The sequence below is a fragment of the Phaseolus vulgaris genome, chromosome 7, assembly GCF_000499845.2.
Source record: "Phaseolus vulgaris cultivar G19833 chromosome 7, P. vulgaris v2.0, whole genome shotgun sequence".
Taxonomy (NCBI): Eukaryota; Viridiplantae; Streptophyta; class Magnoliopsida; order Fabales; family Fabaceae; genus Phaseolus; species Phaseolus vulgaris.
The window spans coordinates 33,559,275-33,631,363 of NC_023753.2; the positions used below are offsets into that span (position 1 = coordinate 33,559,275).

At 31.9% G+C, this 72,089-nt stretch overlaps 6 protein-coding genes across 7 annotated transcripts; 5 read left to right on the forward strand and 1 right to left on the reverse strand.

Annotated features, from left to right (window-relative positions):
• Positions 1-469: 469 nt before the first annotated feature.
• LOC137830199 (uncharacterized) lies at positions 470-14,744 on the forward strand. Its single transcript, XM_068637381.1, has 8 exons — positions 470-1,237; positions 1,319-1,386; positions 1,778-1,844; positions 1,986-2,140; positions 2,255-2,331; positions 11,917-11,985; positions 13,476-13,576; positions 14,261-14,744. Exons 1-8 carry the CDS (start codon positions 986-988, stop codon positions 14,564-14,566), a joined length of 1,095 nt encoding a protein of 364 aa, XP_068493482.1. The 5' UTR covers positions 470-985; the 3' UTR covers positions 14,567-14,744.
• A 1,071-nt stretch (positions 14,745-15,815) lies between these two features.
• On the reverse strand, positions 15,816-17,550 carry LOC137830195 (pentatricopeptide repeat-containing protein At1g02370, mitochondrial-like). 2 transcript variants are annotated; one of them, XM_068637377.1, is made up of 2 exons: positions 17,215-17,550; positions 15,816-17,085 (listed from the first exon to the last, which is right to left on the reverse strand). In XM_068637377.1, exons 1-2 carry the CDS (start codon positions 17,261-17,263, stop codon positions 15,953-15,955), a joined length of 1,182 nt encoding a protein of 393 aa, XP_068493478.1. In that variant the 5' UTR covers positions 17,264-17,550; the 3' UTR covers positions 15,816-15,952. The 2 variants fall into 2 exon arrangements, with proteins under 2 accessions (XP_068493478.1, XP_068493477.1); XM_068637376.1 differs by having other exon boundaries at positions 15,816-17,140; positions 17,215-17,545.
• Positions 17,551-20,695: 3,145 nt separating this feature from the next.
• Positions 20,696-23,212, forward strand: LOC137830196 (beta-carotene isomerase D27, chloroplastic). The gene is made up of 8 exons (XM_068637379.1): positions 20,696-20,920; positions 21,010-21,105; positions 21,167-21,271; positions 21,938-22,037; positions 22,172-22,263; positions 22,504-22,584; positions 22,708-22,776; positions 22,846-23,212. Exons 1-8 carry the CDS (start codon positions 20,807-20,809, stop codon positions 22,975-22,977), a joined length of 789 nt encoding a protein of 262 aa, XP_068493480.1. The 5' UTR covers positions 20,696-20,806; the 3' UTR covers positions 22,978-23,212.
• Positions 23,213-34,936: 11,724 nt separating this feature from the next.
• On the forward strand, positions 34,937-40,491 carry LOC137830197 (receptor-like cytoplasmic kinase 176). The gene is made up of 8 exons (XM_068637380.1): positions 34,937-35,318; positions 35,413-35,739; positions 36,078-36,452; positions 37,780-37,989; positions 38,700-39,071; positions 39,195-39,438; positions 39,523-39,670; positions 39,764-40,491. Exons 1-8 carry the CDS (start codon positions 35,285-35,287, stop codon positions 40,139-40,141), a joined length of 2,088 nt encoding a protein of 695 aa, XP_068493481.1. The 5' UTR covers positions 34,937-35,284; the 3' UTR covers positions 40,142-40,491.
• A 15,101-nt stretch (positions 40,492-55,592) lies between these two features.
• On the forward strand, positions 55,593-59,385 carry LOC137830200 (ATP-dependent Clp protease proteolytic subunit 5, chloroplastic). Its single transcript, XM_068637382.1, has 9 exons — positions 55,593-55,889; positions 56,415-56,534; positions 56,609-56,723; positions 56,811-56,903; positions 57,127-57,172; positions 57,294-57,366; positions 58,190-58,224; positions 58,351-58,439; positions 58,944-59,385. The coding sequence occupies exons 1-9, from the start codon at positions 55,771-55,773 to the stop codon at positions 59,163-59,165; spliced, it is 912 nt and encodes a 303-aa protein (XP_068493483.1). The 5' UTR covers positions 55,593-55,770; the 3' UTR covers positions 59,166-59,385.
• A 5,520-nt stretch (positions 59,386-64,905) lies between these two features.
• LOC137830201 (uncharacterized) lies at positions 64,906-66,193 on the forward strand. Its single transcript, XM_068637383.1, has one exon. The coding sequence runs from the start codon at positions 65,124-65,126 to the stop codon at positions 65,994-65,996; it is 873 nt and encodes a 290-aa protein (XP_068493484.1). The 5' UTR covers positions 64,906-65,123; the 3' UTR covers positions 65,997-66,193.
• Positions 66,194-72,089: the final 5,896 nt, after the last annotated feature.

The following is a 72,089-nucleotide window of genomic DNA, read 5'->3' on the forward strand; positions in this document are numbered from 1 at the left end:
CATAAGCAAATTCACATTTTTTTGGTAATAAATATTTTTAAATAAATAATAATCCAATAATTATATTTAGAAAAACTAAAACTGAAAACTAATATTCAGTTTTCGTTAAAAAAATTGCAAAAACCATTCTCAAAATTTACAAAACTAAAATTAAAGAAAAATTCAAACACACAAACAGTACTTCAGTGTACGTTTTTTCTTAAAAGAAATTCAAAAAATATAAAAATCATATTGGGGTGTACGATTATACAAATTTAGAAAGGTTGACTGAAAAAAAAATCGTGTTTTGAAGATCCGATCTCTTATTTTCAAAGCAAAATTTACCTAATGTAGTAAATCTTTTCAAATGTACCACTTAATATTAAAAAATTACCCACTTTCTAAAAAAAAACAAATCTAATTTTGTGTGGTTTATTAAAAGTATGCAAAAATAACTTTACACACAAGTCATATTGAACCTGGAGCCTCTGACCCTCCTCTGTGCAAAAGAAAATAAAAAAACTGAGCATAGTTATATGAGTAATTGAAGAAGTAATCTATGGTTTTCTACTACAAATATATTAACTATTTTATTTATTCTCTTAAAGTAAGAGAAAAAGAGGGAAATGTTTTGAGGAGATGCTCCTGAAAGATGCCAAAGGAAGGTGAATGTGGTGGTGAAAAGGGGAAAAACCATGCATCACATGTAATGAAATCAAATGAGTTGTGCTATGGTATGGTATGGTGTGTGATCTAATCTAAATTTTGAATCAAGCTTATTCTTATTCGTCCACAACAAAAGTCAAGCGCCGCGCCAATCGCCACCTTTCCTCCCGTCATAATCCCACCGGCCGCCACACCACACCATTCAGTCAACCTTATACAATCACACGCAACCCATTTCTGTTACCACAATAACTATAAAATCTTTCACAACAAACACGTGTCTTCATTCTTCAATCATCATTTCTAACTGCTCACACCAACGCCACCACTCCATTCCCCAATGCTTCGTTTTCTTTTGCTGCTGTTCTTACTGGGCCTGGGAGCCCGGGTGGAGTCACACGAAGAATCCGGCCCCTGGAGCTGCGACTCCGACTCCGAGATCCGAGCCGAGGCCAATTTCAAACCCGGCGTTATTACACTGGATGGCCGCGCCGACGATTGGAAGGACATTGATGGGTCCTACTTCCCCCTCCTCCCCGCCCTCGACCCTGACGCTGAGAATGAATTCAAAGGGGGAAAGATGAGCGTTAAGGTATCACACTCCATTCTCTTCATTTACCTCTCGTCAATTTTATTTCTTTATTATTTTTCTCACTTTTTTTGGTTGTTGCAGAGTGTGCATGATGGCCGCGATATCTTCTTTCTGTTGCAAGTCGACGGTGATTATGCGTACTCCAAAGGGTAATATGCCGGCACACGCAAACAAACTTCATCTATTGCGGATTTAGCTTGTTTGTTTTGAATACCAAACCGAACTTATTTCTGTTGATTATGTTTTGAATTATATGTTAGGGTCTGATATGTTTGTAAAGAAGAGAAGATGGATTATAATTTTGAATTTTATTTGAACTCTATATACATCTAATACGGTTTTATTATTTTATCATTTTATCAAATTATCCTATTTATTAACATGATGTGTCACTTTGGTGAGTTCCTGTATAGTGTCTGCATAACAAAGTTTTACACCAATATTACTTATAGATTAAGTTTTTTATAAGTATTATCATCTTTTTTTGTGGTAATTTATGACGAGATTTGGTTTGGTTGGTGCATTTGTTTTGCAACGCAGTGAAAGCAACAAATGTCCATCTGTTGCTCTCATGTTTCAGATTGGAGATGGTGCCTCTTATCATAATGTAAGCTGATGCACTGAACAATAGTTTGTTCAGATTTTTTTCTAAGTTTTGCAGTCTTTGTTGCTTTCAATTATATCCCCTGACCCTTTATTAGAATATTTTTATGAAACATTATTTGATGATTGTGTCTATTGTTATAAGATGGGTGGCTGTGAGGAACATTCAACCTCATGCACTAACAAGACCTGCAAAGGTCATGAAGTGGACATTATGCACTTTTCCATAGGAAGTGCTATTCCGGGACGGCTTTATGGTGGCAATCCCCTGGACAATAGGGATGGAAATGGTGGCGACAGGTGATGCGCTGAAAAGTTTCTTGACTTGTACTATATTGGTTGACAATTCATGATAGATAGGCTATTTTTTTAGCTGGACGTGTTCATTCAGTTTCCTATATTTTGTTGGTACAGGTTTGGTCACTTGGTTGATCTGTATTCCTGGAATCCACATTGTAGATACTTGGATGGAACTGGTCCTCCAGGTTCTGGTATGTACAAGTGCAACACCATTAATAAGAATTATATGTTGCATGACTGAAAAAACAACAGAATGAATGGATTAAAACACCCAGTGAAAGTATCACCAGAGGCTTCCTCCTAGAAATTTGAAACTACTGGTCTTGTAGTTGCTTTGCATGAGTTCACTCTTGTCCACTAACCACATCTTGCTTCATACTTATGCCCTTTATTATGGTGTTCATGCAATTCTTTAAGTGGAACATGCTTTATTCTTCTATATGCATTTTCTACTATCATATTGCTTGTCTTTTTCCCCTTCCAGTGTTGTCTGTATTTTCTATTGTACGTTATTTAGTTTGCTTACTTATAAATATCCTTCACAGTTTACTCACTTTGGCCATATAAAAAAATAACGATATCTTGTTTCGAATAATGCACGAGGTGGTCCATTATTTTATTGTTCACGTTGATATTAATCTCTTCTAAATTTTCTCCTTAATTTTTTTTTTCTCAGCAGTTTTTGTAAAATAATTTATCTTTGCCCTACAAATCCCAATTTAAAACTGATGTAACTTTACATATGGAAATGATTAAGCAGTGATTGAATTTTGGCATATGTATGATGCGTCTTAAATTACTTTAAGATGGCTTCATTCATATTGGAAGAAAGGGATGTGCCAAAATTAATTAAGGCATCTCTTATCCGTATATTAGAGGTCGAGAAGATGGAGATATAAGTGTTTTTTATGCTATAAGATTTCATAAGACAACTTTTAAGTTCCCAAATCAGGAAAAGGTGATAATTAAGTTTTAAAATGGCATGACACAAGATTGGCTAGTGCTGTTGTTGGGCCCACAGTTCATAACACTCAACACAATAGCACCAAGCAGTCTTTCATTGTAACCACAATCGCTGTCTTACATCAGTTACTTTATACTCAGTGGTATTTTCATAATCTTAAACATATAATATTTTCTCTTAGTATCCAAAATGGTGTGTGCAGAATAACATATGTAGTCTCATAATGACAAACCAGTTTACATTATTTTCTTCTTCGGTAGAAAAAAGCACCATTTCTGCTAGGATAGCAAACAAAGATTCATTTTACCAGGTGAATTAGTCACATTAAAAAATGAAAGGCTTTTAATTTGGTTAAAAGCAAAAACTTCCAAAATATTATTGTTTCCATAGACCTTTTGATGGAGTTTTCATTGACTCCTTGATAAATTCTTCGGTTGAAATTGATTTATGAATGAAGTTATGGAAGGCAGGGGAAGAATTGGATCATATGCATGGTGAATTCCGTGAGCAATGGTAGGAGAATGGTGCTAGGAAGGAGGTTAGACCAACCTTTTAGCTATTTCTCTAGGCTTCTCAACTAAGAGAGTGAGAGCAAGAGATAAGAGAGACTAAGAGAGGAATGTAAACACCAATTTGGCAGCAATTCAATTCCCATTCATAGTCTAAATATTACAAAGTAAGCACACGTATTTATAGGGCTTAAGTCTCATAAAATTGACTCTTAAGTTCCTAAATCCTCTCCACTCATAGAATGACATGTGACGCTTATCTTTTAGGCTTCTTAAAATCCTCTCCATTTGCATGATGACATGTGGCAATCCTTGCTTCAAGAAACTCTCCAATGAGGAAAGGACACATGGCACCAATGACGTGAAGAGTCAAGGAAGGAGGGGTCTATGAGAAAATGACAAGTGCCAATGGAACTTGGAGAGTCAAGGGTGGAAGAGGTGCCATGTGGAGTCTTGTATGGGAGACATGTGGACATCCAACTTGGCGGCCTCAAATGCAAGCAAGGTTATCAGACTCAAGAGTCTACTCAGACTCGTGGGAGGTCTGTAAACCCGACTCGTAGACTCGTAAGAGTCTACTTCATACAAAAAATTTAATAAAAAAGAATTCATGATACCAATTTCATAATACTGAAATAAACATGTTCATACTTCAAAATATTATTTGTCAAACTGATAAGATAATTAAATAATTAAAACAACACAAACGTTATCAAGTTTAAAAGTCTCATTCATCTAATCCTCTAAGGAAATCATCTCCAACATCTTCATTATCATCTCCATCATCATCTTCATCACCATCTTCATCTTCATCATCATCTTCATCACCATGAACTTTATCATCAAAAACTATATTATCAAAATCAACTGCATCTAGAATTGAATCATTTAAACTTGTTCCTCCAACTACGTCAACATTTACACCATCATCTTCAACTTGAGTTTGCTCAACCTCAACAACATTATCTCCTTCTTCAGTTATCCATTCATTATTAGACTCGATGTCATTAAATGGGAGAGCAACATCTTTTCTAATTTGTTTGTTTCTCAACTTCGAGTTATACATTACACACACCAAGCCATTAATTTTTTTTCCTAGTGCAAACAATTTCTTCTTTTAGTATGAACCTATAATTAAATATGAAATTTTAGTCAATATATAAAACAAATCAAGAAAAACCTTAAATAACTTCATGAACTTGAATTATTATTTCAAATGAGCTCCAATTACACTCACACCCTGAAGAACTACAAGTTAAACTCAAAACATGAACAACTAACCTCTTTAGTTCTGAAGTTCCATCCCCAAACATCTCCCACCATTCTCCAGGGAACATAACTTTCCTACACTCCTTTGCATTTTCCATAGAAAATAGTCCTCTAGCATAGTGAAAATCAGTAAGTTGCAAATTGTTTTTTGTCCTTTCTATAACGTCATTAACCAATTTTCTCGTGCACATGTACAAACCTTCCTTCACCTCAACATCATCATTTCTAAAAGTTGGTTCATAGTGAAGTTGGGGGTTTAGGTAATAGGCAACTGCATGCAAAGGTCTATGAAGCTGATTATCCCACCTTTGATCAATGATTTTCCAAATAGGTTCATAACTACGTACCAATTATGTTATATTAGAAATAATTCACAAATAAATAAGTATTTAAATTTAAAATAGAAGAAAGTTAGAAATGTTACCTTTCTTGATATTATTAAAGTTGCTTTTAATCTTCTCTTTGGCGCAATCCATCTCCTCATATATAAATCTCATTGCGGGTTTTGCATCCGAATCTACCAATCGAAGGACCACCATAAGAGGGGCAACAACTTTTAAGCATATAGTTACATTCTTCCAAAATTGACTATCTAATACCACATTTTGATTTTTCTCCCTTCTTGTGAAGTTCCAAACTTGCTTGTTTTCCATTATTCAGAGTTAAACATGGTCATTGATGATGTTTTCATTTCATACAAACAAGCTAGAGTCAAGTAAGTTGTGGCAAATCTAGTCATTCCAAGCCTTATCAAGTCCCATCCCTTCGTAAACCTTTTCAAAATGCAAATTAGCATGGTTCTACCGTAAATGTAGGAAGTGATCCTTCCCTTCTTGATAGTAGTTTCATGGACCTTTAATTGCTTTTCAAAATATTCAAAGATTAAATCAATACAATGGGCAGCACATGGAGTCCAATATAAATGCTCCCTTTGTTGCATCAACAGTTCTCCAGCTGCCTTGAAATTTGCAGCATTATCAATAACTACCTGCAGTACGTTTTCCTCACCAACAAATTCTACCGTATCATTCAACATTTTAAATACTTTCATGCAGTTTGAGATGTCAGAGGTATCTAATAAATAAAGAAACACATATCCTTTAGGACTGTTCACAAAAAAGTTACAAATTGAACGTCTTTTCTTGATCCTTATACTCTTGAAGTTGTATATCAGTTTTGTCCACTGCTTGTTTCAAAAGCTTCTCTCTGATATCATGATATGATGGAGGTTTATAGCCAACGCCTTATCTATCAATCATGTCACACATTTTTGCAAAAGTTGGATTTCTAATAATATTGAACAGGATGACACTTGTGTAGAAAAATTCAGCAATTTGAGCATCAACTTTTTCTTCATCACCTCTCTTGTATATTTGATTTGATTTAGAGTAGCTTGAACACCATCAGTAGATTTACTTTTAAATATCTTGCTAGTGCTACTAGCACTTTCACTCTCTTCCTCACCATCAATTTGTCCAAGGCTATTGAACTTTCTTTTCTTCCGTGAGGCATCTTTAGCTTGCTTCTGATACAACTTTCAACATTAAAACTTTGATTTCTTTTGATACTGATACACAAGGTCTAGAGTCATATCTAGTTCCGGCAAGATGATGTTTCCATTAAATGTCTTTGAGCAGTAATTACATTTCACTTTTTTACCGTTCCCTGAAACATCAACTCCATGCTTCCATCCAATATTTTTTCTATTTCCCACAAAATTTTTACTTCTAGGTGGTAGTGGAAATGCTGAATTTGAAGCACTTCTAGACATCTTATAATATGCCAACATTCTAAAAAAACACAATCAATCTGCCAAAAATCTAAAAAAAAAAAAACAATCTGCCCAAAAATTCTCAAACCCAACCTAAAAATAACCCTAAACCCAATAAGCTAAAAAGCTCAAACCCAATTTAAAAACCCCTAACCCTAAACCCAATATTTCCTAATTTTCCAACCCTCATAAAAGAGCCCCATGAAACCCATAGCATCATCAACATACTTGTGAGGCGTGCGGCACTGCGAGGTGAGGCGGAGCAACGATGGCGATTCACGATGATGAAGATGAAGATGAGAACGTGAACATGAGCTGTGTGAACTAGGTAAAGAAATCATAAATTCTAACATAGCATTAATGAAACGCACCTCTCTGAACTGTTTTGGGCTTTTTTTTCGAACTCGGTGACTCGGCCTCGAACTCACGAGTTTGCACCGAGTTCACCGAGTTTGACCGAGTATGTTGCGCGTTTACTCAAAAGTGAGTTTACTCACGAGTTAACTCGTGACCCTTTAGTTGGACTCTTAAACTCGTAAGGGTTTGATAACCTTGGGTGCAAGGCTTAAGACCCAACACCCTATTCTACTTGGTCCAAAATACAAGGCCTAAAATAAATCTAAACTACTCTATACTATTTTACAGATAGAGGTCTTGTATTCTTAATGCTTCATGTTGGAGATCCCACATCGACTAAAGATAAAGACATTTCATAGTATATAAATGGGTGCAAACCTCACTTTAGAAGTAGGTTTTATAAAGTTGAGTTAAGTTTAAAGTCCATTTCTTAATATGGTATCAAAGCCATTTAGAGCCTATTCTAACGAGAGTGTGGTGGGCCTATCGTGCCACCCACTATTGGACCGCTATCGGATCATCCATAAATATATAATTACACACACAAGTTGAGAGTCTCGGCGTGAGGGGAGTGTGTTGGAGATCTCACACCGACTAGAAATTAGGACATTTCATAGTATATAAGTAGGTGCAAACCTCACTTTATAAGTCGATTTTATAAGGTTGAGTTAGGCTTAAAGTCCACTTCTTAATATAGTATCAGAGTCATTTTGAGTTTATCCTAGCAAGAGTTTGTTGGGCTTATCAGGCCACCCGCTATCGGATCACCCATAAATATATAGTCACAAGTACGAATTGGTAGTCTCGGCGTGAGGGGATGTGTTGGAGATCTCATATCGACTAGAGATAAGAACATTTCATAGTATATAAGTGGGTGCAAACCTCACCTTAGAAACCGATTTTATATGATTGAGTTAGGCTTAAAGTCCATTTTTTAATACTTCCAAAATCTTTTAGAGTGATCTTCTACTAAGTTGAACTTGGCTCAAATGCCTTATTGGAGGCCTAAACAAGCCCAATTAGGCCCAAACTCCTAGTAAACTCTTTATTCTTGACTACAGTCTCTCATATGGGCTTGCATTGAACCCTCCCTCTTGAAAAGAAGATTTGTCCTCAGATTTTGCATGAAGCTCATTGACTGCAACCTTTATTTGCTCTTTTCTTGTTTACTTTCCTCCAGGATAAAAAAAAAAATCAATCTACAAGAAACATCAAATAAAAGTGGGATAAGTCTCTTCATTAAAAGGAAACTAAGAAATTGTTTTTAAAATAAGATGTATCAAAACAACGCCCTTTATTTTTAAAAGGGATCATTGGTTTTAGAAACATCTTTTTCTTCACTTTGTTTTTGTTGTTGCTTTGTGCCATGTAACAACAAGACAAATTGATGTTTTTGAATCTTTTTGGAAGAAGAGTTAGCATCATGATTTAATTGAAAGGAAAAGTTCAAAGTATTGCAATCCCCTTTTAAGGTTTATGTCTCAACTATGCTTGTAAGGGGTGTTGTAAGAGACTTTTCTTCCTTTTCTTTTCTCTCTTTTTTTTCTCCTCTTTTCTATCTTTTCTTTCTCTTCTTTATTCTCAATAAAAGTTTGTACTTTTTTCTCTTGTTATAAATTCTTTTTCTCTTGCTATAATTTTTCTTCCTATTATTACAAACTTTGTTATTTTTTCTCTAATCTTTTTTATTTTTCTCATATGAAAGCGAAACAAATTTTCTTCTTAAACATGCCTTCAACTCACGCCAATTCATTATTTTTAATTTTCTCCCAATTGAAACATCATATTGCCTTTGTTTCCACCAAGACATGACATTCTTGAAAACTTAAAGTAGCCATGGATACTTTTCTATTTTCATATACTTGGTGGTATTTAAGAAGTTTCTCAACCTTCATCTCCCATTCTAAATATTCCTCAATAATTTTATTTCTATAGAAAGAAGGGAGGTCTATTTTAGGCTTTGTAGAATGAGGATGATTAAGTAAACTCCTAGTAAACTCTTGATTAATTATCTAGCTATGTGACCTCTTTATTTTTTCCTACAGTCTCGTAGATGGGTTTGCATCACCTTTCTTAATTGTGGTTGACTCATACAAATATAAAGAAATTAGTGGTGGATCTATGGATTTGTATCAAAAATCTTTCTTGCGGTATAAATGAAGGTCAAATGGTGTGTCCTATTGATGTGAGGAAATAATGGTACAAATGTCTAAAGTGTATTGACAATAATGACTGGCCAAATGAATATGCAAGTATTGTAGCATATTGGCAATAATGGCTAAGTTTTAAGGAACAATTGAATAGTCATGGATAGAAAATGTTTATGCTTAAGGGAGAACGTACCATGTGAAAGAAATCCACACTTGAAGAAATTTTTGGAGCACAAGTGTGAATATAATGTTCTCACATTGGATAAGAATGGACAATTAGTTGAACTACATATCAGTGAAGTGAACCTACAAACCTAATGCCTTAATGTGGTGTCAAATTTAGTTGTGTAGTTTGTCCTTGATCATTTGATAGAGATATTCCTAGTGTTTTATCCCATTAGATTCCCAACAATTTCCAAGTCATATTCCTCTTGTCTTTCATTCAAGTTACAACGTATATACTATGTCCTACTCATACTTAAGTGAAAAAGCTTTAGTCTTCAAAGTTTATTTTCAAAGCTAAGTTTAAAGTTAACAACTTCCCTTGATTAAAAATAATATGTAATTTGTAAAAAGAAATGCAATCAGTAATAATCCTTTGTATGTCTCTAGTAATCACATTCAAGATTAAGTAAAACAAATAAGGACTTAAGTTTGAGCCTTGTTGTTGTCCTATCCCCATCCAAAAGTTCTTAATGCTTCATGCAGTTTTCACACTAGTGGTTATCATATCATACATTTCTTTTGTATGTTTGATTTAAGTCACAAAACATCTTTCTTTTCCAAAGTCATTCACTGCACTTCTCTTGATACTTGATTATAAGTTTTTTCGAAGTCAATAAAACTTATATGCAAATCTCTTTATTTCAGTATCTTTTCATCTACCTCGTTAAATATAAATGACTTCTGTTATAAACCTTCCAAGTACTTCTCTTGACACCTGATCGTAAGTTGTTTTGAAGTCAATATTACTTATATATAAGTCTCTTTACTTCAGTATCTTTTCATCTACCTCCTAAAATGTAAATGACTTCCTTAATAAACCTCCCTAATATAAAACAACTTAAATCTATGTTTTACCACATTTTCCATAATTTCTCAGTGTGACTCACAAGTTTTAATCCTTTGTTGTTAACGTATTCCTGCATATTTCCCTTGTTCTTGAATATACGAACTAAAGCTCTTCCCCCCCCCCCCCCCCCCCCCGACTTAATTGACATCTTAGATCTAAAAATCTCATTGTGGGGTGATAAGCACCCGAACACTTGAGAAACCTACCTTAAAAAGCTAACAATTAAAGGGGGAGAACCAAACACTCAAATACTTTACCAAGTATCTCATCCTAAGAGTTCACAATTCAGCATCAACCAGCTTTGATACAAATTGATAGCATCCAAACAGTTGGGGAACCCTCCTCAAAAGCTAGTTATTAAGGGGTAGAACCAAACATTTAAATACTCTTTCTCCCGCACTACTTGATGAGGGACTTAGACACCCCACAATATTAAAGTCTATAATGGGCCAAATGATACATTGTGCTCATATGCACTTTTGAACTAAAATAAGAATACCGTCCAGACCAACAACTTAACTACTATCCATCCTTTTCAGGGTCTCTTTTTTTCACAACTTACTACCAAAACAAAATCAATTTGTGAACTTAAACTTCCCCTCCTATAAATGATTTGACGTTCCTCCTTCTTGAAACAAGTGTTCATAATTCTAAAATCATAAGTTATAAAGAAATCAAGAATAAACTGTCATTCCTCTAGTTTTCTAAAACTAGAACCACATGGACTCCTATAAATTTCCTTGCCTCACTGCTGTCCATTTAGATGCCTTCCTAAGAAAATCTTCTTGTGTAATGCCTCAAACCAATCCCACCAAATCCTTCCAAAACTTTTCTTTTTAACAAGTGCTTCAGATCCTACTGGAAGTACCAATAATATTGATGGTCTCGAATGCAACCAATAGTTTTAAGGTTCAAATTTGGCTTCAATTTTTTTTACTTCAACCGGCCTCTCTTTCCAATCCTTGTCCACAACAATACCCACACTATTATTCTCTCTAATTTTCCCTGTATGCCAAAGTTTAAATCCTGATGTACCTAACTCCTTAACTTTTTCTCTAACCCATTTGGACTCTCGTTGGTACATAATGTTAATCCTCTTTTGAATCATGTACCTATCACCTTTATAAGCTTACCTGTCAAAGAACCAATATTCCAAGTAGCAAAAACCTCTGAACTAGCTTCTCTGTCCACATCTGTATACTGTATATGTTAAGAAAATACGAGCATTCTCACTTATTTAAACACTATATATGGACATTGATGCTGCGACTAGATCATTTGGCTCTGTACTCAAGTCATATAGCTCGTTACTTCACCAAGTAACATCTGAATTAATCTCTACGAGAATGATGAATTAAATTTATGTCGGTAGATTTTGTGCAGAGAATTGACATTTTGTTGGCCTATTAATGTTTATGGTTCAAGAGTTACAATAAAATGTCTACTACTTCATAGGAATTGAATACAATGATAACGCAACTATTTTCAATGAGTTAAAATTCTGAAAGGAAAGACACTTCCCTCCAGGCAATTAATTTTTCTTTAATTTATGTATTATGACTTGGAATGTTGTGGTTTATTAATATAATATAATTTTGTTTTCAACTTGTCAGTTGTTGATACTTGTTAATCTTATAACTTTTATCATTGAAGGTATATAGACTAACCCTTTTTCTGTTGTTAGCTAATGATTCTAGTGCGCAGAATGACTGGAAGGGTGCCTGGTGGCATAGTAGTTTCACGGTTCACTCAGGTGACTGATTCATTCATAGATAAAAAAAAATAGTATGTCCTATACATTAATGGTACTTGGAAGCTGAATTCAGACTGAATTGTTGGTTGATAGTGAAGGAATCCCAAAACAGTGTTTTCTGAGCAGTTGTTAAAATACGTTTCCTTATCTATCTATATACTACTTAAGAAGTAAAGGGTTCGTATATATGACATAAAACATGCCTTGTACTATGCTTCATTTATGATTTCTGTTTTATGGTATGTCAACAGCACTTTAAAATTTTTCATACATGTTAGTGGCAGTTGCTTTCAGTTGGTGCCATCTATGTGGCTTAATCTCCCACTAAGTGCCAAGAGTTTAGTGATCCATTAAAGAAGAAAACCCGCTTTGTTTCTTATGTCTTCTTGCATACAAAATATCCTCTTTTGCGAATAAACCCATATTTTCGTTCTCCATGGTTTCAAACATCGTCACATTAGTCTCTATTATTCAAGTTATCATCAAATCAGCCCTTCTTCAATGACATTTTACTTGAGATCAAGAGACTAAATTGATTTGCATTGTTTAGGTGTTATGTTGATGTTAAAATATACGGACTATTAAAGTGATGATTTTTTGCATTATTGAGTGGATTACTTTGATGATAAATATTGAGGACCAAAAATACGACACCTATTTTCTCATAGGACAAAAGTAGGGATTTATTCTATCTTTTGTTAAAGCATATTTTGTATTCTATATTTCTAATGTATCAAACTCAGTCATGGACTCAATTAGGTGCAGGGTCAGCGGTTAAAATAGTAATTGGTTAACTGGTTGAACCATATGTGTGTACCAGAAATGCTTCCTCTATTTCAAAACAACAGTGTTTTTAACTTTTGAAGTTATTTTTTCCAGTAATACCAACTCATATCAGTAAAAAATAATATATTATTATTTATATTGAAAAGAGAGACAAAAGTCTAAGAATTAAAGATATTTGTTACTAAATTTGTATTATTTCCCCTTCTCATGTAATTAAAGTTTTTTTACGCAGATTAAGAACAGCAATAGATATACTGCTTTTTCAAATGATTTTATTAGAAATTAGTTGTTTTAGTCAGGGTACCTTAAAAGACTATTATTTTAAAACTGCGGTAGTATAACAACAGGAACATTATAACTAACATAGAGTTTTGGTGTAATGCTTGTTAATATTGTGTCATAGGATCAAATTATTAGCTCACAGATTCGCACGTTAGTTCTTTAACCAGGGATAACACTAAATAGTTTACAAAACCAGTAAAATTTATTAACCTCGGTTATTTTTCTCGCTGGTTCAGACTAGTTCTATCAGAGCCTCTGATTTGTTGGGTCGAGCTGTTTTTATTTTATTTTATCAGAGCACCTTAACTACAGTACCTTAAATCTGATCTCTCTGCTTTGTTTTACCCTATCTTTTAGTTACTTAGCATCTTTTTTCCCTTCTTTTTTCTTTGTATTGGTACTCACATGCTTGTCTGTAACAGGTTTCGTAGAGGATCAGAGTCCATATGCAGATAATGGAAAAAAGGGCACATACTTTTTTGAATTTTCCAGGCCTTTGAGGACTATGGATCATCTTCAACAGGTTAGAACCTTGAAACTAATATGACATTAACAAGTTTTATTTGCTAAAAGCTTGCAATGATTTGTTGATATTTTTCACATCAGCTCAATTCTTTGTTCCGAAGTTCTCTTTCAATTAATCTTTGGAGTCTTTTGTAAATCTAATGGGTTGGGGATGAAAACATAATAACTTATTATTTATCAATTTTGATCAATGCTGGCACAGTGTATCCCAGGTCATGCGATACACAATATTTTTTCAATCAATCTCTATGCTGTTTTGTTGTTGAAAAAGCTTTGTCTTTGGATATGATTGCTTATACTGTACTGTTTGTTTTACCTTCTTCACAATGCAAAGTTGCCTTCCGAATAAATGTTTATTGCCTATGGCCAAAAACTAAAACAAATCAGATTTAGATCACTGCCTCTCTTTTTCTTTGTTTTGTTTGGGATGGGAGCAAAGATGAAAAAGATCTTTTCAAATATATGTGCTTGAAGGAATTTTTCTGAATCATGTTTTGACATATTGCGTTTTTTTCTTTTAGTTTCTTACTAGCTAAGAACCCATTTTTAGCCTAAATAGAGAGAACTGGAAACCAAATTTATATTTTTGTTTTAATAGTTCTGTACGGAGTAATATCTGTATTCCATAACTTCATTTATAAAATAAGTAGCAAGTAAAATGATGGAAAATAATACCTTGCAGGACGTGCAATTTAACATCGGTGGATCCAGTAAGATGTCTGTTGCATTCTGGTATCCACTAGATGGTCAGCCATGGCATGGTTCGGGACACTACTCTGTTAACTGTGATTGGGTTCCCATTGACATATCTATTGGCGGTTCTTTGACGGGCAACTCAGTAGATGCAGCATCAAGTAGTTCGTGGAATGTGGCTAGTGCCTTTTCCGTTATACTATCAGTAGCAGCACTTTGTGTATCTGTGTTTGTGAGCTACCGTGTGTTCAATCCCAAGAGTGTTTCCTTTACACCGTTAGAGAACAACCTTTAAATATTGAACCAACAGCTTGAGTTTGGGATTGTACTATTCATTACGCTTGTACTAGATAGGTTTGTACTGTGTAGTGCTTTCTCTTTGCTCTATTTTTTTAGTTGTAACTGAAGCATTACTTTAGTTATTTTAAGCAGTGTCAAAAAAGTATTAATTGATTATCTGCATTATGGAGTTACATCCTCTTCGGCTTAGTTGTTGCAATTGCAGTACCATTTGCTTTTCAGTAGTTTTCAGCATCATTTAGTACGAAATCGAACTTGAATTGGAATTCGGCCAAAGGAAGAGAAAGATTTTGGGTATAAATAAAAACAAATTGAGAAAAAAAATGAAACCATGGGTTCTTCCTTTTTGGTACTTGGTTGCATAACTGTGAGACTGACTCTTGTTGGAAAGTGATGGTTAGGTAAAATTCTTCTTTAGGTAACAACTTCACAATTTGAATTTCTAAACATTTCAGACAAAGTTTACCAGGAGTTGTAATCTATTTTCACTTCAAGTAATCGCAATTAAGTTGTCAATACAAAATGCATAGCTAACTTGATATGAAAATATTGATGAGGCATAGGTGATATAATTGAATTTAACAACCCTCTGCTTATTACTGTATTAAGGTTCCAATTGCATAAAGGAAATTTGAAAAGGTTTATTTATCAAAAGAAACTACCAGACTTAATGCCATGAATTTCTCCCTCCTTATCAGGTTAACCAAGCTCTAGCTGTAAAATAAATGCTTAGTATAAGGACTTAGCAGAAACTGTGACACTGGAGAATGTAGGCTTTGAATGTCAGTTGCAAAACAGGACAGTGCATATGAATCGATTTTCTGAAAAAATGAGTCATCTAACAACTAATCCCACTTACGTTCATTTTCATAAATTAAAATCATTACAAGAAACGAAAAATACTTAAAATATCACCAAACAGGCATATCAACTACAGACTTCAGGGATCTCAAATTTAAGTCCCTCGTTATGGTGTTGCGTTTATTTTTTTCAAGAGCTTTGCTAAAAGTACTGTTAGTTCAGAATAGAGCTGATAAACACGAAGACATAGTTCAGCATAGATTAATTAGATATCAGTAAGGCATCCAAATGTTAGTGGTCCTAGATAACAACTAAAAAAGAAAATTAGAGTGAAATTGTTTTATTGGTGGCAAGTGTGCAATAAAAAAATTATTTTCTATTTTAATTCTTTTATTTTGAAATAGAAAATATGGGAACGATAAAAATAAAATAAGAACTAAAAATATTTCGAAATGAATTAAATTCTAAACGATTATGGAGAAAGCGTTCCTAATCTTAGGAAAACTAAGATAACTGTCAAATCACTCTCTTCACAAACTACACCTACATCATGCTGAACACAATCGTTTTTTCATGATGTCTAGTTCTCCTGCGCAAGGTAGTTTTGAAGATCATCTTCCTTCAATCTTGGATCAGTTTCAAGAGACGATTTGGAAGCATTAATGCAAGTTTTAATCCAGGAATCATCAATATTGTTAGCCTTGAGAATCTTAGACAACTCATCAACACCATCCACATCCGTCTCTTCTTCATAGTACTTCAGGAAAGCCCCAACCACTTTTGGTGAAGGATGCCATTCATCATCACCCTTGACTTCTGAAAACGCCGCCTGCAAGTGCCTCACAGCAGCCTCCAACTGACGTTTCTCCAAGAAATACAACATGAACATTTCTTCAATCCTAAACAAAGGCCTTTTGCTCCTCCTGCTAGCCCCCTCAAACACCAATGCAGCTTCTTCCACCATGTTCTGACCCAAGTAAGCACTAACACAGACACCGACTAGCCTCGCATCATAGGTAACACAACTAGCTTCCCACTCCTTAAAGCATTTTGTTAAGCCCTCTATATCCTTAAGCCTTCGGAGGGTACTAAGCATGATAAGATAGCTAAAATTGGTCACAGGGGAGACAGACTTGAGGGAATTCCACACTCTATGTACCTCTCCAAGATTACCAGTCCCAGCATAGAGGCCAAGCAAGCAATGGTAAGCATCACGCTGCCGTGGCTTCACTTGTTTCTCCAGCATCTTAAGCATCTTTTCAGCCTTCTCAAAATCCTTAACCTTTACATAAATAGCAGCAAGGTTGCTGTAAGTCTGCCAACTAATTAGTTCTTCAGTTCTCATCTCCTCATAGACTCTCTCCACCCCATCAAGATCTCCGGAAGAGGCGCAGCTGTTCATCCAGATATGATACGTGAATGAAGACAAGGGAAGGCTTCTCCTCTTCATTACCCCCACCAGTTCAGGCACTTTCTGAGGTTCACCATTTCTCATAAACAGACTCATCAAATTGTTGTAAGACAGAGAAGTGACATAACCCAATTCATCCATTTTGTGAAAATGACTCAATGCCTTGTCTTTCATTAGTTCCTTGCAGTAACAGTTCAAGAGAGCACCATACGTATACTTGTTCTTGGCTGGATCAGGAAGACCACTGAAAAAATTCTCAGCCTCAACCACCCCTTTGGTCTTGGACACAAGATCTAATTGCACTGCATAATTATTCCAGGAAAAGTTAATTTTCCTCATTTCCATCCATTCTATTATCTGCAATCATCATAAATTACAAACTTCAACATACATTAAAATTACAAAAAGAATCATAAAATGATATTTGATACCTCGAGTGCATGCTGAAATTTGCGATATCTTCGGAGCTGCTCCACACATCTTTCGAGTTCTGTTTTTTTTACGGCTTTCCCTTGCATTATATAGCTGTTCAAAGTTTCCGACACGCTTCCTCCAGTCATGTCCAACGCCGATAATATTCGATAGAGGTTTGGATTTTTCGCTGGACTCTCAGCCGCCGTGCAAAGTCGCCGGAGTAGCCATCCTCCACCAGAAATCAGACGGGCGCTATTCATCTCCGTTGATCTGGGATCGTGCCACAGCCGACGCGGGTGATCTTTGTCTCTTGCTGATTGATTCCGTAAAAAGGTTTTGTTAGGGTTTATCACAACGCACTTGACGGCGTCGTTTTATTTTTCACTTGAAAAACAGGTAACCGGTAATATTTTTTGTGTATTTTTTACTGAACAGTAGTGAGTAGCTACTTGACTTGAAAGGTTTTGGGTGCCTTTGTTTTGTTTATACTATTGAGAATAATAGAAATAATCTTAATCCAAATGTGTTTTTCTTGGATTTAAATTAAGAACCAAGGGTTATGTTGTTGACATTAACACCAAAGATATTTTCATTTCACATAATGTTATTTTTCATGAACATATATTCATTAAAACCACTATATCTATAAAAACAAAATAATGTTAGATGTTGAAGTAAAGACTTTAATTTTTTTTTTTATGTGAACCGATGCATAATTCATGTTTTGAAATTATTCTCATGCTGAAAATAATTAAAGAGTAGAAACTGAAAATTTGAAAAGATATATAAGATCTCGAAAGAGTTCATCCTTCTTAGATGATTATCATCATCAACTTGCCTCTTGAACACAAAAGATTGAAATTCATAAGGTAAAAAAGTATGTTATTATATCAATTATGTATTATCTTATAAAAAAAATTTGTTAGACACTTGCAATATAATTTTTCTATATCATGTCACACTAAACTTCACCTTCATATGAGGAGGCAATTATTTCACCTAAATAGATCAAGGTCATGAAAATCAAAATTAAAGCTCTTAAAAGAAACAACACATGGTATGTTACTGAATTACCACTAGGAAAACTCTCATTAGTTGTAAATGAGTATACAAAATAAAGTATGAGGCAAGTGCAGAAATAGAACACTACAAAACACGCCTCATTGCTAAGGGTTATAGCCAGATTGAAGGAATAGACTACCTTGGCACATATTCACAATTGCGACACTCACCATAGTCGGTCTTTTTCCAACTCTTGCAGCAACCAAGAAATGACACCTTGAACAGTTGGATATCGACAACACCTTCTTACATGGAGATTTAACTAAAGAAGTATACATGGTCTTATCACAAGGAATTAATCCCACATAGTCTAATCAAGTATGTCGATTAATGAAGTTTCTATATCACTTGAAGCAAGCCAATAGACAATGGTTAGCTAAGCTTATTCGATTTCTAAAGATTATTGGTTCTGTTCAATCTAAATATGATAGTACTTTGTTTATCAAGAAAATGTGTTCTTCTTTTACTACATTACTTGTCTATATGGATGATACAATATTAGTCGGGGGACAACATATCAGATATCAACATTGTTAAGGCTTCATTAAATCATGCTTTCAAAATTAATGACCTTAGACAGCTGAAGTACTTTTTAGGTCTTGAAATATCATGATCACACAAAGGTATTCATATTTGTTAGAGAAATTATTGTCTTGATATCGTCACAGATATAGGGATGTTTGGCGCAAAGCGATACAAAAAATTTGTTTGAAAAAAATAACACTGCTCATGATATACAAGGACATCGAAGGATCATTGGACGCCTTCTTTACTTAACCAACACCAAACCCAATATATGTTTTGTCAACCAATTTCTCATCCAGTTTTTGTAGTCTCCATCCAAACTTCATCACCAAATTGTTCATTGTGTTTTACGCTACATTAAAGCTTCTTCATCTCAAGGTATTTTCTTCCCCTATGATATTGATATTCAACTTAAGTATTTCATCAATTCTGATTGGACTTTATGTCTTGATAATCGTTGATCCACCACCAAATTTCTGATCTTCCTCGAAGCTTCTCTTACATCATGAAAGACTAGGAAATAGAGCATTGTTTCACGCTTATCTTCAAAGGTCAAATACATGGCTCTTACTTCCACCATAGGTGAGATTCAGTGATTGAGTTATTTACTACAAGATCTGTATATCACTAATAAATCTCCTGTCAACCTTTACTATAATAATCAAGTCGCAAGACATATTGTAACAAATGCAATCTTACATGAACATACCAACACTTTGACATTGATGTCATGTGGGTCGTGAAAAATTACTGAGTGATTGGTTTCATCTTCTTCCTATACAATTCATTCATCAACATATTGATGTCTTTACTAAGTCTCTTGATCACAATACTTTCAACACATATGTTTTCAAACTAGAAATTTTAAATGCACCTTCTAACTTGAGGAGGGTGTTAAGTTGTATTTCTGTTATTTTTGGACTTTTGGTTGTTTAAATTTTTTCTTCTTCTACATGTTATATATATATATACACACACGTGACTTTGCAATGACACTTGAGTACAAACAATATTGAGTCTTCTTTTTAGTCTTGTGTTTTCATCTCTACATAAAGTTTTGTTATCTCTTCTTTCCTCCATCTCTTTTTCTACATGAAGATTTGTTGCTTTTAATTTATCTCTCAGCTGCCGAGCACATTTGTCATAGTAGTCATCCTCCATTAAAATTTAAACAGGTGTAATCCAACCTTGTCAATTAAATTGTACTAAAGTTGAAGCGTGTTTTGTATCTTTTCGATTGATTCATTTTCCTCTCTTTAAATTGACTAATTCACTATTTAGGCATAAACAAAAATAAACACAGAAAAAATAATATATTATATAAATAAATAAAATTTACAATAAAATGAAATGAAATCATTTATAAATAAAAAAATATGCATAATGTGATTATGATTTGGAACATGTTTGAAATCATAATCAATTATATTTGTTATTTACCTATATATTATTTTTTTATGTTATATATATATATATATATTATTCTTTTATTATATTTTTTTATTATAATAAAATAAAATATTTAATATTTTATTAATTCAAATTTTTTACATTATTAAAATAATAAATAAAATAGAAAACATTAAAATAATAAACAATTAAAATAAAATATTAAAATGAAGAATAAAATAAATTAATCTATACTTATATTTTCTAAAGTTTATTTTAATATATTTATATTTTAAAATATAATTTTATTTATTTATTAAGATTCGGTAATAACTTTTTATTTTAACGTAAAATTTGCATTAATTTTAATTTATAAAAAAAATTATATCAATTATTTTTTAAACATATAAACAATTTATTCTATTTTATTAATTGCATCTGTTAAAAAAATTTCACAACTTCATTGTCTCCTCTGTTTATGTTTTTTTTTTTAATTTCTTTTCACTGTCGCTCTATTCTACACAATTAGTCGTTTTGATTTTCACTTCAAATAACAGGAAACCGTAGCCATTTTTTTGTGTGTTTTTTTTTTACTTAAGAGTGAGTATCTGGTTTGGTGACGGTTAGAGAGAAATGAAGGCGTTAGGCATTGTCGTTGGTGCTGCCCCATTGCCCCTGGTGTGTTCGAGTGGTCGGAACCATCGTTTTCGCGTTTCCTTTTCTTCTTCTTCGCCGGGTTCCAAAACTGTGTGTATCTTCTACATTTGGTTTTCATATTCGTGCTATGAAATTTGGTTCGGGCTATGCACGATTCCCATATTCCTAAATTGAATCAGGTGGAACAAGTGGGAATTGCAGCTGCTAAACCTGAATACAAGCCTGGGGTGTTTGATGACATGTTTCTCAATTTGTTCCGCAACAAATTGGTACAGGTAAAGAAAACCTTGTAGAGTCCTCTTCTCATGTGATGCTTAATTTACTGTAGTATAACAGGAGGTCGGGTGGGACTCAAAGGAACCTGGATATGATGGACTAATTGAAGTTGCGCATCGTCTAATGATGAAGGGCACTTCCAATTCTACTACCGTGGAAGCAGCGGTATTTCAATTTCTCTCAGTTTCCGCTTTTCAGAAATGTTCTTATATGCTATATCATTTTTCCTAAACTGTTTGGCCCCTTAGAACTAGAATTGTATTAGTATTTGGCTCCTTTAAGATGAGAAAGTGTGTAACAATAGATTGCCAATTAATTTGATTAAGCATCTCGAATAGGAGAGTTGTTTATGGAGGTCTTACCAAGTTTTTGTGCAGTTTTACAATTCAAGCAACTGACAATTGACGTGACCATGCTTATATAAGAAATTAAGAATTGTTGTTTATAAGCAATATTCTTATCAGAGTTCTCAATACTTTTGAGATAATTGCAGGACGTGTATAAGAATTTTACTTAAATTTCACGTGGCATTGTAGGACTCACCGAAAAGTGAGTTAAGTTATTCCATTGTGGTGGCACTGTTGGAGATGTTATACCAGATATTGACTGATAAAATCGTTTCTAGTGAAGTACAAAAACAGTTAAACTTTTCGGCTCAAATGAAACCTAAAAAGCTTGTTAGGTAAAATTGAAAATTTGTTTTGCATGTGATTTTGTTTGAGCTAATTTTGTATTAAAAGTTTATTAGAAATTGAGGTCATGTTGTCTATATGGTTTGTTATAAATTTATTGTCCGAAAGTAAGTTCGGTACCTGTGGTGACTTGTGTCAGGTACGAGTATTGAGGTCTCTGTTCCCTCCATATCTTTTGGAGCTCTATAAAATGCTCATAGCTCCCATAGGAGGAGGCAGAATTGCCGCTATGATGGTTGGTGAGTCTGATAAGATATATTTCATTTTTCAATTCTTCTAGATGAATCCCGAATCTTTGTTCCTTCCTGATGTTTCCCTGAACGTTGCAGGCTAAGAAATTGATTAGATATCCTAAAACGTTTCTGTTTTGAAGCAAGGGTTACTGTACTGACTTGCCAATGGCTCATGGGCCCTTCCAAAGTGAATTCTGTAGATCTACCAGATGGAACATCATGCAGTAGTGGGGTGAGCACTTGTACTTTTCAATGTGTTTGATTCGTTTTTGAGTGTTGGTGAAATAATACCAAAAAATGCTGTAATATTCAAAGCAGTGTATATGTTACTTTGATGACGGCAAATTAAGATGCAGTAGTTTACAATTGTGATTACATTTTAAAATTGGTTCATTTCAATAAAAAAAAATGTTTCTCTTTGTAGTTATAATGCATTGTCAATATATCATCATCACTCATGTAAATCTTGTAGGTGTATGTGGAAAGATGCAGGTATCTGGAGGAAAGCAAGTGTGTTGGTATTTGTACTAACACCTGTAAGTTTCCGACACAGGTTAGTGATTCTTCAACACGCATGCTTGTTTTTTATTTTATTTTATAAAGAGGTGTAAGCGTGTTATGCATGCTTGGAAGTTTTGCTTTCTCTTGATGAATGTATTGACTCTTTTCTATCTAGACCTTCTTCAAGGATCATATGGGGGTTCCATTACTTATGGAGCCTAACTTTCGCGATTACAGCTGTCAGGTAATATAAGTAATCTTTATTGAAGACCAACTTTGTACTTGTCATTACTCTCTTCTTTTAAAATTGCAGTTCAAATTCGGAGTTCTTCCCCCACAAGATGATGCCATCCTGAAGGAGCCATGCTTGGAAGCATGTCCAAACGCTTCCCGACGACGAATGGTGGCAAAAAATGTAGATGTAACTACGTGCCCAAAGACATGAATACATTTTTCTTAGGCTTGGGGTTTTCACATTTATGTTCACTGTCCAAGGCCTCTTGTAGATTCTTGCTCCTACATTTAATTGAAGAAGGAAATACATAGTGAGAACTCTCATCTTACAACTCATCCTTTTCCAATTGAGTGCTAATATTTTGTACTTGAATACATTGATATTTAATCTCCTTGGTTTATACATTTTAAGATAATGATATAATACGAAAACGTATTTTTCTTGATGGTTTAGGCCAAAATTTAAGTTAATTGTAGGGAAATCTAAGATGAGAAAATAATAGAGATCTTCATTAATGGGCCACAAGCCAACACCAGAGAGGCAAATTCTTCCTACACTTTACCAATTATGACCTGCACATTATCCACTTTCAAAACTTTCAAAATTACCCTTCATTTTGGATTTGAAATCCAAAAAATATCTTATGGAAAAACAAATCTGGAATAGATTATTGTGTTAGAATTTGAAAATCAAAATTTCGAGAAAATCCGAAATACAAAAAATATGTTCTGGAAAAAGAAAAAAAATATGAAAAAAAAATCTGGAAATGCATTCTACAAAATAATTTCTGGAATTCAGAAAATTGTTTTGGAAATTGAAATATGTTCTAAAAAAAGGTTCCGAAAATATTTTTTATCTGCACCCCTCTTTTATTTAAAAACATTTTTTTTTTCATTTCGCACTCCTCTTTTATTTAAAGGCATTTTTTTCATTTCACATATAAATCGGATATAGATTTAAATTTGATAAGGTGGAAGGACTAATTGCCCACTAAAAACTTGATAACATCTACAATCTAAAACTTGTATTATATTTATGAATCTTTAATACTTGTGTATTGTTCAAATTGACCATTTTTTTTTTACAATACAAAACATCAACCTATATTTAAACTCCAATTATCTCTGGTTCAAGTTTACACATTATAAGCTTCTTTGAGCGAAAATTCTTGTTTGTCAATAAGTACTCAATAATAAATTTTACATATACTATTCTTCATCCCAACCTAAATCCCTAGTAACCTAAATCCCTGTTAAGAAGATTTTGTATACAAGAGTGACCTATTCTCAACTCCATTGTTTTTGTCTCAGCTGATCATTAGGTCTATCACTGACTTTGGTACCATTTTGTTAGAAAATTATGTTGGAGTTTTAAGTGAGTTATTTTCATATTGTCTATATGTATAAACTAACCAAGATATAAATGACAAAGATTTACAAACCTTTTATGTTCAAGATTTGGGTTAATAGTCGTGTTATATTCTCTTATGCGATTAGTTGATGATCCATCGGTAATGATCTTACTCATTAGATTTTTAAACATTAATTAGAACTTTTTATAAAATAAAAGAGTAACAACCTATGCATTAAGAATTTTTTCACATTAATCATCATCTTTTGTATTCTTTATTTCAAAAGGATTAAAAAGGATATTTTAGAAAAGATATTTTTATACTTGTGTAAGTCAACTGTTGTTGTGGCAAATATTTGTTTGTAATAACTTGATTATAGTACAACTTTTCAAAGAGTTGACTGAAAGAAATTTAACATAGTTAAACTACAGTGAACCAATGTAAACCAAGCATTTATATTTCTTGTTCTATTACATGTGTAAATTATGTTTACCGCTAATCTCTTGTACACAAGTTTTCATTGAACCACTAGATGATAGTTGGTTAGATAGTTTACTAGTTTTTAATTCCCAATCAAGCTTTACAAAATGTTAAGCTTTTTTTTTAAGTTAAATATTTTTTGAAGTGAAATTAGAAAAATGAAAAAGATATTAAAAACAATTATAAATGGATTGTATACACATAAATGTTGTTGAATCATATTCTCCCTCTACCTCAATATCTTCCTCTTACACCTACATATTAATTATGAAAAGTTAGTTTTAATCTTTTTAAAAAAAATAAATAACCTTAAATAAAACATAACCTCATATTTTTAGATAATCTCAGTTTCACTCCCGTACCTCCATACTTCCCTTCTAGGTGTAACACTTTCATTATTCTTCAACTACAACATTTCAGATAATAGTTTCATCATTTGACATGTTTTAATGTACTACATCAAAAAAATCCTATCAAGAAAATAACTATTGTTGCACTTGCAATAGTTTCATGAAGTGGATTATGAATCATCGAAAGCAAAAGTTTCTTCTATAATGCGAAGATATATTTTTTTTTTTAGTTTTGTACTTCATTTTTCCACCTTGGTGAGTTATTTTTTTCTGTGTTTCTGCCTTCCAGATTGTACAATAAGTGAACAAAAACACAGTCACTACTAATAAAAACACTACAAAAACTACCTCAACCACAAACGTTCACCATCAACCATCACCACTTGAAAATGAAGAAGAAGACACAACACTCTTCACCATACTTAGAAGAGTACTTTTGAAATTTAAAAAAAAAAGTATGGAGGTACAAAGAGAAAGTATAGAGATGCAAGAAGAATTTGTCAATGTTGAAAAGTAAATGATAGAAAATTATAAAATAACTTAAAAATAAAATAAAAAATAGAGAAAAGGGGACTTAAATTCAAATAAAATAGATAAAAACTAATCAAATGTAATGTAAATTAGAAATGTATAAAAAATAAAACAAATATAAAAAAAAGTTAGAGATGATCAAAATAAGTAAAGAAATGTATGAAAGATAATTAAAGATATTGGAATTTATACTATTTAGAAATTTATATAAAGTTCTTGTTTGATACTCTATAAACGTGTGATATCGTGTGTGTGAATTTCTATTATTTAATACAATAGTGTGTTTTTTTTTCTACATTGTTTTAGTAAGATTCTACATTATCTTAAAGAATATTGACTACTTAAAAAATATGTAAATAATAACATTTTTTATTGTATATAATATTATTTATAATCCTTATTTTGTACACACGTCGATATTTTCAATACTATTATAGATTGTGTGTCTACAAAGGATAAAGTGGTGTCTAATTGGAATCATGGTAGCATCTAAATAGAAAGACATTTTAAACTTATAAATAACATGATTTTAAATTAAGGTAATAGTGAAAAATAATACAATATCTTTAACTGTCATAATTATAAATTTTAATATTTTATATTCATTAACCAATTAACATTTATAATCTCGTCAATTAAAAAAAAGTGTAGTTTACAAATTTAAAAGAAATTATAAAATATAATATAAAATTATAAATGATGAAAATTTATCACTAAAGATAATTAATAGTATTAATTAATTATTTAGTTTAAGTACAAGATGTATCTTAAAGTACTTTTTTCAAAATATCTACATATAAAATAACAACAATATTTCAAAAGTGATAATATAATTACAGAAAACAACATTTTCTAAAAAAAAAGTGTAGTTTACAAATTTAAAAGACATTATAAAATATAATATAAAATTATAAATGATGAAAATTTATTACTAAGGATAATTAACAGTATTAATTAATTATTTGGTTTAAGTACAAAATGTATCTTAAAGTACTTTTGTCAAAATATCTACATATAAAATAACAACAATATTTCGAAAGTGATAATATAATTACAGAAAACAACATGTTAATATATTTAATTTTCTATTTTAAATTATTGGACTTTGTTTGTTTGACCCAACTTTCCTTTTTCTGTTTCCACTAGGTCTTAATCTTTTTCTTATATATACACCATGTATTTTACATTTTACTCTCTAATATACAAGTGAATAAAAGTTTCTTTTATATTTATTTTTCTCTCTACAATTAGGGTTTATCAAAACCTCTCTTTTACGTACGCTACATTAAAGCATCACATCAGACAAGGAATATTCATCTTCATTTACTGTAATATGGTATCAGAGCTCTTCGAATGAAGAGTTCTGCTACGCTTCTCTCTGATTTTTATTTCCCTCTTTGCTGTTCTTGATTTTTTTTTCTGTTCTCTTTCAAAATCTTGATTGGTTTTAAAAATCTTTTAGGCAATGTTTAATGAAAACCCTAGTCTTCATAGTCTTAATAGTAGTCACACTATTACATGCAATTTTTGTGGTAAATATGGTCATACTGAGGCTGTTTGTTTTCACAAAGTAGGTTTTCCTTCTGGTAATGTTAAAACCTCAAAGTTTTCTTTTACTAGAAAAGTCTGCATTTTTTGTAATCGTCTTGGCCACACTGTTGACACCTGTTATAAAAAGCATGGGTTCCCTCCTGGCTACAAGTTCACCAATTGGACATCCCAAGCCAATAATATGATTACTACTGACACTTTTTCTGAGCTTTTTCCTAAAGAACAGGATGTAAAGGGGATTCAACTTACATCACAACAGTGTCAATTCCTTACCAACATTTTGCGTCAGCAAAACCTTGAGGATCCTGCCTCTCACACTCAAATTAATCAAGTCGGCAACATCTCTACGGATGAGATCCCCAATACTGAGCATTCTTCAACAGGTAAGTTTATCTCTTCACTATCTTCTATAAAAGAATCTTGGATTATTGATTCTGGTGCCACTGATCATGTTTGTCACAATTTGAATATATATATATATATATATATATATATAATCTTTCTTTCTCCATTTGATTTTTTTAGTTATGATAATGAAACATCACTGTCAACATTTGGTGCGTAGAATAAATTAAAAATAATTTTTATTTAATCATTATTACAATAAAATTAAGAAAATCATGCAAGCTAAACAATTTCAATCAAAATTAGGAGGTTTTGAGAGGTGCTTAAGTGGTCGACAAATTTTGAGATGTGATTATTTACAAATGTGAGTAGAGAAATTTTGAGATGTGATTATTTAAAATGACTTTGGAGTCTTAATAACTTTTATTTGTTAACTGAGTTTTGGGTCAAAAATTAAGAGAAAGAATAAGAGAATTAAAAAGGAATCTAATAAAATATTAGCCAACACAAAAAACAATAAAAATATAACATTTTTATTAAATAAAAATTAAAATGTCATAATTTATATGAAAAACAGATGATAGTTTGAAAATTATTATATTATATAAAAGGAACATAACTTTCATATTAATATTATCAGTATTACCAAGTTTGTAAAGAATGTGGTTAAAGGAAATGATAAATGAACTAGATATTCTTCTAGACTTTATAATTATTAATGTGTTATCCATATGTTGATCATTAAATTTATCATAATTAAACAAATTTATGTAAAGTTTCATTTATCGAAGTAGTTGAGTTTGGAGAAATTAAGATTAGGAAAGTGGCATTTAAAGATAGTATTATGACATATTTACTAAATCTTTACCAAGGTTTATGTTCTTGTTTGGACTTAATTAATTTTTAGGTTTTAGGATGAAAAAAAACATTAATGAAGAAAATTTCTTTCGTGATTTGAAATTAAATGAGAAATTACGAAAAATAATTATAAATATAATCATATATAAAAAAGAGTTTGGATACATCTTGAATCCACTTTATCTAATGCATTAGAGTTATATTTGTTGTTTCGTTTACCCATTATCTACTCATATTCACACTATAAACTGAACTTTTATTTATTGTAACCATTTTTTCTATTTCTATACTATTATGCTTGTGATCTCTCTTTATATATAATTTTTTTATTTCATACTTTTTGTATGTGTAGTTTCTATCGTTTTTTTCTCTCACTACTATTATAGTTGAGGTCTCTTATATATAGGTTTTTTTGTTTGATATTATGTGTAATTTCTAGTACGGACTTCTATTATCCAATAGAGTAGTAATTCTGTATATTTCTTGTTTCTTTATTGTTTGAACTCAGACAAATTTTGATTTAATTAATTAAGCCCCAGTTTTAAACAAGGAAATATAAGTGAAGGGTCCAAATAATAATATATTCACAAATGTACGGATTTTTTCTTTGTTAAAACATATGGCTATATTCACAAATACTTCACTAGCCCAACTCAAACGCTATTAATGATATTGAATGGAAATTGATTCATGACATCTCAATTCATGTATTTTATTTAATTCATTAGTAACATTCAAGTATAGGTTTCTATCCCCACCAAAAATCATTTACTTGTCCGTTAAACTAATAAATAATATTAATAATTATTGGAAATCTCACACACACTAAAGATAACATATGATCACAAATCTTATTTTATGAACCCATTTTATAAAGTTGAGTTAACTTAAAAGTGAACTTTCTAACAATGTGTAGAGTTATGAAAGAATGATTGTTTGTGAGAATAAATAAATAATGATTAACTACAATTTAGTTCATATAAAGAATTTTTAAGTTTAAAAACTTGCATTGGATGAGAAAGATTAAGGTCTACGAGAGGAGTCATGTAAATTTCTTCATCAAGATTGTCATGAAGAAATGCATAGTTATTTGATAAAAACGTATTCCTAAGCACTTGCTAAACATAATGATAGTAATTTTAACTATTGGAAAGAAAGTCTCAAAATATTTAATACCTTTAGTTTGATTATAACCCTTGGCAACCAAATGAGTCTTATACGTATAAATGGTGTTTAAAAACTCATTTACATCCAATATGACACTTTATGAGAGGCAAATCCACCAAAGAATCAAGTTTCATTATCGCAACTTTCAATCTCAATTGTCTTTATTTTAAAGTTCGCTTTCTAATAATGGTGTTTGGATATAATTTTGTATAGACTTAAAAAAGATTATACATAAATTAAAAAGTAAAAATTTTAAAAAAATATTATGAAAAAGTTGATACAAAATATTTTGTGTAAACTAATTTTAACTTTTAAGATTATTTTTTTTGTAAAAAAAGTTGTATATAATTTTCCTTTTAATAAACCTTGTAGGAAAAAGCTTGTGTTCATTGGTGTTCGATTCTCATCATAGAAAATTACCTAAAAAAATTTTATATCAATAAATCATGAACATTATATATAAAGAAACTAAAATATTAATATTACATTAAAAAAAACTTAAAATAAAAAATTTGTGAATATTCATTCTTATACATCTTGATACTTAATGTAAAAAGAAAGTCATACTAAGAATCCTAAAATAATTAGATTTATTATTCTATAGACTATTTTATGACTAATTTTTTTTAATATTTATTCAAAATTTGATTTGTGGGTATCCAAATAATTTAGGAGTTGAAATAAAATTATTTTTGTTTTTAAAATATAATTATATTTTTGTTATTTATAATCATATATAAAGAATATTCCTTCCCAAATTGTTTCTTACCGACTTTATAATGTCTATAACAACAATATCATCACAAATCATTTAGACATAAAAAAACACGTAATTATATATATATATATATTCATTTTCTAAATTATTTTAAATATACATATAATAATACATTATTAACATTAAGAGAATTCTATATCTACTCATAGTCATTACAATATATATTATATACTATTAATGTGTCATAAATACATTACATATTAATTTTTTTATGTAATTTTTTAATACTAAAAATTTATGAATTTATCTATATATACTTGGAGAGAAGTTTAAATATATTTAAATAAAACAACACATCAAATTCGGTCAATCTAAGATGTAAAAAAATGGTGTAATAGGTTAGTCTCTTAAGTACGTTTCAATATTAAGAAAAAATAGTTTTTGAGTTTTAAATGACGAATAGTTGAATTGAGAAAAAAAAATATTAATTTAAGATGAATGTTTTAAATTTTAGATCTCCGTTTCATAGCACTTTTAAATGTTTGTGTTGTCTTTTACTGATAATGGAATCTTGTGTGATATGTGGCCCCATCGAAACTTACATCTTGGTGAATCAATTTCTATATGTTCATCTCCCAATTAAGAAACACAAAAATCCTAACACTTTTGTTCTAAATTTCTCCAAAATCAAAAATGGTCATCAAGTGGTATGATTAACAGACCTTTGTCCCATCATTGTCGAATCTCTTGGCCTAATCTACCTCACAATCACAATCTCTGTCATCAAACTTTGGGAGGCCTCAGTTTCAAACCCAAAGAACCCACTTTTGAAATTGAAAAAGAAACACCAACTGTTCTGTTCTTGTGCTGAAAAGGAGAAAAACATCATCCGAAAACATCATCGACAAACCTATAAACGTGACGAGAAAAACAAACACTATTGTTGACAACTTCGTCGGAAAAGGCTTTCATTCCCAACGCGACTCAAATGGTTTGAATGACTCGCGGTAGGATTAACCAAAATCTTACACAAACCATAAGTCAAAACTACATCAGTTATTATATATTATTTTATGATAGAGACGACTATGGCAAATAACTTTTAAAACATATTTTTTTTAAAACTTAATTTTAAACAAAAATAAATAATAACAATTAAAAGAATAAAAAGTCATATTATAAAATATAGTACAAATGTCTGATATGATATTTATTATATGTATACAAATTTCTATGATCTTAGTAATGAAAAACTATGAAACAAGTCATTTAAAAAAATGAAATTATTTATTTATTAGATACGGAATTCACACATGACCACCCAAATAGTATAACATATGGGGAAGGTGAATATATATACTAGTATTTTTTATCTGTAAAATGCACAAGAACTTTTAGGGTGGAATTAAGTGATTATTAATATAAAATGCACGAGGTCATTTTATCTGTAAAATTCGTTTTTGGATAAATATCATGTCATCATTTTATCAATGTTTTTGTCAATAATAAGAGTGATGAAATAATATTTTTCTATAAATCATTAACTTGCAATCTTGTTTCAGTATATAGAACATTTGTTTGAGTAATATTTTTTAAAAATATCACACGTACAAAAACTTTTAACTTAAGTTAATGATTCAAAATTTCTAAATATTTATTTTGATTTATGAATTATTATGTAAATCATTCATCTTGAATAATTTATCTTTATCTGATTAATAAGGTGATAGAGGCGGCGAGTGAGTAAAGAATAAGAGAGACATAATAAATGGAAAATAAGAGAATAATAACTGACTAAGGTATTAGAAAGACAAAATAGTGAGTTCTAGTTTTTTTTTCATATAAAATTTTCGTGCTAAACATCACTACCTCAAACAACAATAATCTACCATTATATAAAAAAATATTATTATTAAAAAAAAGAAATAAAATATAAAAATATGAAAGATTAAACCAAAATTTATATGTTAAAAAAACGATACAAAGGTAGACTATACCTAAGTTAGTAATTCAATGAACACATTATGTTGTTTGTTGGACAATCATGTGTGTAGATTTTTTTTTTTACTTGGTAATTTTTTTTTATTGTTTTTTTATGTGACACATTTTTATTTGTTCTCAATTATATTATTTATAGATATATAAAAGTCTTTAATGAAATTCTTTTATCATTTATATTATCAAATTGAAAATATAAATTCACATATTGATAATGAATTGTATCTAACTTTTTTTCTTTTTTATTGAGTATTTAATATATATATATATATAATAACAATTTTTTATGGAGAACATATTCAAGTTAACCTATAAATTTATTTGTGTTTTAATATTTATTTAATAAAATAAATATATTTTTTATGTTTATGTAATTACTTATTTTAAAATAATTTTATTTATTTTAATAACCTATTCACTTTTTAAATAAGTGATTATTTTAAAATGTTTATTTCAAGTTTAAACTAACTACTACAGTATTTTAGTATCTCCTTTATGTTGAATGATTTTTAAAATAAAATATTTACTAAAGTTAAAAATGTACTTGTTGGATTTTATTTATTTATTTTATTAAATTCTCAAGAAATATTGACAAAATACTCGCTGAAGTTAATTTTTATATTAAAATAGACATATGTTACTTTGTCGTGTTATCTCGTTAAAAAAGAATATTCATATAGATTAAGAAAGTGTACTTTTCAATATCCAAATAATATATTTTTTGTTACAAAAACTAACGGTAACTTTAGTCATATGCCTGAACACTTTATTCTCCTTGAATACACATTGACCTACGCAATTAACCTTCTAAAAACAAAATTATCACAAATGTCACCAACTAATTAGGCACGCTTAACTATCAGTTTAATAACTTCAAATCTTCAAATCAAGCAATCAACCCGCGACTTAAAAAAAATCTTAAATTGAGAATAAATATCGTATTTATAAATGTTCTACAGATATTAAACTAGAACAAAATAAATAAAACATCAAATAAATATTTTATCATTTTAAAAAGGAGGGATTTAAATTAAAAAAAATAAAAAATAAATGAATAATATAAATTTGAATTATAGTGGATTAGATAAAAAATAATCAAATAATCAATTTTGAGATTTAAATTTTTAATCAATTTTAATCCACTTGATAAAACTTCACCCGTTATAAATCATTAACATTTAATAAAAAAATAGACAAAAATCATGCTACCTTATCTTTTATATATAAAAAACAAATATAAAATTATAAAGACTATTAAAACTAATAAAAAATTAGTTAGTTTTAACTAATGATAGCATAAACTAAATTTTATTTTAGAGATATTTGTGACATTACATATTTTAAGTAGTAGTTGTATTAATAGCATCACTTAAGATGAATGTTTTTTTCAATCAATAAAAATTACTTATCTTATTAACGACCCAACAAATCATATCTACCCGAATGTTTCATTAATATGCTTAACAAAATTTAATGATACGAAATATATAACAATTAAAACATTTAAAAGTGTATCTTAGATTCTTATATGTAGAAGAAAAAAAACACCTCCTTGTTATTTTATATGTAGGATATGAGGAAATCTGTTTTATAAATTACTTATTTTTTATTTTGAAAATCAATTTTTTAAAATATATTTTGTAAAACAAGTTTTAAAAATGTATTTTTTGTTTATTTTTAAATTATTGAATTATTTTTTGTCCATTCAATATTAATAATCATTAAAGTAATGGATGAATTTGTTCCAGTTTTTTTTTTTTATAAATAGATTGAATTAATTAAATTTTAGATGAACGAGATAAATAATAAATAGATTATTCCCACATCCCTAATATAAATATTTTTTCTTTTACTACAATATTTCCCACAAATATTATTTTAACTCATTTATGTGCTAATTATTACCTGTACTTGAAAATATACTTAAATAAAATTTAAACTATTTTTTTTTTATAAAGTTTTCGTGTTAGGCATCACTATGCAACTTGACATCTCAGCTAAACTGACACCTCAAATAACAACAATCATCTGCCATCACATGAAAAAAAATATTATTAAAAAAAAGAAAAAAAAAAGAAAATACAAAAATATGGGGGGACTAGACCAAAACCCATATGTTAACACAAACGATACATAGGTAGATTATACCTATTCATAAAGAATTCTAAGAACAGACTAGCTGAGAGTCTATTATACCAATGAAATGATTCTCTATGAATAAATCCTAAATTAGCCAACTTATCAGCACAGCATTCCTTTCACGAAAAATATGAGTTACCCTAAACTTGATTGTCCCACAAGAATTAAGACAAGTATTCCATTGATTCTGAAGCATCTACGGAACATTAGTCCTAGCAGTAAACGCAGCACAAACCAAGGCATAATCACATTCAAGCCAGACCAGGATACCCTAGCAGCCCCATCAGTATTAATTTTGACCCCTAGGATAACTATTTAAAAAGTTTAGCCGGGAAATAGTTTTAAATTTTTATTTAGGGATATTTAATGTTATATTAAATATATAGATAATTAAATAAAAATAAATAGTTTAAACGTTTAGCAAGCTAAACGTTTAGTTTAATTTAACAATGATTTTAGTTCATAAAAAAGTGTTCTAAAGGGCGTTCTTTCAAATTTCATAGATTTTAATTAATTAATTAAAAAAATAAGAAGCAATTGTCAACTAATACTTTTTTATTGGTAAATTACCAATATTATAATAATATTTCTGCGAAAAAAAAAAGATTCCCTGGAGTGACACAGGGTGTAAAGATAGTAATGAGTCTTCTTATCACTGCAAAATGTTTTAAGAGAGCTCCTGTCCTTATAACTTCTTACCGTTAGTTTACCGTTAATGTCACTCTTTTGTCGTTAACGGTGGCCACCACCTTCGGGAGGGACCCACCACACATTAATTAACCCTTCCTCACGAAAAAAATCACACAAACAAACAGTAGTTCACCACACACCCACCTTTTCCCCAAACGCAAACCTTCTTCCTCAGGCCACCGGGCAAGTAACCATTAAGCAACCGGTAACAGTGACACCTTCGATTCAACTCAGTCATGTGCACCTTCTTCACTCGGACTCCCACTTCACTCCTCCAGCTCACTATCGACCGTTGATTTTATCTCAACGCTGTAGATCTGGACCGTTCCGGCATCGCCGATGTCGCTGCTCGCCGGTTCCACCTCCTTAACCGGTAATGATAGGTTTTCGTGGGTGGACCAATCTTGAGTATTTTTTTTTTCTTTTTTGTTAGATTGGGTTTGTTTGACATTTGGCAAATAATGCAGGTGGGTTGAAATGGTTGCTTGTGTTGTCTTGCACGGTGTGGTTTGTGGTTGAGTATGGTGAATGTGGTAGAACACTCCAACAGGAAACACCTTCCTTATCTCCAGCTGCTGCACCGCCTGTTGTTGATGGTGATCTGCCACTACTGGCAAATGCTCTTGGATTGAAGCATTTGCCTGCACCAATTCCATCACGTGCCAATTTCACTGCAGGAAGAGAACAATTGGAACCTCCGGGTTCTGGGTTTAAGAATATTGCCCCTATGCATCCTATTGCTGATGCAATTCCTTCTGCTCTCGCTCAACCACCGTTGTCCCCTTATGTTTCAGGTAATTCGAGCAAAAATATTTTCTAATGGAGTTAAGTTAACCCTCATTTTAGTTCCTGAACTTGCAAAGTGCTGTCATGGAATCTCTTTTAGGAGATATAATTATAGCAAGTTATAAAGTTTAGGAACTAATGATAGTGAGTTGTACATTTGAGAGACTAAAATGATAGGATTTTTTGTTTCAAGGATTTAAAATTCACAATTTTCTGATTCTTGTGATTGCTCTCACAAATTTAGGGGCTAAATAGGAGTTTACTTGAAATTGGTATTCTAGTGCTATTGAAATGTGTTTTTTTAAATTTCTAATTGCTGGATTAATTTTATTATAAACCATGCCAGATTGTTGCAGACAAGACATGGTGTGGAAACGAGGCAGTGAGGTTTGCCACTGTGCTTATCCCATAAAGCTAGACTTGCTTCTTTTGAATGTCTCTCTAAACCCCGACTGGAATGTTGTTTTTCTCAATGACTTGGCCACCCAACTTGTGCTCAATACTACCCAAATTGAAATTATTAAATTTTACCTGCTGAGCTTGTCGACATTGAACATATCGATGGATATCACTCCAAATAAAGGGATCAGTTTCTCGGCCAATGAAGCCGCTAAAATAAATTCGTCGCTTTCATTGCATAAAGTTCAACTAGACAGCAGATATGTGGGCAACTACAGTGTCCTCAATATAACGTGGTTTAAAGCTCCACCTCCTTCTCAAGGTATCTAAAATCATGAAATACGTCCTTACGAATCGTGATGCTTGGGTGTTGTTGATAATTGGAACTAACACTTACAGTGAAATATTGTTGTATAAAAAGCCCACATATAATGTTTATTTGGAACCTTTTAAAATATGTAAATCTTACTGTCTTGACTACTTCCATTTAATTGTTTTAATTTCATGTCCTTTTTTTTTCAATGTTGATGCTAAGTGGTGACAAAGGAAGAGATAGATATTTTGATGCTATAAGGAATACGATATTGATAGCGGGTGATAAGATAGGTCTAACAAACTGTGTTAGGATAGACTCTCATATTATTTTAGAAATTGAATTTTAAGTCTGATTCAACCTTACAAAATCAATATACAAAGTACAATTCCCACCCATTTATATATACTATAATTTGGTCATATTTCTAGTAGATATGTGATCTCCAACATATAAATCATGTAACTTTGATACTTATGAAAGTGTTATATTGTGAAATGTTAATTGAGATAATTGCTTTTATATTGCCAATAAGTCATAACATCAAACTGTTTAGCTATTTGTGCTTGTGGTTTGTATTAAGATCCCATACCAATTATAGATATGTATGAATTAGGGTTTGTAAGATTTGGACTATCTTCACCTCATATATTAGTTTTTGGGGTTGAGTTAGACCTAGCCGAAATTTAACATGGTATTAAAACTTATCATAGATTTCATATCGAGCCACCCTCAACCGTCCAAAATGCTACTTGTCTCTTTGGCTTTCCTAGTATAAAAGAGTCTTACAATATCCATGCTTTAGATGTCTAATCCTATGAGGAGGGTAAGCTTAGATCCCTATTGACTATAGATACAACCAATTGTCTATTTGGCTTTCCTATTATAAAAGTGCCTTCTTATATCGATGCTTTAGATGCCCAATCCTAGGTAGTGCGTGCTAAGAGATCCCTCTTGACTATAGATGCAACCAAAATAGAGTTGAACCGAACCCAAATTCAAGAGTTTGCATCTGTGATTCCACAACTACAAACACTTCAATGCATGTGTTAGTCTTCCTTGTTGGCTTGTTGCCACATTTTTGTATAACTTTAATAAGTTATATAGAATTTTATAGTAAATTATCCAATGTTCCTTCTTTGATCTCTCAAAGCTTTAGAGGATGTACTCGAGTAATCTATCGTGGTACCAGATTATTTTTATGGTTTCTGAATTCTTTGGAAGAGGAACTTCAAACAACAGCCTCTTCGTGGGGCTTAAAGGATGCGTTAATAATGAAATCAATGCATTCAATGTATAATATAATAACATATATTTGGATTGGATTCTAATGCAGCTCCTACAATTGCTACATCACCTACAAAAGCTCCTCACAGACAAGCACCTCCAACTTCATTATCGAGTACTTCTGACAGGGGAAGGCACTCAAACTTGCTTCTTATTCTTGGAATTGTGACTGGCGTACTCTTCATTTCCATTTTATGTGTACTTATACTTTGCTTATGCACGATGCGGCGAAAGAGAAAAACACCTCCCACGGAAACTGGTAACTATTTCTATTCCGAACTCCCTGTTATTTTTCTTTTTTTCATTCCTGTAACAGCATATTAAAGGTCAAAGCTGCTATGGATTATGCTTAGTGACCTTTTTAATATTTGGATATTGTGAAGGCAATAAGTATATCAACTAGAGGAGGGCAACCTGGGTTCCCTTAAACAAATTTTTTCTCATGACACAGAAATAAGGAGAAAAGAAGTTCCCTGAGCTAAATTAATTGCAATTAGTTCGAGTATTTTCAGAGTGGTTTATTAAGTGTACGACAAAATATCCGTTGGAATTCAATATGGATGTGTATATTGTAAATTGTGATCATTGATTGTGAGAATTAGTATAGTGTACAATTTTTTCAACTGAAGCAAGAATATTTATACTGTTGGCGCGATGAAGGCTGCCAATTTTTAACATAGTTATAAATCTGTTTGGAAGAAAACAGCGAAGACCACATTTTACCTTATTGAGATACCTAAATTCTTCTTCAGGATTTCAACCCAACATGAGTTTTTCAGCTATTAAAAGGTAGAAATGTCTGTGATTCAACTTATATACTTAATATTTATGGAGAAATCAGATGTCTATTGATGAACACAGATTGAAAGCAAAAATACAGAAACTTGTGGTGCTCGTATCTTTTTATTATTTTCGTGTTAGTATTTTGTCTTCTAGGTCTGCTACTAAGGTTTGCTCTCTTTTCTACAGAAAAGACAAGGACTGAAAGCACAGTTCCAGCTGTTGGGTCTCTTCCCCATCCAACCAGTACACGCTTTATTGCTTATGAAGAACTTAAAGAAGCTACAAATAATTTTGAACTAGCAAGCGTACTTGGAGAAGGAGGTTTTGGTAGAGTATATAAAGGTGTCTTGAATGATGGAACTGCTGTTGCAATTAAGAGGCTTACTAGTGGAGGGCAACAGGGTGACAAAGAATTTTTGGTTGAGGTTGAGATGCTTAGTCGGTTGCATCATCGTAACCTTGTAAAACTAGTGGGATACTATAGTAATCGTGACTCGTCACAAAATCTACTTTGCTATGAGCTTGTTTCGAATGGAAGTTTGGAGGCCTGGCTTCATGGTAACATAACTTCTCAAATCAGCTTTTAGTCTTGAATTTATACGTTTTCTTCTTTCAAGGTTACAATGATGCTGTTTCTGAAACTATTATATTATGCTTAATTGTAACTGGCCTTTGTCCTAGGTCCCCCGGGAATAAATTGCCCTTTGGATTGGGACACTAGAATGAAGATTGCCCTTGATGCTGCAAGAGGACTTGCATACCTGCACGAAGATTCACAGCCTTGTGTTATACACAGAGATTTCAAGGCTTCCAACATATTGCTTGAGAACAACTTTCATGCTAAAGTTGCAGATTTTGGTCTAGCTAAACAGGCACCTGAAGGCAGGGCTAATTATCTATCTACTCGAGTTATGGGCACATTTGGGTTAGTCTCATTCTATTATTTTCTGTATTATACTAATTATTTCCATTTAATTTAGTTTTAAGATGAAATCAAACTTTTATGTAGGTATGTAGCTCCTGAGTATGCTATGACTGGACATCTACTTGTTAAAAGCGACGTTTATAGTTATGGGGTTGTCTTGCTGGAACTGCTGACCGGAAGGAAACCAGTGGATATGTCACAGCCAACTGGACAAGAGAACCTTGTTACTTGGGTTAGATTCATACGTAGCATTCCCTCGCAAGTTCAAAATTTTTATTTGGAGCTTTATATTGATTATACAATAATTACGTGGTATCCCTTTCAGGCAAGACCTATTCTTAGAGATAAGGATCGGTTGGAAGAACTTGCTGATCCAAGGCTTGGGGGAAGGTACCCAAAAGAAGATTTTGTACGTGTTTGCACTATCGCAGCAGCCTGTGTTGCTCCTGAAGCAAGCCAGCGACCTACAATGGGTGAAGTGGTACAGTCACTTAAAATGGTGCAGCGCATCACTGAAAGTCATGATCCTGTGTTAGCCTCATCCAATGCACCGCCCAACATGAGACAGTCCTCTACAACTTATGAGTCTGATGGGACTTCTTCAATGTTTTCTTCGGGTCCTTACTCTGGTCTAAGTGCCTTTGACCATGACAACATTTCGAGGACGGCTGTTTTCTCTGAAGATCTTCATGAAGGACGATGAAAGTGCTTGGAAGAGCAAGCTAACCCCGAATATGTACCCAAAGGTTTTTCACACCATGATTTTGATAAGTTTTCTTTCCCATAGCTGAAGGTGGAAAACATAACTGGTGGTGTTTTCTTTCAAGTGATTGGGGATTTCTTGGTGTTGTTGCTGACTAGAGAGGATTCTTCTGAGGTCGCTTATGCCATCCTCCTCGGTAAATCACCATTCTTTCCTCCTCTACAAGACAGTGTTTTCACGTGTGGATGAATTTTGTATATATGTGTAATCTAGTTTGTTTTTACAGATTGGCATCAAAAGCCTTTTTAATTATAAATATATATACCCCCGCATAGCTTCACTATCATCAATCAAATTCAACGACGCATAGTCTTGTAGTAGCCAATGGGGTAACTAGGGGTTCACTAAGTGAGTCCGCAACCCTTTTTTTTCTTAGCTTAAAAGGAGTGCATAGTGTTGATCCCTTGAAAGTTTGGGTGGATTCCCATGTATAGTTTTGTGGACTTTGAGTGGCACCATGGTGGTCAGTTTTAAATTCATACTTCAAAATTATTAAATCTCAATTTCAAAATATAATATAATTTTAAAAAGCATTATTTTTAATCTCATTACTTCTCGTAACATTAATAACATGCATATAGAGTGAGCAAGTTGAAAAGAAGCTTATAATCAATTAGTAACATGCATGTACACTTAATTGAGGTTTAGTATAATAGAAACTCAATCAATTATGCCTTTTATTTTAAGCTTCCTGTGGGTGGACCTTCAACATGGATGACAACTTTCATTATGAGTGGACAAAATAGAGAGTAAGTTAAAATGGAAAACATAATTGTAGTTTAGCTCAATCTACCTGAACCCATAATTATGTTTTTCTTTTTAACTTTCTTCTGAATAGACCTTTAAATATGATTATGTTTATAATAATTGAACAATTAGAAATACACACTAGTATTGAAAACAGGAGCAAAATGTTTCTTCTTGCACCTCCATATGTTTTTCTATCATACCATATAAACACTTTCATAGAGTAACTTTCAGATTATGTAATCAAGACAAGCATTTGAAAAAAGACTTTCGGATTACATAATCTGGAAACTAAAAAAGACTTTCGGATTATGTAATCTGAAAACTAATCATGCATCTGAAAAAGGTTTCCAGATTATGTAATTTGGAAACTAATTACGAATTTAAAAAAATATTTCCAAATTATGTAATTCGAAATATTACAGATGAACATTTTTTTAAATATGAAAATTTATGGAGGTGTGAGAAGAATACATGGAGGTGCAGGAAGAAACAGCCCACCTATTTTCCCATCGTTGCATTTCCTCTCAAAACCAATTATCCTCTTTGTTGCCCTCTGACTGCTTCTCTCAAAAGTACGTCAATGGACCCAGGGAAAATTCTTCCTGCACCTACATATTTTAAAAATATTCAAATTATTTATTTCTAGTTATTTAGAATGCAAATTTTGTATTTTAAATTTAAATTGTAAAATTTAGAATAAAAAATTACATTAGAGGATAGAATTTGAAATACAAAATTTTCATTACGAATTCAACATTCTAAAATACAAATTTTATAATTTAGAAAGGATAAATTAGATTTTTCTCAAAAAAATATGAAGGTAAATATACGCCCAAACCTTGTGAATTTGGCCTGCAACAATATTTTTTAGTTCAAATGATTAAGTATGTCTTTGTAGTTTTGTCAAGTATTCAACTAAGTTTTCATAGTTCTATAATTTTGCAATTAAATACTTGTAGATGAATCAATAATATTTATGATGAACTACTTTCATACACAATAAAAATGTACATAATGTAGACACTGTAGCTTTTTTCCTTATTTTTACCTGTGTCAAATATATAAAATAATAGCATAATGATTATAATAATTTCAATATATCGTAAGAAAATAATTAAAAGTTTAGTAAAATTTAGTTAGTATTGGAAGCTTAATTTAGGTTGTTTTTTAGAAGGAAACACGCGAAAATCGTGGGGTGGATAACTGATTTAGGTAAGTTTTACCGGGTGAGCCGATGGTTAATTTTGTGATTAGGGAGGAACCTGTGGTTGAGAAGAAGGAAATAGTGAAAAATGTGAGCTATAAAATCCCCTTGCGTACCTCAAACAAAATGCAACCCAATCGAAGTTGGTCCTTTGTCTCTGCTCCCAGAAGAAGAAGAAGAACATCAAGAAGACGCTTCTATCAAGGAGGAGAGGCAATGGACCACTTCAGATTCAACCAAACCCTTTTCCTCGTCGGAGCATTCTCTTGCCTCCTTCTATCCACCATCGCCGCCGCTCGTTCCACTCCTCTAAACTCAGGCTCCCGTCAGCTTCTAGCTGTCACCCCTGAGCTTACACAATTCTGCAGCGACACCGATAACCCAACCCTCTGCACCGATACCATCGCTCCCCTCCTTGATGGCTCCTTCGACCCCGTCAAAGCTCTTGAGACCGAGATGAAAGTCACCCTCCAGAAGGCCAGCGACATCGCTGCTTCCATCTCCAAGCAGCTTCAAGACCCCACCACAAAGAAGAACGCCTTGGACGCCCTCAACATCTGCAAGTCGCAGTACGGAGACATGTTGGACAGCATAAACGAGTCTTTGAGTCTGGTGGCCCAGTTTAACGTGGTGGACGCTTATCACAAGATGAGCGCCGTTATATCTTACAAATCCAGCTGCGACGACGCTTACGACGAGTCTCCCGGCGTCGACATGCCCTTCCGCCAGGAATCCACCGTTCTGTTCCAGTTGAGTGGCAATTGCGTGACCGCCTTGCACACCATCGTTAACAACCACAAGGTGTAATAATCACAACGGAAGAATGAATCTGATTGAGTCTGAGAGAATACTGTTCCCTTCATAGAGGATAGAGGATTTAACGGTTATTTGTATGAATCTGATTGAGATCGTTGTTCATCAAATATGGGTTGCACTTATTTATATGTTTCCCAATTTTGGTTAACATACCAATAAAATCCTTTACCACCAAACTCTTTTTCTTCTCTCAATTTCTTCTTTCAATGCCCTGCGTATATCTGTTTCTCACCAAACTAATTTCACTTAATTTAAATACACTAACAATCAAATTTCATCAAATTCTCATTATATTATTCATTCTTCCAATAATTCCTTTAAAAATCATATTCATCATCACTTTTTTATACTGTAAAAAACTATCCATAAACAAAAAATTACATTCAAATAGAAGTATTAGTGAACTGAGCTTTTTTTATTCATAAATATTTGTTTTTGGGGTAGAAATATTAGTTCTCTTTTTTTTTAATTAATTAATATTCAGAAAATATCATATTCAAGCACCAATTAATATAATTTGGTACAAATTATATTCCTACCACTCAACACCTGTGTTATTTCATTGAAATCAATATTTATGAAAATATCTAACGCTTTCTTCAGTAATATGTTTTAAAATAATATTCCCGCACTTTCTACTTTTTAAAAAATACATACCTTTTTTAACAATATTTATGTAATTTTACGTGTCATTTAAGTTTTTTTTACTTAAATAAAAAAAATAAACTTTCGCATTTTATAAAATAGTTATAAGTTTGTAATGTATTATTTTTCATTTAAACTCTAAAACATATTGGTTTTTCATTTTCACTTTGATAAATTAATTAAAATTTAGGTAAGGAAGAGTATAATTTTTAAAAAAATTATCTTGAACTGTAATAATATATAAAATAGAATATTTTAAAATTTTGAAAATTAAAATTAAAAATAAAAGTTAAATAATAAAATAAAATGAGTGTTTGTGTCACTCTTCATTGTAAAAATATTATAAAAAGTAAAATAAGGGATATATATATCCTTTTACTAAAATATATATACAGAAACTGTTTTCTAACTGCTAAAAACTCCTAACTTTATCATCAATTTTTTTCACTACAAAATGAAATTAAAAATCTATTACTAATTTTTATTTTCCTTATTAGTTCCTTAGTTCCTTGAAAATTAACAAAAAAAAAAAAACTACTAACTTGAATAAACATATGTTTCATGAACTATAGGTACACCCTAAAAATATTTTTCACACTATACTATAAACCCATCAAAGTCTATATGTTTCATGAACTATAAATACACCCTATAAATATTTTTCACACTATACTATAAACCCATCAAAGTGTATGTACAATATTTATAGTAATTCAAAATACAAATTTATTCATTCCCATCATATATATCATATATATGTAAAAATACAAATATTTATAAAAGAAGAGTAAACAATAAATCTTTAGAGTTTGTAATATTGATTATTTTTTTCACTCTTTCATATATTGTTTCAAAACATATCCCTCTTCATAGGAATTTTAAATATTTATGTACAACTAAAACAAAATATTTCAAAATAAAATAAACATTTTCATCCTCCAACTTCTCACTGAAGAGTTCTATCACCCGTAACATCTGCTCTCGTGTAAGTACACAGTCATCACATATTAAAGAAAATAAAACACAATAAAAACAATAGGGCAAGAGTCTGTTATTTTTAAAACTTCAAATATAAATAGAACTTTAAATATCAACATAAAGCTATCAATTCTCATACATTTTCTCAAAATCCATCAAGTGTCTATCATAATTTATCATTCACATTTCTCATGACAAACTTCTACTTATCAACATACTCAAATACTTGACTCTACTCTTGGAATACTCGTACATTAACTTAGACTCAGAGATCTGCATATGTCATACTATCTCACCGTGAAATTCACACAGTTATGTGCATAAATAATCTCAATGTCATGTTTTTCCTGTTAACTCATATAATTAGAATTTAATAAGAATAAATATGAATTAAAATAGAGAGATGATTAATTATAAAATAATAATTTTCTAAAATTGGAAAAATATATTGAGAAATTACTTAAAAATTGAAATTTTATTTATTTAAGAACTTAATTACAAATGGTGTATAATTCCTTTTCATATACCAATTTAAGAAAAATTAAAGTATGATAAAAGAATTGCAAATAAAAAATTGGAACTGCATATTAAATTGACAAATATAAAACATATTTTAAATTCATACTTCAAAAATATTAAATCTCAATTTCAAAATATAATATAATTTAAAAAAGTATTTTCTTTTAATCTCATTAAGTCTCGTAACATTAATAACATGCATATAAGCAAGTTGAAAAGAAACTTATAATCAATTAATATATAACATGCATGTACACTTAATTGAGGTTTAGTATAATAGAAACTCAATCAATTATGCCTTTTATTTTAAGCTTCCTGTGGGTGGACCCTCAACATGTATGACAAGTTTCATTATGAGTGGACAAAATAGAGAGTAAGTTAAAAAAGAAAGACATAATTGTAGTTTAGCTCAATCTACCTCAACCCATAATTAATTCTCTTTTTTCTTTTTAACTTTCTTCTGAATAGACCTTTAAGTAACTTTCTTTTTGTAGTAGTGTGCAACTGCAAGGAAAATGGGAGGGAAAACAAAAATGCAGGCAAGGAATACCTAATTTGATTTCACAATGATCGTGAGAGGAAAAACAAAAGTATTATGATATGTTTAACAACTTTTATATTTCATTATTCTATTTCAAAATTTTATTAATATTTATTATTCATATAATATAATGTTTTATATTAAAATTATAAGGAGTTGTGAATTAGTTGTTTTAAAAATAGGTGGGTGAAATATTATTCTTCAAAACAACATGATGCAAACATAGAAAGAATTGAATCACACAAGTAGTGATGCTTGCACGTATAAGAGATTAAGAAGTTACCATTTTTTATATTTTTCTATAGTACTAAAAGTTTAATTTTTAATTTGTTTTGCTAATAAAAAAACATTTGGAAGGTTAATTTAGGCTGTTTTTAGGAGGAAACACGCGAAATCATGGGATGGATAACTGATTTAAGTAAGTTTTACCGGTCAGCCAGTGGTTAATTTTGTGGTTACGAAGGAACGTGTGGTTGAGAAGAAGGGAATAGTGAAAAATGTGAGCTATAAAATACCCATGCGTAGCTCAAACAAAATGCAACCCGATCGAAGTTGGTCCTTTGTCTCTGCTCCCAGAAGAAGAAGAACATCAAGAAGACACTTCTATCAAGGAGGAGAGACAATGGACCACTTCAGATTCAACCAAACCCTTTTCCTCGTCGGAGCACTCTCTTGCCTCCTTCTATCCACCATCGCCGCCGCCCGTTCCACTCCTCTAAACTCAGGCTCCCGTCAGCTTCTAGCTGTTACACCTGCGCTTACACAATTCTGCAGCGACACCGATAACCCAACCCTCTGCACCGATACCATCGCCCCCTTCCTTGGTGGCTCCTTCGACCCCGTCAAAGCTCTTGAGACCGAGATGAAAGCCACCCTCAAGAAGGCCAGCGACATCGCTGCTTCCATCTCCAAGCAGCTTCAAGACCCAACCACAAAGAAGAACGCCTTGGACGCGCTCAACATCTGCAAGTCGCAGTACGGAGACATGTTGGACAGCATAAACGAGTCTCTGAATCTGGTGGCCCAGCTTAACGTGGTGGACGCTTATCACAAAATGAGCGCCGTTATATCATACAAATCCAGCTGCGACGACGCTTATGACGAGTCTCCTGGCGTCGACATGCCCTTCCGCCAGGAATCCACCATTTTGTTCCAGTTGAGTGGCAATTGCGTGACCGCCTTGCACACCATCGTTAACAACCACAAGGTGTAATAATCCCAGCGGAGGAATGAGTCTGAGAGAGTACTGTTCCGTTCATAGAGGATAGAGGGTTGAGAGTTTTATATATTTATATTTAATGGTTATTTGTATGAATCTGATTGAGATCGTGGTTCATCAAATAGGGTTGCCCCTATTTCTATGTTTCCCAATTTTGGTGAAGAAATATTAGTTGTCTTTTTTTAAGTAATTAATATTCAGCCAATATCATATTCAAGCACCAATTAATATAATTTGGTACAAATTATATTCCTACCACTCAACACCTGTGCTATTTCATAGAAATCAATATTTATGAAAATATCTAACGTTTTCTTCAGTAATATTTTTTAAAATAATATTTCCGCACTTTCTACTTTTTAAAAAATACCTACCTTTTTAACAATATTTATTTAATTTTACGTGTCATTTAAGTTTTTTTACTTAAATAAAAAAATAAACTTTCGCATTTCATAAAATAGTTATAAGTTTGTAATGTATTATTTTTCATTTAAACTCTAAAATATATTAGTTTTTCATTTTCACTTTGATAAATTAATTAAAATTTAGGTAAGGAAGATTATAATTTTTTAAAAAAATTATCTTGAACTTTAATAATATATATAATAGAATATTTTTAAAATTTTGAAAATTAAAAATAAAAGTTAAATAATATAATAAAATGAGTGTTTGTGTCACTCTTCATTGTAAAAATATTATAAAAAGTAAAATAAGGGATATATATCCTTTTACTAAAAGTAAAAGAGAAGTTGATATTTATTTGAAAATTAGAAGTGATATTTAATAAAAACTAAACAGATGTGAGTGCAACTTTTAATAACATTGGGATGTAAAGGGAGAAAAACAAAAAAACTATTCATATATGTTCCTACTAGGGAGATGGGACCTAGAGAACTATTGAAGTCTTCTTCTCCTTTTCTTCGGTCGGTCAGGTTGTTGGGTGGTGAGCCGGGATTCTTCTCGTCCTCCTGCTTCTCCTTTGGCACTCGGTCTCGGGTGAACACCGGATGGTGGGGTACCTGTGAAGGCACTCCGACGCTCAAGTCAGTAAAGCGGGTGGTCAGCTCTCAGGTAGGTGAACAATAATAAATGACATACCTTACTCCTTGGAATGCGTGCTACTTATATTATTCTAATGGGTCTATCTTGTTGGGCCCGTTTATCAAGGTGGATACCGCTTAAAGTTGCATTACCTAATTCTTGATGATGGATTAACTTCACTGATTTTGGTTTGAGCGTTAACTGCAGTGAGGGTCGGCCGTCGGCCAAGTTCCCATGGTATGGGTCGGCCATGGGCCAAATCCCGAAGGTCTCAGCCACATCTCTTAAGTTTCAGCCAGGTCCTCTAAGGTCTCGGCCAAGTTTCCTAAGGTGTCAGTCGAGTGGGTCATCAGCCTTGTCGTCTCGGCCACGTCTATTAAGTCTCAGCCAGGTCCCTCTGGTCTCGGTCGAGTAGACTCGGCCTCAGACAGCTACGTGGACCTTGGCCTCGCCCATACCGATACAATATAGGCTAAATTAAGAATTGTTAACAAGATAGGATGAGTACCAACGTCATTTTCTTTGAGTTGCTCCCATCTTGATAAAATATATATATACAGAAACTGTTTTCTAACTGCTAAAAACTCCTAACCATATCTTTATCATCTATTTTTTTCACTACAAAATGAAATTAAAAATCTATTACTAATTTTTATTTTCCTTATTGGTTCCTTAGTTCCTTGAAAATGAAAAAAAAAAACTACTAACTTGAATAAACATATGTTTCATGAACTATAGGTACACCCTAAAAAAATATTTTTCTCACTATACTATAATAAACCCATCAAAGTGTATATGTTTCATGAACTATAGGTACACCCTATAAATATTTTTCACACTATACTATAAACCCATCAAAGTGTATGTGCAATATTTATAGTAATTCAAAATACAAATTTATTCATTCACATCATATATATCATATATGTAAAAATACAATTATTTATAAAAGAAGAGTAAACAATAAATCTTTAGAGCTTGTAACATTCTCTATATTTTTCCCACATTTAATAACTATAATCTGAAATATATATATATATATATATAACTATTTCATATATTGTTTCAAAATATATATTTTTTCATAGGAATTTTAAATATTTACATAAAATTAAAACAAAATATTCCAAAATAAAATAAACATTTTCATCCTCTAGTTTTTCACTGAGGAGTTCTATCACCCGTAACATATGCTCTCGTGTAATACTATCATCATATATTAAAGAAAATAAAACACAATAAAAACAATAGGGCAAGAGTCAACTATTTTTAAAACTTCAAATATAAATAGAACTTTAAATATCAACATAAAACTATCAATTCTCATACATTTTCTCAAAATCCATCAAATGTCTATCTTAATTTATCATTCAGATTTCTCATGAGAGACTTTTACTGATCAACATACTCAGACATTTGACTATACTTCTGGAATACTCGTACATGAACTTAGACTCAGAGATCTGCACATGTCATACCACTACAAGAAAATCATGAAATAGAAACCAATTTGTAGAAACCAAAATAATTAGTTGCAATAGTAATTAAATTAGAGACCATTTTAGAAACTAAAAAGAAATTTGGTTTCTAAATTAGTTTATATTATTTTCTATTTTTGTTAAATAGTTTCTAAATTGGTATCTAATTAGCAACCAAGGTTTTTGCTACCAAATTTAGAAACTAAATAATTGGTAGTTAAAATCTTAGTTGCTAATTAGATACCAATTTAGAAACTATTTAACAATAATAGAAAATAATAGAAACTAATTTAGAAACCAATTTTTTTTCAGTCTCTAAAAATTGGTTTCTATTTTATGATTTTCTTGTAGTGTACGGTCTCACTGTGAAATTCTCATGCGCATAAATAATCACAATGTCATGTCTCTCCTAATATGACAGGGTTAACTCATATAATTAGAATTTAATAAGAATAAATATGAGTTAAAATAGAGAGATGATTAATTATAAAATAATAATTTTCTAAAATTGGAAAAAATATATTGAGAAATTACTTAAAAATTGAAATTTTATTTATTTAAGAAATTAATTGCAAATGATGTATAATTCCTTTTCATATACCAATTTAAGAAAAATTAAAGTATGATAAAAGAATTGCAAATAAAAAATTGGAACTACATATTAAATTGACAAATATAAAACATATTTTAAATTCATACTTCAAAATTATTAAATCTCAAATTCAAAATATAATATAATTTAAAAAAGTATTTTTTTTAATCTCATTAAGTCTCGTAACATTAATAACATGCATATAAGCAAGTTGAAAAGAAACTTATAATCAATTAATATATAACATGCATGTACACTTAATTGAGGTTTAGTATAATAGAAACTCAATCAATTATGCCTTTTATTTTAAGCTTCCTGTGGGTGGACCCTCAACATGTATGACAAGTTTCATTATGAGTGGACAAAATAGAGAGTAAGTTAAAAAAGAAAGACATAATTGTAGTTTAGCTCAATCTACCTCAACCCATAATTAATTCTCTTTTTTCTTTTTAACTTTCTTCTGAATAGACCTTTAAGTAACTTTCTTTTTGTAGTAGTGTGCAACTGCAAGGAAAATGGGAGGGAAAACAAAAATGCAGGCAAGGAATACCTAATTTGATTTCACAATGATCGTGAGAGGAAAAACAAAAGTATTATGATATGTTTAACAACTTTTATATTTCATTATTCTATTTCAAAATTTTATTAATATTTATTATTCATATAATATAATGTTTTATATTAAAATTATAAGGAGTTGTGAATTAGTTGTTTTAAAAATAGGTGGGTGAAATATTATTCTTCAAAACAACATGATGCAAACATAGAGAGAATTGAATCACAGGTAGTGATGCATGCACGTATAAGAGATTAAGAAGTTACCATTTTTTATATTTTTCTATAGTACTAAAAGCTTAACTTTTAATTTGTTTTGCTAATAAAAAAAATTTGGAAGGTTAATTTAGGCTGTTTTTAGAAGGAAACACGCGAAATCATGGGATGGATAACTGATTTAAGTAAGTTTTACCGGTCAGCCGGTGGTTAATTTTGTGGTTACGGAGGAACGTGTGGTTGAGAAGAAGGGAATAGTGAAAAATGTGAGCTATAAAATACCCATGCGTAGCTCAAACAAAATGCAACCCGATCGAAGTTGGTCCTTTGTCTCTGCTCCAAGAAGAAGAAGAACATCAAGAAGACGCTTCTATCAAGGAGGAGAGACAATGGACCACTTCAGATTCAACCAAACCCTTTTCCTCGTCGGAGCACTCTCTTGCCTCCTTCTATCCACCATCGCCGCCGCCCGTTCCACTCCTCTAAACTCAGGCTCCCGTCAGCTTCTAGCTGTTACACCTGCGCTTACACAATTCTGCAGCGGCACCGATAACCCAACCCTCTGCACCGATACCATCGCCCCCTTCCTTGGTGGCTCCTTCGACCCCGTCAAAGCTCTTGAGACCGAGATGAAAGCCACCCTCAAGAAGGCCAGCGACATCGCTGCTTCCATCTCCAAGCAGCTTCAAGACCCAACCACAAAGAAGAACGCCTTGGACGCACTCAACATTTGCAAGTCGCAGTACGGAGACATGTTGGACAGCATAAACGAGTCTCTGAATTTGGTGGCCCAGCTGAACGTGGTGGACGCTTATCACAAAATGAGCGCCGTTATATCTTACAAATCCAGTTGCGACGACGCTTACGACGAGTCTCCCGGCGTCGACATGCCCTTCCGCCAGGAATCTACCATTCTCTTCCAGTTGAGTGGCAATTGCGTGACCGCCTTGCACACCATCGTTAACAACCACAAGGTGTAATCACAGCGGAGAATTGAATCTGATTGAGTCTGAGAGAGTACTGTTCCCTTCATAGAGGATAAAGGATTTAACGGTTATTTATATGAATCTGATTGAGTTCGTGTTCATCAAATCAAATAGGGGTTGCCCCTATTTCTATGTTTCCCAATTTTAGTGAAGAAATATTAGTTATCTTCTTTGAAGTAATTAATATTCAGCCAATGTCATATTCAAGCACCAATTAATATAATTTCCTACCACTCAATGTCTTATTTCATAGAAAAAAAATATATGAACATTTATGAAAATGTCTAACTAACTCTTTCTTCGATAATATTCTAAAAAAACATTTGCACACTTTCTACTTTTTTAAAATACCTACTTTTTTAACTATATTTATTGAGATTTCATTTAAGTTTTACTTTCTCATTTCATAAAATACTTATATAAAGTTTGCAATGCATTATTTTTCATTTATACTCTAAAATATGTTAGTTTTTCATTTTTTGATGATAAAAAAATTATCTTGAACTTTAATAATATATAAAATATAATATTTTTAAAATTTTGAAAATTGAAAATGAAAATAATAAAATACAATGAGTGTATGCGTCACTTCATTTTAAAAATATTATAAACCAAAAAATAAGGGATATATATCCTTTATTAAAAGTAAAAGAGAGATTGATATTTATTTAAAAATTAGGAGTGATATTTAATAAAAACTAAAGGGAGGTGAGTGTATTTTTTTAATAACATAAGGATGTAAAGGGAGACAAACAAACTCAAAAGGTAAGCAATATATAAAAGCAAAAACTATGCATAGCATAGAGGCTATATTAAGAATTGTTAACAAGCAAGGGTGAGTATCAACTTTCTTTGAGTTGCTCCCATCTTGATAAAAATTATATACAGAAATTGTTTTCTAACTTCTAAAACATGATTAAGGTAGATAAGAGTTTAAAAACTCCTAACCATATCTCTACATCTATTTTTTCCACTACAAAATGAAATTAAAAATCTATTACTAATTTGTATTTTTCTTATTGTATTTTCCTTATTCGTTACTTGAAATTGAACAAGAAAAAACAGTAACTTGAATAAACATATGTTTTATTAATTATAGGTCATGATTGCAACATTCTCAAAATATTTTTCAAACTATACAATAAATCCATTAAACAATTCATAATACAAACACAATGGTAAACTATTAAAATTAATATTTAACATAAGAAAATATGAGTAAAAAGAAGATTAGATTTATAATTCATAAATAATCCAACTTCTTTTCAATTAAACATAGACATGCAAAATTCATGTACCAACCATAATAATCAAATTTCATACAACAACCATATAGATCACACATGAATCTATATATCAAGAAAATTTAATAATCAGAATATTAATTGACGTCTTTAAGAAAACTCGTATTAAGTAGCTTTACCAAAGATTAACACCTAATCCAATACTCAATACTTAAATTTACAAATTTGATTCAATACCTAAGAGAAAGAATCTGAGTAAATTCAAGACATTAAATAGTGTGTAATGAACTCTTTTGTCAGTTTTTCACCACCTGATGTCTTAGTATGGACCATAATGATCTCTATTACAACATAGAAATCAATACTTAATACACAAATCAAAAAATGATTCATATATTATCCCAAATGCATATCCTCAATTTCATGCAAATCTCATCATCCTCATACAATGTATATCATTTTGAAATTTCACGTTCAATTGAATATACAAACTAATATTCACTTTACATTTACAAAAACTCATACATAATCCAATTTATTGAAAAGACGAGAAAAAAAGAGAAATAAGTTTTCTAGCTTAAGCGAAATGAGTTCACTTGAATGAAAATATGTTAGCTTTACTTGAACGAAAATTTCTCCTCATTAGTGAAAACAAGCTTAAGTGCAATACTATTTTAAAAATACCTATCTTTTTAACTATATTTATTTAGTTTTCATTTAAGTTTTTTTTTTTACTTAAATAAAAAAAAACTTCCTCATTTCATAAAATAGTTGTTGTAAAATTTGTAATGCTTTTTATTTTTCATTTATACTCTAAAATATATTAGTTTTTCATTTTCACTTTGATGATAATAAATGTATAAACTAATTAAAAGTTATGTAAGGAAGAGTATAATTTAAAAAAAAAATATTTTTATCTTTAACTTTAATGATATATAAAATAGAATAATTTTAAAATTTTGAAAATTAAAAATAAAAGTTAAAATAATAAGATAAAAGGAGTGTTTGTGTCACTTCATTGTAAAACTATTATAAAAAAATAAAATAAGGAATATATATCCTTTATTAAAAGTAAAAGAGTAGTTGATGTTTATTTAAAAGTTATAAGTGATATTTAATAAAAATAAATAGAGGTGAGTGTATTTTTTTAATAGCATAAGGATGTAAGGGAGAAAAACAAACACCAAAAAGTAGGCAATATAGAAGAGCAAAAACTATGCGTAGAGGCTATATTAACAATTGTTAACAAGCAAGGATGAGTATCAACGTCATTTTCTAAAAACTCCTAACTATATCTCTAACATCTAATTTTTTCACTACAAAATGAAATTAAAAATCTATTACTGATTTTATTTTCCTTATTGGTTCCTTGGTTCCTTGAAAATGAAAAAAAAAAACACTACTAACTTGAATAAACATATGTTTTACCAGTTATAGGTATATCCTAAAAATACTTTTCAAACTATATTATAAACCCATTAAAGAGTATATATATAATGCTTATAGTAATTCAAAATACAAATTTATTCATTCACATTATAATTATATATATATATATAAATATAAATATTTACAAAAAAAGTAAAAAATAAAAACCTTTAAAGTTCTTTTTAGGGTTTAGGGTTTATTTGATTTTCATATAAAAAAATAAAAATAAATTAAATTACAACGTGAAATAAATAAAAAATAACAAAAAGGCATAAGGAAAGTGGAAGAAAAAAAAAACAAAAAGTTGTTTAGTAAACTATATTCCCACTAGTGTTAATAAAAAAAGTAAATTCAATAATTAATTATATATTCTAAAACAGTGATTACAAAATCGTAAACAATTTTTTTCAAATTTAATATTAACTTTTTTTAATTTTAAATTTAAATAGTTATAAACAAAATAACTAAAATAAAATAAAATAAATAAAATATTAATATAAGAATAAAATAAAAAAATTTATATAAAAAATAGTTATACTGTATAATCACTTTATATAGGTATAAATATAACAACGATATAAACATATTATCAAAATGTAATTGAGAAGGGATTTAATAGTTTTTAAAACTAAAAATGAAACAAAGTTACGAATAATTAAAAAAAATAAGAATTAAATTTACATAAAAAAATCCAGGAACAAAAAACTGTATATAATTAAAACTCAAAGGATTAAAATGGTAGAAAAATAATTCAAAATCAAGCAAATATATAGTAAAATATATTAAAAAAACAAAATTACAATTAAGCCTAAAATTTAATAGGTGATTTTGGTTGAAAATTTGTTTATATCTGAACTTATGGAATTAAACTTTATAAGTTAGTAAACACTTTTAAAAATTCACTAATATATTTTTTTTCAAATAATTTGTTTTCTCTTATATAATTTAGATTGATAATTTATTTCGTACTTGCGAAACAGAATAATATTTTATAAACTGCTTTATATTTAAAACTGTTTCCGAAAACTGTTTCAATATATTTTTAAAAAAATATATAAAAAATAAAGTAATATACATAATATAATAAAATATTAATATAAAGATAAAAGAGAAAAAGAATTAAGAAACAGAACAAGATATTTAAGTATAACGATATTATCTATTATTTATTTTTGACCTGATAAATATACAGGGAGCCTTTCCTCCAACACTAACAAACGCTTCTGAGTTGAGTTCACTGTCGACAAGTTTTGCCCCAACACTCAACTCCGCTATCCCTATTCTTCTTATTCTTCTTCTCCTTATTAAACAAACTCTCTCATTTCTTTGCACCTTCGTTCTCATCCACCAATTAACAATGGCGCACACATCCCTTTTCACTCCCTCTTCCTCTCTCGGATTCAACCCTCTTCTTCTTTCCTCCACTTCCTCTTCTTCTTCTCTCTCCAAAAACCTTTCTTTCCCCACCCTCTCCAGGTATTTTTCTTTTTCTTTATCAATTTGCTTATGGCACCCCATGTACTGTGGTGTTCTTAAAAACTTAATTGCCGTAAAGTTTACATTTTGATGACTTGTGTGTGAGTTTGTGGTTTTCGATTGGTTAGATTTCATTTCTTGATTATTTAGTTATTTTAGAGAATTCTGGACACCAGATTTGTGGAAGAGGACCCTAAATTTTTATGCTGATGGGTAAGGGTGAAAGTGAGGTTTTGGGTCACTTTTGGGTTATGTTTCGAACTGAAAAATAGTTTGATAAAAATGTCATGATAAAATTTGAATTGCCTGGATTTTTAAAATGATTAATCTCGGGTGGGTCTGCTGTGAAGGGTTTTTAAATTTTGGATAGATAAAGCTCGAATTGTTATTATCCACTTTTTATCTGTACTTAAATTTCCCTTTTTAAAAAAACTGGCAATTTATCATGGAAGAGACTAGAATATTCTCTGTTATGTTGGATATATTTATGCCTATTAAGGGATGAAGCCTTGCTGTGGTTTGCAGGAAATTAAGCAAATCAGTAGAAGGTAGAAAGATTAATAAAAGTTCTGCTGTGAAGGCAGTGTATGGTGATGAATTTTGGACACCTGAGAGGAGTTCACGTCAGGGTATTTGGTCTATAAGGTAGATTTGGTTTTGTTATTAGTTTTATCTTTAAGCTTAGTCTTTATTTATTGACTTGGATAGTGTTCTTCAAGGAGTGATTTGCAAGTCCCATCTTCCCCTTATTTTCCCACCTATGCACAAGGACAAGGGCCACCCCCTATGGTGCAGGAGCGTTTCCAGAGTGTTATAAGTCAGCTTTTCCAATATGTAGGCATTTTTTATCTTGTTACTTGAGGTTGAGTGTTCAGCTTCTGTTTAATCTTGTTAGTATTAATAATGTGTTTTGGTATTTAGAGAATAATCCGTTGTGGTGGAGCTGTTGATGACGATATGGCAAACATCATAGTTGCGCAGCTCCTGTACCTTGATGCTGTTGATCCTAACAAGGTTTGTTCTTAGTCATTGAAAACTCATGGTTATCTTCTTAATCGTTCTCCATATAAAGTGTTTCGTTGCATTTCTTAAGCTGATGTTAAATAATTATATTTTGGTATTTCTTCATTCGGATGTAATTATTATCTTGAATTTGCATTTGGTATTTTCTGTTGTTTAATAAACTCAATTTTGTCATGCACGCACTTAGTCAACATTTTCTTATGATGTTGAACAGGATATTGTCATGTATCTAAATTCTCCAGGAGGGTCGGTTACAGCTGGTAATTATTTCAGTTAACACTATATTGCATTGTTTTTATTATATTCAATCTACACATGAGTTGAAAAAGAATATTATTGCTTTTCAAATGTTAAATGCTTCCTTTGTTATTTTTTCCTCAGGTATGGCAATATTTGATACAATGAGGCATATTCGACCTGATGTGTCTACTGTCTGTGTTGGATTAGCGGCTAGGTAATTTTTTGTTCTTTCTCTGGACAATATTACCCTAATGCTGTCAGGTTACTTGTTATCACCATGAGTAGAAAGTTAAAAGTTTTATCCCAATTTGTTCTTAGTGCATGCTGCCTTCAGAACAGATTGATTTGTTTTTTGCTGAAAACACTTGGAGAATTAAGATGATTTATTATTAATTTTATTAGAATTTTGACTTCAACGCTGTATCATGTGAAACACGTGATTACATTTTTATTTGTATGTCTTTATTTTGGAGGGTTGACCTCTTATCCTCATTCCAATTTGTATTTTCCCTATCACTACTATTCACTTGTATATATACCCTGGTAAGGCCAATTAATAAAAATAAAATAAAGCTTATCAATCTGCTCATTTAATCTTTGGTTTCTCACAGCCTTTTTTCTGGGAATGATATATTTTAATTGAGTTCCCACTGGCTTCAGGAGTAGCCATTTGTGAATCTTGAGAGCAAATAGTTTCCCTGTCACCGTGTGTATTTAAGTCTGCTGCATTTCATTTGAACAAATCTACTCCAATTTGTAAAAGTAAAGGGAGTGTAGTTGTGATTTTCCCTTTTACCTTCATCTAGTGAAATGGGACTGGTAGTGTTGTTGAAGATAATATTAACTGTTGAACTAAAAGTCTTTAGGCTTTGCTTTTGACAAAATATTCTTAACACTCCCACGGATTAAAAATCAGATCAATATTGATAGTTTGACAATGAGAAGTGAATAATAGTCGATTGTATAGTACAGTTATTTATCATTTCTTGTTGAAGAAATTTTATTTCCCATTCTTATATAAACCTTTTCATGTGCAGTATGGGAGCTTTTCTGCTTAGTGCAGGGACCATTGGTAATAGTTCTTGTAACTTTAAATCATTGTATCCTCCTTCTCTTGATGAATGTCATCTCTACTTCTCCAAAAGTGAAACAAATGCTTCTTTCTAACTTTATATCCCTTCCTCCATCACATCTGAAGGAAAGAGATACAGTTTGCCAAATTCAAGGATTATGATTCATCAACCGCTTGGTGGTGCTCAAGGAGGCCAGACTGACATAGATATTCAGGTACAAACCTCATTTTCATCCTTTTAATTTTTACTGAACGAAGTTTATATACTTCTTTTATCTTTTATCCAAGAAAACTAAAATCACAGGACAGTACTTAAACTCTATAATGAGTTAATTTAACTCAAGATGAATGCCTAATTACGTAGTGAGTTTCCTAATAACCTAGATTTAAGTTTACAAACATGCTTAGTAATTTCTCTATTCATACATTATATTCCATACCCCTGATAGATACTATGATTTCTTCCCTATATTAACCTGCTATTTATATTCCATTCCCTACTATTATACATTTGGATTTCTCCAGCATTTCGATAGATTGGATTGAATCAGACTGTTGCACTAGTTTTGATTATGAACACCATTGCAATAAGTGACATTGTCACTGTGTATGACCTTGCCAAAGGAAACTGTAGTATTTAGTTATGTACACATATCATATATTCATAATTCTGTACAATATGTTGTTGGACTTGACTGTTTGTGATTAAAAATTCTCAGGCTAATGAAATGCTGCATCACAAGGCAAATCTGAATGGATATCTCTCCTATCACACTGGCCAAAGTTTGGAGAAGATTAACCAGGACACAGACCGTGACTTTTTTATGAGTGCAAAAGAAGCCAAGGAATACGGACTCATAGATGGTGTGATTATGAATCCTCTCAAAGCTCTCCAGCCATTAGAGGCTGCAGCAGAGGGTAAAGATCGGGCCAGTGTTTGAGCATGAGATTGTTGCACTTTAGTTACCGAGGTATAAGAAGGATAGGATTAAACTATTAGATGTTTTTGGTTGCTGAGTTCAACTGAACTTTTGAACGGATGTTGATATCTGTGTCCATGTACCGAAAATGAGGTCAAATTGATACTTTTATTATTGCTTTAGTTTTTATACTGACAGAAACTTCTTTAGTTAATGGATCCTGAATGTAATTTTTCCTTCATCCTTTCGTCTGTGATTATCTGATATTGATATGCTTCGTTAAATAATGAAACGCTATGCTGCCCTTCTCAGTTTTTATTTTTTCATAAAAGCTTTGCATTTTATTTTAGCCACTAATTCATTCTTAGTGTTTATAAATCAAGTTTTGTATAATTTCTGAACTTAGGATTTTATCAAATGCAGAATTTTCTGATTTCTAGTTAACTGTGTATTGTGTTGATTGTTTTGAATAATATATTTGGAAATACTCATTGTTTCCTTGCCAACACTCTTCTGACCAAATTGGTGTATTTAACACTATCGATTCGATTTTTTCTTATTCTAAAAGTGTCTATTAAAACTTTTATCCCAAGCCCTGAGAAAGAAAAAGCAAAGTTACATTTGATGTTTCCAATGAAAATTTTAAGTGGTAATTCATGTCTGAAAATTGTTATCTAGAAAAGCTTTCTGATAAAAATAAATAATTTCATTTTGATTTTTGTCTTTGATTTTCAATCATCCAAAATTTTGAGTATCTAATTTAATTTTTAACATCCATTTCAAGATAGATGAATAATATTTATTTTCCAAATATTAATTTTTTGTGAGCTACATATGCCCATGTTATATTTTTCATCAATTAACCTTTTAAAATCAAAATTTATTCATTTGATTAAAACTAAAAACATACTTAAGATACTATATCTTAATAGAATCAGCTGAAACAGTAATTTTTCATTTTCAATTAAGAAATGATTTAATATTTTTTAGATTATCAACTAAAATGTACTCAGTTCCAATCCATAAACATTATTACGGTTACCTAAACGTCCCTGCACTATTTAATAAAGTTTGTTTGACACTCCAAATATCTTTTTCCATAAAAATACTTTTAAAATATCACTTTCACATATTTGATACTCTCAAAAGGTAAAGTAAGTACCCTGTGCTTTCATAGGACTAAAAGTTATAGAGTAATGATGTCTCCCACTCCATTATTTTTACAATTCCCTTGTCTTGTGATTTTTAATTAAATATTTTTTTAAATAAATCAATGATAACTTATTAATGACGGGATGTAGTTTACCTGTCATATTTTTGTGTGTTTATATTATACATATAAGTATAGTTATAACTATACCTCTTTTTATAAAAATGTTTTAGACATATCAAACACATTTATGATATTTTAAGTATAATTCTCAACCAACTTAAAAATCCCATAAAATGTATTCTTTAGAAACATATAATCAAAATTAAAGTAAAAATATATATATTCACATTAAATTAATAGTTAATTGCTTTAGTTGTTATTTTTTAATTTAAGAATTATCTATGGTTTAGCCAAATATGTGAATGCTTGTAATCCTCCTAATTAATATCCGCGTCAAAATTGATAAAAAAAATAGTAATCGAAAAAAGTTAAATGTGCAATATTTTTTTTTAAATTGTTGGAAATATTAAATTTCATCATGTCATATTTCAAATTGCATAAAATACATAATCTCAAGTTTATTTGAGAATAAAATATGAAAATAAACTTAATATGCTGATGATTTTATTTAATCTTAAATATATAGATTAAATAAGAAAAATTATATAATTAACAATTTGTCTCATTTCTATTTTTTAAAACAATTTAACGATTTAGAACCTTGTGAAGTTGTTTTTAAAAAAAGCTTGTGGAATTGAAGGATTTTTCAGTTTCCACCTCTGATTCTTGCTCACCAGTCACCAACATTCTGAAAAAACTCACCCACTGCTGACAGACACTTTCCATCGTCAACTTTTATCACTTCCAACTTACAACTCCACTCTACGTTTAACATTTTATTTATCTTTTTCGAATCAATAGATTATCTATTTATCTCATACATATGAATAAATTATTATTTTAATTTTAATATTTTCTTAAACACAATTCACTATTTTATAAAATTAAATAACACTGTAAATTATACTTTAGAAAAAAATTCAGAAAATCTTATATTAGATGTGTCTAATAGAGATTAAATTAAATAATCATTTATTGTATAGTTTATCTATAGAGAGATAGATTGAAGTGGGTTATAAATCCACTTATGACTTTTATTTCTACATTGATATTACTATTCTTTTTTACATTCACATTATAATTATACTACGGAAACACAGGGCAAATTACTGTGTATCTGATTTTTTATTATATTATTATATATATATATTTATTTAAATGAAATATAGATTTATGTGTATACATATATTTTAAATATCAAATTATTTATATATATATATATATATATTTTAAAGAAAAAATATTAATTTTTTTTAAAAAATAAATCAAATAAAGATACAGATAATATTCAGAATGTCTTTCTGCGTATCACTCAAAAGAAATAAAATTGTTGTTAACGAATATTTTGATTAAATTATAACAATAATCAAATTAATTAAATTGTATAAAACATATCATTCATATTTTTTTTTAATATTTGCGTATTCTTATTGAGATTAAAAAAAATAGATTGTTAAGTATTATGATTTATTTGATTCACATAAGAAAAATAAAAACCGAATTACCACGTAAAATAAATAAATAAAAGTAACAAAAAGCATAATGAAAACGGAAGAAGAAAAAACAGAAAAAAAAGTTACTTGGTGAAAATAACTATAATATCATTCTTAAAATCAGTTATAAAGATGAATATAATAATAAAAAAAATAAAAAAAAAATAAGATGAGAAACTCCAATAACAAATTCAAAATATTTTTTTTCTAATCTTTTTCTCTTATTCGCACTAATACATATTCATGACATCAAAATAACTTTGTATTTGTGCAAAAATCTGAATGCTCTATATTCAAGTAACTTTGTGTTTGTTTATCCGTTGGAGAGAGTTAAAGTAACTGTGCATCAAACCAGATCTCAATTTAACGTTTTATTTGACTCATTACTTTCAAATAAATATAATGTATCTTTCAAATTTAATATATATATTTTTTTAATTTTAAATTTAAATAATTGTAATATAAAAATAAAATATAAACAAATTTATGTATAAGAAATATTCTTTATATATAGATATAAATATATTACGAAAATATAGACGTTATTGTGTATTTAATTCTTTTTATCATTACTAAATGTGTATTTAGTATTTATTAAAATAAATTATACATTTATATTGTAATATTTTAATTTATTATAAATTTATGTGTATTTAATTTTTTTATTTTATTATAAATTTTTTATGTGTATTTGGTACCTAATATATATATAAAAAAAATACAGATAGAGATACTACCAAAAAAGAGAAGAAGATCAGTACAAAAAAATCAAGAACACGATGTAAAAAAAAATCCAGAACCAATATTAATTTTAAAAACAAAGAAGAAATATGGGTTTTAAAATACAAAGAAAAAAAAGAGCGTAACCAGGATTAATTATAAAACAATTGATTATATCCAGAAAAATAACAAGATGATTGGAATGTCTAAAATAAAATAAATATAAAGATAAAATAAAAAGGAAGATGTAGACACAAAAAATAGTATAGGTATAGATTATTATTTTATTGCTGTATAATATTTTATTAAAAAATCAGTTATTAGGTAAATGTATTTAATAAATCTATATTTTTCCTTTGACATTAGAGGGATGTTGGGTCGCATACCATAACCTATTCAGTTCAAATGACATGACACAGTATGTTTCTTGCCTACTGGGGCCCACATCACCCCACCTAACACTAACACATGCCCTTATTTAATTTTCTTTTATATTTTATAAACAATAATCAAATTATCATTTTATTATAATATAATATTTTACTTTAAAAATATTTATAAAGTAGTTATTTTATTATATTGGTAGTGTTAATCAAACAAACTTTTTTTTTCCATACATAAACAGTACAAATACTTTCTTGAGTTTTGCTTTGGTGTCAATTCTTCCCCTAAAGAAAACAGAAAACTTGTTCACACATTGGAGTTATAATTATTTCAAATACTCTATCTTAAATCTGTAAAGGGTTTGTGATAACAAAGTTTCAGCCAATGTCAGTTTTCATAATATTTTTTTTCTGGTTTGGAGTGTTGCGGAATTAGAGTTTCACCAAAATTAAAATTGTAGTTGGTGGTGGATAATTTTGTTATTTATTTTGTTGTTCAAAGATATTTAATTTAACTTACTTTATAAACTTTCATTGGCAGAAGATGTCAAAGCAACTATACAAGAAGAAGAGGAAAATAAACAATCCATACGGATCTTCTTAGTTATTGTTTGTTTCCATATAAATTTTAAACTCTGGGGACTATGATTATAGTAGTGAGACAAAGCCCTTTTCAACTTACCCAAACAGGGTACAATAATATAACCCTTCAGCAGCATTCATCAATTCGTCAAACTATATTAACTACTTTAGTTTGGTTTTAAAAATTCACCAATTCACTTTGGCAGTGCTCTCAAAAAGTTATATTTAGACTCACTCAAATTGATTTTTATCTCTTGTTTTCACTTTCACAATCAATCAAGTTGTTGGTGTACACATTCTTTTTATTCTTCAAATTTGCGTATTTTAAAAGTACTGGTGGGTGACCTCATTACTTTATTACAACACTTTCTCCTCTTAAAAATTAAATATCGATCAAAATCAGTTTAATCTGATTTATAGTTTTAAAAATTGAAATATTCTGCATAACTATTTCCACAAAATTTGATTTATATTTAAAAAGATGTTTGGTCAAGCGTAAAGAAGAAGAAAGGAGTAAAATTGGTTTTAGCACTCTTACAAAATATTGCACTATAAGAATAGATTTAGATCCCTATTTTCAACTAAATATCCATATGAGATACAATTCCTACTCCCACTGGCTTAGTAACTCCAACTGAAATTATATCTAATTCAAGCTAAAAGTAAGAGAATTTGATTCACAATTGATGTTTATGGAAACTTCAGGTATAGTTCAATATGGCGAGAGCCATCATTTTCAGATAAAATCAAGACAACAAGATACCACATTTCTACTCCTACTAAAATGAGTGGCATGACATTATAATAAATTGACAGGACACAATTTATCATGCAAATAAACATTAAACAACTACACATACTAATTATTAGTAAATCTCACTAAAATTATTAACCGTTATTCTAAAGGTATGAAACACTAACTCTTACCGGAACTCTTATTAACAATTTTTTTTCTTCATGGACTTTGATTCTCCAAAATTTCGACGCTTTACTTATTTTTGTTTTGGTTGTTATGTGTATTCATATGATTTTAATTATTTTATACTTAAATCGAATTTAAAATATGTATAATAATTAATGAATATATATTACCTAATATTTGTACGTCTAAGTAGTATTAAAAAATGATGTGAATGCCAAATGCTTGATGATGGAGGAAGAGGATAGTCGTCCAATAAAAGTGTCTCCACTGATCCGTCAAAATGCAGCCAAACACAATAGCATTATTGAAAGGAGTAATCCATTTGTACCAAACTCATGGCAGAGGATAAATAACTAAACGAGGAATTGTTATAAATAACGTAGATACGTATATTAAATTAGGCGAAAGGGAAATAAATATGAAAAGAGAGTGATGATGAAGAGCATGTCCTATATATATAAAATGTGAAGTAAGGAAGCAATGGACGTGGCAACCACTTTTGAAGTTGGAGGTGGAGAAAATGGTTGTTAAGTCACAAACATAGAGGGAGCTTAACGTTGAACTTCCCGTGGGTTGTGAATAAAGAGCTAAGAGGGGGTGTGATTCATGATGATTGGTGCTTGCAGAGAAATGATGGGTTGGAAGAAAAAGGCCAAAGAGTTGTTGAGGCCAAGAGAGGTTTTCTACCTCTTCACCATCATAATCCTCAGCCTCCTCCTCCCTCTGTCGTTTCTTCTCTTGGCGACTCTCTCCGCTGCCCAATATTACCTTCAGACCCTAACCTTGTTCCAGTACTCGCCGCAAGACTTTCCCTATCTTTTCCACCTTGCCCTTCACATCAACCCATGTATTCTCTACGTTTTGGTTTCCGTTGTCAGCGTAGGGACCCTCATCCAGGGGCTCATGGGTAAAAACACTGTTTTTAGTGAGACACCTTCCAAGTCTTCTTCTTCTCTCTCTCTAGCGTGGATTCTCCTTTGCGCGTTTCAAGTTTGCGTCGGTTTGGGCATCGAGGGAAGCATTGCGGCTGGCCTTTACGAGTACGATGATGACGTGTCCAGTTTCGGCGCGGAGAGAAGCCTGATGAGCAGGATGATTTTTCTGCTGGGCCTGCACGAGACCACCCACGTTTGGTGTCGGATGGTGGTGAGGCCCGTCGTGGATGACACGGTATTCGCTGGAGCCCGAAAAGAGAGGTGGGTGGAGAGGGTGGGCCTGGCTGCGGGCTTGGGCGTCTTGTGGTGGTGGAGGTTGAGGGAGGAGGTGGAGACTCTGGTGGTTGTGGCCCAAGTGAAGAATGAGCAATTGATGGAGGTGGGAATTGGTGACTTTGTTGGATGGTGGTTGTATTATCTCATTGTCACCATTGGGATGGTGAGGATTGTGAAAGGTCTGATTTGGATGTTCATGGTTTCTCTCTGTAGAAGAAGGCCAACAACAATAGAGGTGGAATCGACCCAGAACGACGACAAGGTGTAATTACAGTTGAACAATTCTCCATTCCCATTTTTTTCCTTTTGTTTTTGTTTTTACTTCCAAATTCAGCTTCTCTTCTCTTCTCTCAATTTTTTTCCTATTCTCTCTGGTCAAAGACATTACAATATTGTAACAAACGCGCCACTAATATTGTATTCTAAACGTATTATTGCTCAACATGTCGATAATTAGTTCTTTAATGTGGTTTATTTATAGGCATGACCTGCGACAAATCAATATGATACTAGTTTTTTTATTTTTTAGATAACATATGATGTTGTTATGTTATAATCGCGTCTGAAATAAGCGATCCAAACCGGCTTATAACATTGTTTTTCGGTGCTAATCTCCTAGGACCAACTCCAATGCATGATTTCGTTGCGATGGTGTTAATCCCAATTACGTTTACTTCACCTAGAGTTTTAAAAGTACAAACTCGACCATAATTAGAATTGGATATGTCAACAAAACTTCGGATCATTACTCTCTATTTGTATCGATGATAATTAAATGCATATTATTAATCATTGATCCATTCGAGTCGATTAGTTTTGATAATTATATATACATGCTTGGTTTTCAAGAGTATAAAATCATGTTTGGTGTTTTATTTGAATCTTAAAAATTTGAAATTTAAGATTATAATCAACTAAAAATATTATATTATTTATCAAACGATTTTAGGTTTTTATGAATATTCTTATACTGATAGTTTTTTTTATTTTAAAAATATTGAAAGAAGTTCTAATAAAATAAAATAAAATAGTGTCACTCGTAATATCCTTATATTCTTTTTAAAATAGATACATTAACCACAATAAGGATATCGGCAATACCCATCATTATGAAATTTTCTTAAATCTCATTTAAGATCAACTATAATGTTAGTTAGAATAAATTCATTAAATGAGTTATTTATTAAGAGGAATATTAAACTTATTTAATCATATAGTATCGATCAATAAACTATAACTTAAAAAATTGAAAGGATAAAATAAAACTAATGAATTATACCGAATTCGAGGTGACGGGTTTTAGCGGGTTAACCTATTAAATTGCCATTGAAAGAGTGTTTACAGATATAATTACTTTTACTTTTACGTCCACATAATCTTTAAATATATTAGATACGGGACCGTGTTTTGTTTCTATCTGAGTAACCCTCACTTCTATTTGATTTAAACTTAATAGTATTTTTTTAGTGAAAAACTAGTTTGTTTAAATTTAATTTTAAAGTTATTGGTGCATGATTCATTACATCATATTGGGCCGGGATCTTGATATTTTCTTTCTTCACTTATACTTTCTTCTAATATTCCTTAATATTATAGTGTATTTGTTAAAATATTTGTTTATTATCAACTTCACCCCATTCAAAATAAGTCAAAGACATCGTGGGTTACATGTTTCAAAACAGTTTATTAAAAAAAATCTAAATTTGTTGTTTATTAAAGCTTGAAATTATTTTTTTGAAAATATTTATGAACTAGGTAATTATTGTTTTGATAATAGTTACGAGTTAATTTAAAAGTAATTTTTTTAAACTATATTCTAAATTAAACTATTCATAATTATATTTTAAATTTTAAATTTAGAAACTAAATAATTAGTAGTTAAAATCTTGATAGCTAATTAGATACCAATCTAGAAATTATTTAATATTAATATAAAGTAATTTAGAAACATTTTTCTTTTAGTTTCTAAAATGGTATGTAATTTAGTTACTATAACAACTAATTATTTTTTTATCTAAAATTGATTTTTATTTCATATTTTTCTGGTAGTGAAACATGTGAATAAAAACACCAAAATGATATTAATAAACATGCAAAGTGACCACTAACACAACTAAATTGGAAAAAATTGTTATTTTTCTTTCATTTCAACAACTTATAATTAAAAACCTTCGTGCATTCATCCTACCATACTAGACAAAAACATCTAGCCGTAAATGTAACCAAAAAATTCATAGTCATAGTATAGTACATTTCATGGTGCAGGACAATTGTAGTCTTCTAGTTAGAGGATCATGATGGCCTACAATGAGCGGAAGGCCCATAATCATACAATAGTTTGGTATAATGGGACTTTTCTACAAAATGGTCAATCTCTTATTAAAAAGGCAATGATACCATTCCAATTTTTTATAAATTACATTACAATTCTCAATATTATTATTTTAATATTTTTTATATTATATATTTATTTTCAAACCTATCAAATCAATGATTATATACAATTTCAAAAATTATCAAACTATATTTTCCTATTAAAAAAGGCCAGCCATCATTTTCCTCAACTCATGAAGATGAAACTCAAATGAAACAACGTAGTTTCAATTTTGATCACGTGATGTCATAGGAGTTCAACTTTGAAGTTGCTCATCTATCTAAGCGGTCTTCTTTTCAATAAACTAAGGGACCAAAGGATATAAACAAGTGTTGCCATCAATTTTAGCATCACTAGAGCTCCTGAGCAATTATGGAAGCAGGTTCAGGTTAGGGACGCAAAACATCAGTCGTAGTGTTGAAACTTGCTTTAATCCTCATTAATTATCAACTAAAGAAATAGTAAGATTGGTCGGAGCAAAGTATCTTTAGCACTCTACACGGTGGCATCATGATATTTGCATCCCTGTGCACCCTTGTGAAATTAGTCATGTGGTTTTATCTGAAGAAGAAAATAGAGGTGCGAAGCTTGCTCGATTTCTTTTGGCAGTTGCTGAGAGGGTAGGGTGCCAAAAATTGGAATGTGCTAGCATGTTACTTTCCCATTTGGTGTGGAATTCTTTAGGTGGTGGTGGTGGAAGCTGTACCGGTATGGGCGAGGCCGAGGTCCACCTGGCTGCCCGAGGCCGAGTCCACTTGACCGAGACCAGGGGGACCTGGTTGAGACTTAAGAGATGTGACCGAGATGACGATGCCGATGACCCACCCGACCGAGACCTTAGAAGACTTGGCCGAGACCACTGGGATTTGGCCGATGGCCGGTCCATACCATGGGAACTTGGCCGACGACCGACCCCTACTACAGTTAACGCTCAAACCAAGATCAGTGAAGTTAATCCATCATCAAGAATTAGGTAATGCAACCTTAAGCAGTATCCACATCGATAAACGGGCCCAACAAGGTAGACCCATTAGAATAATATAAATAGCACGCATTCCAAGGAGTAAGGTATGTCATTTATTATTGTTCACCTACCTGAGAGCTGACCACCCGCCTTACTGACTTGAGTGTCGGAGTGCCTACGCAGGTACCCCCACCATCCGGTGTCCACTCGAGACCGAGTGCCGAAGGAGAAGCAGGAGGACGAGAAGAATCCCAGCTCATTACCCAGTCACCTGCCCGACCGAAGGAAGGAGAAAAAGACTTCAATAGTTCTCTAAGTCTCATCTCCCTAGTAGGAACAATTGGCGCCCACCGTGGGACCGAGGAAAACTAGCTGAAGGAAAAAAGTAGATGGTCTCAACCAGAAGCATGGAGAGAATGACCGAAGCCGACTAGACGATGCTGCTGCTGTCTCTCTAGAGAGAGATGGCCGAGATGAGAAGGAAGACCGAGGAGGTTGCTCAAAGAAACGAGCAGGAGCTGCAAGTCCTCCGAAGGGAGAACGAAGTAATGAAAAAGAAGCTGGGGGAGGGAGGACCCTCTGTCATACCGACGAACGTCGTCGGAAAGTCCTACACCTCTCCCCCCAACCCAGATGTGGCCGAGGGGACAAGAGGCCGACCCCCTCCCCGGGAAACCGAGATGGGCGACGAGTCGTGCCTGATGAGGTCCACCCGGACAACCCTGACGGTCGACCCGAACCGCCGACACCCCTTTACCAACACCATCATCGAAGTCCCACTGCCTGAGAAGTGGAAGGGTTTCAACCGAGACCGATATGACGAGTCAACCGACCCGAACAAGCATATGGACGCCTACACCACCCATATGAGTCTCTACACCTCGGACGACGCCGTGTTGTGCCGAGTGTTTCCCACATCCTTGAAGGGAGCAACTCCTAGTTGGTTCACCAAGCTCTCGTCCAACTCCATCGATAACTTTGTCACGCTCGTAGCAAAGTTTGAAACTCAGTTTGCGACCAGCCGGCTGCACCACTTAACCTTCATCGCCTGGTAGGCTTCCGCTAGGAGAAGGGAGAGTCACTGAGAACCTTTGTGGATAGGTTCAGTAAAGTGGCAATGAGCATCCGGAATCTGAGTTCGGACGTTGCCATGCACCACATGCTGTCGGCCCTGCGTCCGGGGTCCTTTGCCGACAACCTGTGCATGCAGCCGGCCGACAGCCTGGACGAGCTGAGAAAGAGAGCTGCTAAGTACATGCAGCTTGAAGAGCTAAGAGAATTCCGAAACCAGACCCGTGCCGAGGCTGGTGGGGAAAGAAATAGGGAAGAAAAGGACCGCTAGGCGCGGCCGAGTCAAAAAAATGACTGACGCCAGGACAACCGAGACCGGCCAATCCGGTTCTCAAGATACACACTCTTGAAGACCAAGAGGGGAAGGATTCTGGACGAGGCCCTCAATGCCGAGTTGATCCCTCCTCCAAGGAAGGTGGCCAGTCCAATAATGCCGACCGGAGGAAGCAGTGTCGGTACCACCAAAACATCGGACACTCGATCGAGGAGTGTGAAGCCCTAAAGGATAAGATCGAGGAACTTATACAGGCTGGGCATCTCCGCCTTTTCGTCAGGAATGACCGAGACCCACCCCGCCGGGCGGATCCACCCAGGCGGACGAGGTCACCCTAACGCGACCGAAATGACCAAGACAAAAGAGGCGACCGACAACCCGCGAGGGACGACCCCCCCCCCCCCCCCCCGAAGGGCGACCCCCATAGGGAGGCCGATAGAAGAGGTAACCGAGAGGTTATCAACACTATAGCCGGCGGCTTCGCCGGGAGAGGAAACACGAACAACGCCCGGAAGAAGCACCTCCGAGTGGTACACCAGGTAAACGCGGTGGCATTCCGACCGAGGATGTCACCCATCACGTTCACGGATGAGAACTTTAAGGGCGTAGACTATCGCCAGCAGGACGACCCGATGGTGATAGTGGTCGATATAGACCGATTCACCATACGGAAGACCCTTGTGGACCAAGGAAGTTCAGTAGACATCCTCTACTGGAAAACTTTCAAGGCCACGAGGATAGCCGAGGCCGAGATGATGTCATACGACGACCACGTGGTAGGATTCTCGGGCGAGAGGGTGGGTACAAAGGGTTACATCGAGTTGTACACCACCTTCGGAGAAGGGAAGAACACCAGGACCATCAAAATCCGATACCTGGTCATCAACGCCAACACCTTCTACAACATCCTCCTTGGCCGACCATCCATCGATCGGCTGATGGCCATAGTATCAACCTCGCAATGAAATTTCATTCGAGGACAGGGAACATTCTCACGGTCCATGTAGACCAGAAAGAAGCAGGAGAGTGCTACGCCGAGAGCCTCCAGGTGGAGCCTTTAAGGGTCAACACCTCTCCTCTTAGGGTGAGAAAGTCCTCCCAAAAGGACCGCTCTCCCAGGAAGGATCGACCGAGGAAGATCGAGTCAACCGTGGCGTTGGTAGACCTCGATCCCTGGGCGATCGAGGACAGGCTAAAGGCGAGAGAGAAGCTGAGGAGAGTCCCCCTCCTTGACGAAGAGCACAGCACGACTGTAGGAACAACCTTGGTAGTGGTCGAGGCTGAGATCATGCACGCCGCATTGAAAAAGAACATCGACATGTTCGCATGGACGATGGCCGACATACCGGGGGTGAGCCTGGACGTCATCACCTATCGATTATCGATATTCAAGGAAGTCCGCTCGATCTCCCAAAAGAAGAGGGACTTGGGCGACGAAAAGCGACTCGCGACGAAGGAGGAGGCCGACAAGCTCCTATCAGCCGGGTTCATAAGGGAGGCCCGACACACGACATGGTTCGCCAACGTCGTCATGGTCACCAAACCAAACGGTAACTGGAGGATGTGCGTCGACTATAGAAACATCAACAACGCATGTCTGAAAGACACCTACCCCCTCCCGAACATTGACCGACTGGTGGACGGGGCGGCCGGCCACAAAATTATGAGCTTCCTGGAC

Excerpts from the sequence above, each read along its gene's own strand:
- LOC137830199 (XM_068637381.1), top strand. The coding sequence starts at position 986 with ATGCTTCGTTTTCTTTTGCTGCTGTTCTTACTGGGCCTGGGAGCCCGG. Across the intron at positions 1,845-1,985 it reads ATGGTGCCTCTTATCATAAT|ATGGGTGGCTGTGAGGAACA; the intron begins GTAAGCTGATGC and ends TATTGTTATAAG. Across the intron at positions 13,577-14,260 it reads CTATGGATCATCTTCAACAG|GACGTGCAATTTAACATCGG; the intron begins GTTAGAACCTTG and ends AATACCTTGCAG.
- LOC137830200 (XM_068637382.1), top strand. The coding sequence starts at position 55,771 with ATGGCGCACACATCCCTTTTCACTCCCTCTTCCTCTCTCGGATTCAAC. Across the intron at positions 56,535-56,608 it reads CAGGGTATTTGGTCTATAAG|GAGTGATTTGCAAGTCCCAT; the intron begins GTAGATTTGGTT and ends GTGTTCTTCAAG. Across the intron at positions 57,367-58,189 it reads TGTGTTGGATTAGCGGCTAG|TATGGGAGCTTTTCTGCTTA; the intron begins GTAATTTTTTGT and ends TTTCATGTGCAG.
- LOC137830197 (XM_068637380.1), top strand. The coding sequence starts at position 35,285 with ATGTCGCTGCTCGCCGGTTCCACCTCCTTAACCG. Across the intron at positions 36,453-37,779 it reads AGCTCCACCTCCTTCTCAAG|CTCCTACAATTGCTACATCA; the intron begins GTATCTAAAATC and ends ATTCTAATGCAG. Across the intron at positions 39,072-39,194 it reads TTTGGAGGCCTGGCTTCATG|GTCCCCCGGGAATAAATTGC; the intron begins GTAACATAACTT and ends CCTTTGTCCTAG.
- LOC137830196 (XM_068637379.1), top strand. The coding sequence starts at position 20,807 with ATGAAGGCGTTAGGCATTGTCGTTGGTGCTGCCCCATTGCCCCTGGTG. Across the intron at positions 21,106-21,166 it reads TCCGCAACAAATTGGTACAG|GAGGTCGGGTGGGACTCAAA; the intron begins GTAAAGAAAACC and ends GTAGTATAACAG. Across the intron at positions 22,264-22,503 it reads GAACATCATGCAGTAGTGGG|GTGTATGTGGAAAGATGCAG; the intron begins GTGAGCACTTGT and ends TAAATCTTGTAG.
- LOC137830201 (XM_068637383.1), top strand. The coding sequence starts at position 65,124 with ATGATGATTGGTGCTTGCAGAGAAATGATGGGTTGGAAGAAAAAGGCC.
- LOC137830195 (XM_068637376.1), bottom strand. The coding sequence starts at position 17,457 with ATGAATAGCGCCCGTCTGATTTCTGGTGGAGGATGGCTACTCCGGCGA. Across the intron at positions 17,141-17,214 it reads AATTTCAGCATGCACTCGAG|ATAATAGAATGGATGGAAAT; the intron begins GTATCAAATATC and ends TGATGATTGCAG.